General features: G+C 35.3%; 6 protein-coding genes and 3 long non-coding RNA genes across 12 annotated transcripts in view; 5 read left to right on the forward strand and 4 right to left on the reverse strand.

Moving 5' to 3' along the window:
* Positions 1-4,989: 4,989 nt before the first annotated feature.
* Positions 4,990-8,268, reverse strand: LOC145034072 (uncharacterized). The gene is made up of 8 exons (XR_013677865.1): positions 7,769-8,268; positions 7,398-7,699; positions 7,240-7,311; positions 7,023-7,140; positions 6,460-6,587; positions 5,924-6,345; positions 5,390-5,450; positions 4,990-5,312 (listed from the first exon to the last, which is right to left on the reverse strand). It is a non-coding gene; the product is annotated as an uncharacterized LOC145034072 (long non-coding RNA).
* Positions 8,269-24,834: 16,566 nt separating this feature from the next.
* LOC145037604 (putative disease resistance RPP13-like protein 1) lies at positions 24,835-30,285 on the forward strand. The gene is made up of 2 exons (XM_078986305.1): positions 24,835-29,263; positions 29,984-30,285. The coding sequence occupies exon 1, from the start codon at positions 25,422-25,424 to the stop codon at positions 29,244-29,246; it is 3,825 nt and encodes a 1,274-aa protein (XP_078842431.1). The 5' UTR covers positions 24,835-25,421; the 3' UTR covers positions 29,247-29,263; positions 29,984-30,285.
* Positions 30,286-31,803: 1,518 nt separating this feature from the next.
* On the reverse strand, positions 31,804-32,730 carry LOC145034073 (uncharacterized). Its single transcript, XR_013677866.1, has 3 exons — positions 32,614-32,730; positions 32,153-32,339; positions 31,804-32,071 (listed from the first exon to the last, which is right to left on the reverse strand). It is a non-coding gene; the product is annotated as an uncharacterized LOC145034073 (long non-coding RNA).
* Positions 32,731-34,328: 1,598 nt separating this feature from the next.
* On the forward strand, positions 34,329-39,880 carry LOC145037605 (putative disease resistance RPP13-like protein 1). 2 transcript variants are annotated; one of them, XM_078986306.1, is made up of 4 exons: positions 34,329-38,380; positions 39,110-39,236; positions 39,328-39,470; positions 39,564-39,880. In XM_078986306.1, the coding sequence occupies exon 1, from the start codon at positions 34,422-34,424 to the stop codon at positions 38,376-38,378; it is 3,957 nt and encodes a 1,318-aa protein (XP_078842432.1). In that variant the 5' UTR covers positions 34,329-34,421; the 3' UTR covers positions 38,379-38,380; positions 39,110-39,236; positions 39,328-39,470; positions 39,564-39,880. The 2 variants fall into 2 exon arrangements, with proteins under 2 accessions (XP_078842432.1, XP_078842433.1); XM_078986307.1 differs by having other exon boundaries at positions 39,344-39,470.
* A 791-nt stretch (positions 39,881-40,671) lies between these two features.
* LOC145036246 (uncharacterized) lies at positions 40,672-41,284 on the forward strand. The gene is made up of 2 exons (XM_078984702.1): positions 40,672-40,886; positions 41,086-41,284. Exons 1-2 carry the CDS (start codon positions 40,672-40,674, stop codon positions 41,282-41,284), a joined length of 414 nt encoding a protein of 137 aa, XP_078840828.1.
* Positions 41,285-47,008: 5,724 nt separating this feature from the next.
* LOC145034074 (uncharacterized) lies at positions 47,009-48,564 on the reverse strand. The gene is made up of 4 exons (XM_078982485.1): positions 48,437-48,564; positions 48,023-48,352; positions 47,845-47,943; positions 47,009-47,700 (listed from the first exon to the last, which is right to left on the reverse strand). The coding sequence occupies exons 1-3, from the start codon at positions 48,545-48,547 to the stop codon at positions 47,893-47,895; spliced, it is 492 nt and encodes a 163-aa protein (XP_078838611.1). The 5' UTR covers positions 48,548-48,564; the 3' UTR covers positions 47,009-47,700; positions 47,845-47,892.
* A 53-nt stretch (positions 48,565-48,617) lies between these two features.
* On the reverse strand, positions 48,618-51,570 carry LOC145034075 (uncharacterized). The gene is made up of 4 exons (XR_013677867.1): positions 50,236-51,570; positions 50,044-50,148; positions 48,788-48,881; positions 48,618-48,702 (listed from the first exon to the last, which is right to left on the reverse strand). It is a non-coding gene; the product is annotated as an uncharacterized LOC145034075 (long non-coding RNA).
* A 701-nt stretch (positions 51,571-52,271) lies between these two features.
* LOC145037608 (putative disease resistance RPP13-like protein 1) lies at positions 52,272-56,437 on the forward strand. The gene has a single exon (XM_078986309.1). The coding sequence runs from the start codon at positions 52,493-52,495 to the stop codon at positions 56,315-56,317; it is 3,825 nt and encodes a 1,274-aa protein (XP_078842435.1). The 5' UTR covers positions 52,272-52,492; the 3' UTR covers positions 56,318-56,437.
* Positions 56,438-70,162: 13,725 nt separating this feature from the next.
* LOC145037609 (putative disease resistance RPP13-like protein 1) overlaps positions 70,163-72,089 on the forward strand; it is a 5,504-nt gene continuing 3,577 nt past the window's right edge. For all 3 annotated transcript variants that reach the window (XM_078986314.1, XM_078986310.1, XM_078986311.1), the window contains exon 1: positions 70,163-72,089. This exon is cut by the window's right edge and continues 1,975 nt beyond it. In XM_078986314.1, the coding sequence (XP_078842440.1) occupies positions 70,266-72,089 (1,824 nt within the window). In that variant the 5' untranslated portion in view covers positions 70,163-70,265.

Consider the following 72,089-nt stretch of genomic DNA (forward strand, 5'->3'; position numbering starts at 1 on the left):
ATAATAGTCAATTACATAATAGTCAATTTTAAAAAAAAAATTGCATACCAAAAGTATTATTTAGGATTTAATTTAGAAAATTTTGGTAAAAAAATTAGGATTCCATATTAGAATTGTGTTAATAATTGCATGAAAACCCAAATGTTTAGTTGAGCTTATATACGTTCTAGTGCATTTGTGGCTTCCTTATTTCAGTGAAATCATGAGACAAAAACACGACCTTGCTCAGCCTGAGGGATGCAATATGTTTAGCAGCCTAAACCTGAAATGTATCCAGGGAAATTTTTATCATTAGCCAATAAAGGTTGAGATTGAGCGCCCCTGCTTAAGCATGTAGGGATTTGAGTGAAAAAAAAGTGAGGTATACATGTAAAAAGAAAAAAAAAAGAGAATTACAAGAAAAATTGTAAGAATTTTGGAGCAAATGAAGTGAAGGTCTAAAGATCAAAATTCCAAGAAATCCAAAAAGTTGAAGATACCAAAAGTCAATACAAGTTGGTGAATTCAAAGATATCAAAGATCAAATTATCAAGCAAGTGAAGAATTCAAAGAATTCCATAGTGGTATCGAAAAGTTGTAATTCTAGAATATGTATGCTTGGGTTGCTCAATTAAAAATACCTTGAGGGTAAAGAGGTTTTCTGAGGATGGATTCGGAGGGTTGCATAAAATGAGTATAGTTCGGGGTGAGTGGGCGAATGTTTATGAGGATTGTGAGTATTTGGAGTATGGGGGGTTATTAGGAAAATTTTAGACACAAATGCATGCGTTGCGGTCTTGGCATAATGGCTGGGTTAGATTGGAGTTATTATATATGATTCTAATGTGTTAAAATGCAGTTTTGCTTGAGGGCAAGCAAAAGACAAGTGTGGGGTATTTTGATATGTGCATATTTAGTGTGTATTAAGTGTAGTTTATTTATTCATATATTAGCTAAATTGTTGCATATTATGGACAAAAGGTACTTAAAAGTGTTAAATTATGTTTTTCAGTCCAAAGATGAAGCTCGGAAGCGAAAGGAAGCAAGAGAAGCGGTTAGGAGCTCAAGAGTGGAATGAAGAAAGAAAACACCCATAAAAAGGCTTCTACTCGTCGAGTCGAGCCTTGACTCGACGAGTCCGGTCGCGGAATCAGAAGGATAATGATTCGGAAGTCAAGATAGTTATCGGATTACGAAAGATGTGAGAGGGACTCGATGAGTCACCATATGACTCGACGAGTCGGAACGCATATATAAAGATAACTCCACAAATCGAGAAGGGAGAATTCTGGGAAGTTTCAGAAGTGCTTAGCTGCGAATAAGAAGCCAGGAGAACCCTAGAAGTCGACCAAGGAAGCTAGAATCCAATCCCGGGAGTAATTAAGGCATAATTTCACCATTCTACTTAATTCTTTTGTTTTGTCAACATGATTAAGCAACTTGAACTTATTTGTTTGCTGTTATTTACCTTAGTTATGAACTAAATTCTTTAGACTTCTGTTTGGGAATACAAAGTTGACAATATGGTTTGATTGATCGGTAGGATTAATTCCAAGTTGGTGATTAATTGTTATTTTAGCTTGCTAAAGAACCTTGTGTATGAATGATAATTAATTTTTTGTTAATAGGAAGATAATTGATTAGCATGAACATCTATTGATTATCAACCTCATATGATATGTGACCACTATACCATATGTCTAGAATTAATGAACATGAAACTAGGATTAATAAGGAAATTGAGTAAACTCATGTGCAAGCTTGTAAGATGACCATCAAACAAGAGGTTAATTAAGAATAATGAATTAATTAGCTATTGCAAGTCTAACTTAACCCGAATAATTAATCTAGTAAATATAATTAAATTAAGCAATTGGCCACTGTTTGAATTAGTTTATTTGCTAAAGATTAGGGTAGTGAACATAAACCTAATCACTTGAATCGGTAACCAACGAAAGAATTAATCCATTGCACTATTACCCTAAAATCAACCATAAAGTTAACCGAGTTGAACTAAACAGAAGTTCCTTTCCCATTATTGAATCTAGTTAATTTGTCATTTTCTAGTCTTGAATTAGTTAGTAAGTTTCTAGTCTTGTAAAACTAGAGAAAAATCCCCTATTTGCTTAATCAACTTAGATAGAATTAGTTTTTAATTTAATTTGCCGTTCCCTGTGTTCGATACCCTGCTTATTTAGCTATACCACAATTGATAGGTTCACTGCCTTTTGTGTGTTATTTGATAATTAAAGTAGGATTAAAACTAAGTGAGTTTTACACATATCAGCTGTCACAACTAGCATTTTTAGATAGGAAATTCTATATTCGTGTAAAAATCAACTCTTATAGAACTTGTAATCTAAGTTGATATCATGTACTATGCTCATTCAAAATCAACCATTTGAAACAAAATTCATGGGTGAAGTTCAAAACCTAGTTCAATGCATCTCGTATACTTAACTATAGGATTGAAGCCCTAATATCCCTGTTCAAACTCAGAATGGACCAGGATCCCTTATTGGGCCTAATAGGCCAGTAAACTCTCAATTTGGTTATTTTGGGTTAAGGAACCCTATTTGGGCCTTAAATCAACCCATATTCATTAAATAATAACATTTTGGGCCATAAGACTTCTCATAAGACTTCATCATGGGCCTAAGGGGCCGTAAATGGTTTCTTGAACCCTAATGGGCTTTAAAGTCCTTTTCCTTATCACTATTGGGCCGTAAACCCTCCTATGGGCCCAATGAGCCGAAAACCTTCAATTTGGGCCTTATAATTTCGAGCATAATCAATAAAAGGCCAAACCCTTCCTTTCTGTTTTCCTTCCCTCTCATTCTCGAATTTGAGAATATATATATATATATATATATATATATATATATATATATATATATATATATATATATATATGTAAAAGAAAGGAAATAATATGCAAAATTTCTTTAGGAACACACCTCACCATTGCATGGTGAGTATCCATGCATAATACCCTCCATATATCCATGAAGACCCATACCTCTAGGCAAGTTCTTGTCACTCCCTCCCCCTCTTCTTCTAAATCTCGACCATAAGACTTTCCCCACACCATTTTTCACTTCAAACTTAAATCACATTCTTCATTTCCTCTCATACCTTCCAAAGAACCCAAGGAAAATTCTACCACTTCTCCTTCTAAAAATTTATAGATTGGTGTGTGTTTCAAGAGGTTGCCATTGAAAATCCCTTCATCTTGGTAAGTTAATTCTCATCAAAGTGTTTAATTTCATGTTCATGATGAACTTACCTCTCTTAACACTCCATTTCCTGATCTATGTTCCTTAGAAACCTAATAAGCTCGACATCTACCCAAGAAAGGTTCTAGGACCGAGATCCTCATCATTCTTCATCAAAAACCGAAATCTTCAAATTGATGTGAGTTCATACCCCCTATTTTCGGTTTTTACTATGTTTTGGGGGAGAATACAAGTTTTTTCTATAGATCTATGTGTATATGCATGATTTTGTTTGTTTTTCATGATATAAGTGTGATTATGTGTTAGAAACTTCATAAACTTGAAGATATGTTAAAATATGACGATATTTGTAGAATATAACATTTATTGCAACTTATTATGCAAAGAAAAGGTTTTAAACACTTCAAAGTTGCTTAAAACTAAGAAAATTGCATAAGAGGGCCAAAAATGACAAAATAATAAAAAATGAGGCTATTATATGTAACTCACAGTTCCATGGAAAGATGAAACAAATCAATAGAAGTTGTAACAAAAATTTACAAACAAATTAGATACAAAAAATACAATCCATTGCCCCTTTGCTTTTTCAAGATCAACCTGCAAGTAGCTAACTAATCTGTACAAATTCACCCTTATTTCTAATCATTTTCTTAAATACTTTACAAACATAATTCATCCATAGTACCTGAACTATAGTTGCAGCCTTATTTCTTCTTCTTCTGAACTTATCTCTTGCAACCATTTCTCTAAGCCGGGTCTGAATAGATACAACAGCTGGATAAAAAACATACTTTATTTTCTCATTGGTTCCACAAGAATAAGAAAAAAATAAACAAGGCCTAAGCAACAACATATCAGGGTTAAAAAAGTAAACCATTTCACTCACTTAGCAAGCTAGCCTCACAATCTGGCTACAAAAAGTAAAAAAAAAAAAAGGGTCTTGGAACTTATACATATACTAGTTAGTTACATCTAAAATCAAACAAAAGAATACAATACCATTATTCATCTCATCTGTGGTTGTTGAGAGAATTGAGATCAATCAGTTAGCATCCTCTGCTCGACTGCCCAATTTCACTATGTCTTCAACAAGAATATTCCCCTCTGTCATACAATACACATACCAAAACAAGTCAAGTTGTTGGGTATAAAGACAAAGTTATTAGGGTGTGGTGTGGATTTTGAAGGAATTGGAATTTGAGCTTTGTTTGGTTGCCAAATGGATGGAACTTTAATGGAGCATGTTCTTGCCCTAGTTGTTAGTCATACTGGTCAAGGGTATTGTGTTTGTCCAGATATTGACCTTCAATGGAGTTTTGCCTCCCAAATTCTAACAATTCCTTTTCTGTGGAAGATTTTTCCTCACCTAAAGGAGGTAATTCAGTTGTAAAAACATTTCATCAATTCATCTGTCTATTTTATTTGGCTTCCACATATTGAAATCTGTCATTGTTTCTATGTCTAGACTTATGTTTAACAGGGGCTATGTCAGTATTATCTTCATAAAATGGCAACATGTAGTCAAAATTATGAAAAAATATTACCTGTTGACATATCAGCTGAGTCGCCCTTCATGTTCTTACAATATAGTACTAATATAGTACCAATATTTATGTTGCTTAATTTAATTACATGTTCTTAAAAATTATTCCATCAACTCTTTCAAGGAAAAATCCTCTCTAGTACTAGTAAGCAACCTCATCAACATGTCCATTGTATTATTATATTCAGGCATAGATATAGATATAGACGGCCTTGCAGATAATGAGCGTTTGTATTAACTGTTAGGATAAATCAAAAAATATGATACAAGGGTATTTTCGGAATTTTTTTATTTAGTAGCTTTTCTTCTAGTTTTTGTGTTTGAGAATCTTGAATTTCTATACTTCATAAAAACACCTACAAATGATATAGAAAGAAAAGGTAACCAAATAGAGTTTTTGTCATCTGATGTATACGACTTCTTGCAACAACTTCATCCATCCATGCACCACCTCTTTTCTCAGCTGGGCGAGAGTATCGGTCAAAGTAAAAATAGGAAATGGGTTTGCCTGATAAATCCTTGATACGATAAAATCTGACATCAACATTCCAAACCTACACATTTAGAAGAAAAAAATACATAAGAAAGAAACGAAATCCCAAAAAAGAAAAAAAAAATACATCATCATCACCTAATTTTCGTGTAATTTCTGTTAGGCATCCAGCCTGACACTATGGCCGGTCCAAGCAAATCTGAGGCTTGGGGCAAACACAAAAAGAGGCCCTTAAAGTTAATACTAGCATTAGCATATGGATTTACTGAGCATGCAAAGAATCATAGTAATACTCTTTCACATGATAAAACTCCAGAAAGTATGTAGCCATATACATGTAAAACCCTTTCAAAACACATATCCACTTTTATTGATAAGCTGATTAAGATGTATCTATGTATATGACCAGTAACTTTTGGAATTAGCAAGAATACATAAATAGAAGCAAAAAGGTAAGGAAACCACATTAATGTAAGTTACATCTTATTTTAGTTGCTATAGTACCTAAAATTTTCTAGTCTTAAAAGGCAAAAAAACAAATAAAAGTAGACACCCTTGTTGGTGTAAAATTCATAACAATATATATATATATATATATATATATATATATATATATATATATATATATATATATATATATATTAAAAGGAAGCGGTTTTAATCACTTACAACCTTCTGCAAGGATTCGTTTGTGACTCTTGGGGAGGACTTCCTTGAAACCTGGACAGCAACATTAGCTGAGAAGAATGCTTCGTTTTTGTGACCAGCTAGAGAACCAACAAGATCATTAACCCAGATGTTCCTTCCATCAACAACTCCAGCAAAAAGGTATTTCCCTGATGGGAAGCTGCTCTTGATCAAGTCAAGAGCCTTTTCACCACGGATAAAATCAAAAGTGAAACCAGAAACTCCAGGTAATGAAGTTAGGGTTTTGAAAGCTTCAGCTGGAATATCAGCAAAGTAGTTGGCAACAATAACATTATGACCAGAGAAGGCTGATTCTAGCTCAGAGTAGGCCTTGGTGAAACCTTTCAATTGGTACCCCTCAAGATCCTTCACAAGGGTAGCCACGTCAACTTGGATCTATGTAGCACCTGCTTCTTTTAACTCAACAATCACTTCCATGCAGGGGTAATTCTTGTTGTAATGAAACTGGGATTCTACTTTATTGTAAAGAACATGAAAATGATTAGGAAAAAAAAGCATACTTGTAGATTGGAAGGATTTTATCAAGAAGAGACAGAAGATCAAAGGTTTTCTCGACACCCTTTGTAAGTTTTGACAGCAGTAAGTAGCTGACTGGGCCTACAAAGACCGCGACAGTTTCAACTCTAAGCTGCATTACAAACAACCAACCAACATATTAACAAAAAAAAGATTACTAAATCCTGTTTAAAAGAATCCGGAAAGAGCATATAAAGAACACATACAACCTTAGATATGATGGTTGAAACACATGGAATCCAATGAAAAATTCAAGTGTAGGACCCAACAAAAAGTACGTGTTTTTACAATATGCTTAATTATCTATTATGTTGTAGACATGAGTTCCCTTGTCAATACCTGCAAGCTGTCATATTTTTTGTTTATCTGTTACCAATATAATTTTTTTTCATCCTCTTTGTTAGAATTCTTTTGACTGATTCCATTCTTTCCAAAAGCATCAGGTTGTACAAGATTATATGTATACGGTTTGGTAGTAATGAGATAAAACAAACATATGACAAAGTTGTCGTCAAGATTTGAAAATGAATATTTTAAATATGTATACCCAAGTTGTCAACAACATGCTTTGAATATACTTGAAGTGCATTATCAATGCCTCAGAACAGGCTGTTCATTTCTCCAGATCTCATAGGAATCTTTAGAGCAAAAAATTGGTCAACAGTCTGAAAGAAGATAAAAACAAAGGTATGTTATTAATGTATTATAGTGAATGGAAATGGATGCTTAAGAGTAGATATAATAAAGAGCAAAGAAATAAGAACCTCTGCTATAATGCGATAGACTTCAACAATCGAACTCCCATGTCGTTGCTGCATCAAAACGGGTTCCCATTTCTGAAATATTAAAATAAAAAACATAATTAACCAAGAATAAAAAACAGAAAATCATTAGTGGCAAGAAAACCAATTCAATTAGTTACCTCCTGTTGAATAGCTCGCTCATGTTCAATGCCATTGCCCTAACTACAGTTTTATGATGAATGTAGTACTAAAAATCAGAAATCGGCATACTAATTTCATAAATTGAACCCAGAATCGCGTTTTGAAACTACTGGATTGCAGAATTAAACTCGTTCCAGGTACCGATTTGGAACTATCTTGACTCCGTGCCGATTTACGATCCGGGAATCGTTTGGAACGCTTTCGTACCCCGATTGGGTATGAATCGATTTGGTACGAAGTTCGTGGCCATCTGAGCGAATTTGAAACTATGGGAAAAACCCTAACTAACCTCAAATTAATCGGTTTTTACTGGAAAAAAAAGGCAGAAATCGAGAGAGTTGGAGTTTACCTGTATAGGCGCTTGGTATGGTACCGCCGATCCACCGTCTTCTTCTACCACCAGTGTTTGTAACTGGAACGTTGAGAAAGCATCGATAGAGTAGAACCGTAGCCGATGAGGAAGAAAAATAATGAATTGATGAAGGAGGTGTAATAGGTATTTGATATAAGAGACGGTGAGGGCAACATAATTTTTGATGGGAACTATGTGTGGTCGCGAAGGGGCTGAAATCAATCAGACACAAGAACACCACCACATCTTCCCCTTCGTTGCTCTCTTTTTCAGGGTCCAAGTAGATCATTCTCACTGGTGACGATGGAGGCGAGAATAGTGGTGGTTCGAGAATAGTGGTGATCTGATGATCCGATGACGGTGTGTTTGTGGAGACAAGGGATAAGAAGGTGGGGGTTTAAAAAATTGATCCATAATTTTAGTGTGAGGGTCAATTTGGAAGAAATCTCAAACCCTTAACCTTAAACATGATGTGAAGCAATTGATCCATAATTTGAGGCTAGTAGAGGAAATGAGAGGTGCAGACGAGGGAGAAGAAGGTGGGGGTTTAAAAAATTTGGGGATTTCATTTTCCCTCCGAGACGCGCGTTTCTTAAAAAAAATATAAAGCAACATTCACAGACGACGCACAAGCGTCTTCCGTGTTTTTAATATTTTTACATGAGACACTAATTTAAGGGCACTCAGTAATGCGCGACCTAAATCCTTAAAATTATTGAAGAGATGACACTTTTTTAATGTCGCTCTCTAATGCGTCACATAAATCAAAGAGCGCCGTGTTTTGCACGTCGTAAAAGGGTTGTTAGAAATTTTGTTACAAGACAACTCCATTAAGTTCCTATTCATTGATTCTTAATACATGATGTGATAAGATTGCATTTGAATGTTTTGAAGGATCGGTGAAAAGAAAGGAAGCTTGATAAGAGAGCAAGATGAATCTAATCACAAGAGATGGATCTCGATCTCATGGACTTGAAGATTGGATTTTGAGCTTAGATAGTTATGATAGAGTTGTTAGAAATTTTGTTTTTACATAGTTTTCAACAGATTTTGCATTGTAAGGACAAATGTTTTTCCGCTGCTTTTATAAATAAAATAAATTTTGTTTGACTTATTTATTTATTTGTTTACTTCCTTGCAATGAAATCATTATGAAAACTTGATGTTTACATATTTCTACAACGAATGAATATGATTCTTAGTTATGTTATTTATGGAAATGTCGAGAATTTACCAAATAGGGAGAGTTTCTCATCGCCTAAAGTTTCAATTGGACCGAAATTTGGAATCACGCAACTTGGTTGCATGATGAATGAGAAATTTCATTTTTGGAAATTAGACTAATTCATTGACAAAGTGTCAAATGAAGGACTGGGAGATCGAGTACACAAAGTTGTGTGTTGATTAAGTTCACCATAAGAGTAACAAAGATATTCGTCATGATTTACTAAAGGCTTAGTAAATATGATTATACTTACAGGATTAAGTGTAATTTTGAATTGATGAAAGGGTTTAGATCAATAGCAAAACGAATAAGAAGAATCAAGTAGGCAGAAAGATAAGAGTTTCTCCATTCTAAGAAGAAGGGAGAGTAGCTTTTATGCTTTATGATAGATCTTAATGATTAAGAACCATATCTCAATTGATCCTCTAAGTGAGTCTTGGTACAATTGTATGTCCAAGAAGAGGAATCAAAGATTGAAGAAATGGTCAAATCAAGAAGTCAATCATACTTCATTCCAAAACAAGTCTTAAAGTCAAGATTGTGACATTGAGTGAATAGTATTAAGAAGGTTTATAACATTCATCAATTGTGGAAAGTTGTGATGTCTTGGATAAGACAAAGACCAACTAAGACCAAAATTATGAAGTGTTTTGTTTTGATAAAAGCTACACTAACTCTTGAATATTTGTTTGTCAAGAAATGTTTTGATAAGAGAATCGTATATGTCAAGGAGTCAGTGGGAGTCTTAATAGTCTTGAAAAGCTTCAAGAACAAATCAAATAAACCTTATCGATCATCACTAGCACACGAGTTGAGGTTTACAACCTATCGTGAAGACATTATTTTGTTTCTGTGCCAATCCAATCGAGTTAATTATGCATGTGAGTCCTATGAGTTCTCATTTGAATGCATAAAAGGCAAGGACCTTGATCAATGGAAAGTACATTGATAGGAAAAGGTGAGCTGCTTAACTACTTGGAAGACGTGGTGGGCAGCTGTGCTACCATAAGGCAAGAAATCAAGATTAAGAAAGTTCGATCCATATGAGTTTGAATTTGTCGTAAACTTTGGTTTTTAACAAATTCACATGGATAGGAACACATACACCGTTTAAATCTAAGTGTCATAAGATTTCCTCCTTCATGAAAATGATTGTGAGAAAATGCTTTCACTAAGAAAGATTTTAAGAAGATAGTGATTGTAAAATTGCATTCTCGAATTCGATTATGGTTACGGCATCCCTTTCCATAATTTGAGGTTTGGCAATTAGTCTTAATTGTTTAGACACACATATGAACTATCGAAGGCAAAGGTGTATAAGTTCAAGAAGCCTTGATAAAAGATTATCAAAGCACTAAGTATTAGAAACATGAACTTAAGAAATTCAATAAGTATTGTTTTTCTGAAAGTTAAGATGTTTATGAATACATGTCGAAGCTAGTGGGAGCATAAGTGTTATGTTTTATAATAATCATCATGATAGTGGGAGCATAAATTTTATGATTGTATGATTATTAAGGCACGTATTGCATAGTTGGCAATATTAATTATAGAAAACAAGAGTCATACTTTGCAAAGTTGTAAGAGTTATAAAGTTGTTTTGCTATAATTAAGGGAGAGAATATTATGCTTCATTTCAAATCTAAAGGATTAGGTTGTGGAATGTTAATAAATTTAGTCAAAGGTACATTGTGTGTTCTTAAAATTTCGATTATGATTACGGTATTCCTCTTCACAATTCGAATTTTGAGAACATAGCAAATAAAACATTATGCATCGTGTCCCATACGCTTCGGGTATAGGATCGATTGCAAATGCTTTAATGTTTGACCATTCTAAAATTTTCCAAATGTCTAGCGCATTTAGAGGGAAAAGAGACTAGAATTGGTTTTTACTAAAATAATTAAACAACTATCAAAGGACAATCCAAAGTTCGACGAGGATTGGTCGCTTGTGAGTAGTTGAAAGTATAGTATTGAAAAAAAATATGGAAATGTTTCCATATTGGATGGACCATATCGATATCATTACAAATAGATAAGATTCTATTAAGAATGAGTTGTCATGAGGAAAATATGGAAGCGTGTTCATATTAGGAAGTAAATATTGAAAATCTATGTCTAGATTAGAAACTTTTATGCAAAAGGATGTTCAAAGGAATGTACTTTGAGAGAGATACATCATATCTAAGGAATTGTCTTGTAACAATCTCCGATAGAGGACTTTGTAATATCATTGGCAATAGTCTTTGTGACTTTGGTGCAGTGACATTACGAAAGGATCGGTGCATAAAGTGTTAGAATCTAGCATATTCTATAAGTAGCGAGAATTTGATATTCTTACACTTATGAAAAAGGATTTGGAGTTGTAAAATGAGAATGATTGGAAATGTGTTCAATTTGTCTATTTCACAAGTAAGAACCATAGGTAAACATTGTGTGCATGCTAGGAGCATGGGACAAGTGTTGGAATTCAAGTAAGAAGTTGATTACCCGAAATGACAAATAATGAGTAATCGATATGGTGATAAATAAAACGTGTTTTATTTATGCTCAAAGGGTTGAGGCCATATGGGATTAGTATTATTCTTGTGTTTCACCTTGCATGTTTTGACTTCCAGAATAATTGAGTTTATTAAGAATAATCGAATTATTCAAACGGGCCACAGTCGTTCATATGTTGGAAGTAGATATGAATGAAGACTGCCGTGAATTGGTGTGTGGATTGTCTAGAAGAGTATTAGACATAAGCAAATGTTTGCTGCAACGTTCATGAGTGCTTATGAATATGATTTGAGCATTGGATTAAACCCACGCTCACTTGGATCACTATCTCGAGTGATTAGTGAGATGATAACATCTTATATTCTTGAAACCGAGATGTGTGAGTTGTATCTTGCTAATCGGTTGCACATTGATAATATGTAAACGCACTAGTAACTTGGTGTTATAAAACATACTGTTGTGTGTGATTTGGTTAGTGAGTGCAAGCAAGCATTGTATCGAAGTTTATCTGTTCCTTTTATCCAAAGTAGGATAAAATCGATATCTTTTGGGCCCCTCGATGGTTTAGTGATGACATACGTAAATGCTCGGCCGGGCTAGGGCTAATTTGATTTGTTCAATTAGTCTGTCATCATAAATCGGAAATCGAGATATAGTACAAAGAGAATGATTAGAAATCATATCTCATACGATATCTAGAATGGAGGAATATATGATCCCTTATCTAAGGACACACGTATCTGATGTGATCAGAGTTGACAGCGGCTTTGGAAAGCTACGATTGCAGATCGGGATCCGAAGTCATACGCATAATAGTTATTAGACTTATCCAAGTGGGAGACTGTTGGATTAGTGTCTAAGTCCATAACTATTTTGGTATGTACTTGACCCGATGGTGCATGGTCCTTTTGGGTTGCCTTCACCAAAGCAACTTGATAGGATGAATTATGGAGAGAAAGGATTAAATGTGATTTATTAATATATTATGGGAATAATATATTAAAGGAGAAATCATATTGTTTAATTAATATTAGTCAATAATTAATTGGTAATTAGTTTTGTGACTAAAAGAGATTAATTAAACTTAAGGGACTGGAATTGTAGTTATAAGATAATTGCAATTTGGGCCATGGATTTCCTTATATTAAGGGATGGACGAATTCTAATGGGAAACCCATAAGGAAATCGTCCATGGGCTTAATTAAAGGAGTCTATGGGTTGCTTAGGGCTTAAGCATCCAAATTAGGGTTTCCTTGTTAGATAACCCTAATAGCCCAACTATATAAAGACTCCTTAAGGTTCAAAAACGTGGCTAATGATCTTGCTAGGGTTTCTACACGTTTTGGTAGCCTCCAACCTCTCTCCTCTTCATCCTCTTGCTTATGGTGTTTGTGAACCATTAGAGGAGTCACACTTGTGACTCTAAGCCTTCCAAAGTCAATTCAAGGAGGAATTGGGATTGTTATTGCTACATAACAATCAAGGTATGATCTTAAACCTAATTACATATTAATATGACTACTTGTATGCTATAATTAGGGTTTATAGTCTTGGATTCAAAGCATGTACAATAGAGAAACCTAGATCCAAGCATTAGGGTTTGTATGAGCACATAGGATGTCTTATGACCAAAACCCATCAGTTTCCTCCTCGGGTTGAGTGCCAGCGATAGAGGTTCCTTCATCTATCGATTCTTGAATCTCTTCAAGCTCGATTTGCCTCCCACTGTCTCCTTGGACTATGAGTTCTCGCTCTCGGAAAACTCCTCTGCTCGCAACAAAGACAACATTGTCCTTCGGTCTATAGAAGAGATATCCAAAGTATTTTTGCGGGTAGCCGATGAAAATACATTGCTCACTACGAGGCTCAAACTTGTCGTGAGTATCTCATCTTACGAAAGCCTCGCAACCCCAAACCTTGATATGTGCTAACGAAGGAGCTTTCCCCGTCCACATCTCGTGAGGTGTTTTGGCAACCTTCTTAGTAGGGACTCGGTTAAGGATATGGGCGGCAGTCTCTAAGGCATACCCCCAAAAAGAGATAGATAGCGAAGCACGACTCATCATAGAGCGAACCATGTCCAACAAGGTTCGATTACGCTTTTCTACCACACCATTCAATTACGGTGTCGTAGGTGGCGTCAATTGTGAAACTATTCCACACTCCTTGAGTGTGACAACCATCAAATTCTGGTCAATTCAAAGTCAAATAAAGTCAACAAGTCAAACCGGTCAGCTCAACTAACCCTTGTGTACTTGGACTTACGTTCAGTATTTACTAAACAACTCGCTATTCTAATAAGAAAACATGAATCGAAAAGTACGTACAATTAGATCTCTTTAACCTAAAAACTGTAGTACGTGGCGAGCCAAACTGATAAAACAATGATGCATACTCATCGGGAGTGTGTAAGATCCTTAAACAAGGCTTAACAGGGTTTACGAACCATGCATTGCGATGCCGGACACTCACAATTGTCACACATGGATCCTCTCTCAATAGTTTTCACTCTATCTCTCTCTATGTCAAATCTCTCCCAAATCTCTCCAAGTATGTGAAATCTCTCTCAAATATCTCTCTGTATGAGAAATCTCTCCAAGAATGTCAAATCTCTCCCAAAACTCTCCAAGTATGTGAAATCTCTCTCAAATATCTCTCTGTATGAGAAATCTCTCCAAGAATGTCAAATCTCTCCCAAATCTCTCCAAGTATGTGAAACCTCTCTCAAATATCTCTTTGTATGAGGAATCTCTCCAAGAATGTCAAATCTCTCCCAAATCTCTCCAAGTGTGAGAAATCTCTCCCAAATCTCTCTCAAAAGTTTCCCGTAACTTTTTGGAATCATTCGGGTCATTCCGGCCCTTAACCGGGTCAAAAACGGCTTGAAACGGGGCGAAAACGAGAAAAATAGGCTTTAGGAACCGAAACCGGAGTGAGAGGCTTCTTAGACCAGAGACCGAGCCTCTGGTGGCTAAGCACGCGAGACCGAGCCTCTGGTGGCTAAGAGACCAAAGACCGAGCCTCTGGTGGCTAAGAGACCAGAGACCGAGCCTCTGCCTCTGTCGCTTCACGCTCTGCTCCTCTCGGTCTCTGTTCGCTACTCCGCCCCTCTGTCTCTGTTTCGCGCCCTCTGTTCCATTCTTCTCGCTCTGTCTCTGTCTCGCGCCCTCTGTTCCCTTCTTCTCGCTCTGTCTCTGTCTCGCACCCTCTGTTCTCTCCTTCCCCTTCTCGGTTCCTTCCTTTCTCTTCTCTCCTCTCGGTTCTGCCTCCCTCTCTCTCTCGGTTCAGCACCAGAAGGCCGAGCCTCGGCCAGAATTCGCATATTCGTCATTTTTAGCCCATTTTTGATATTTTTAACATTTTAAGCCCGTTTTTCGTGATTTTAAAGCGGGATTTTCTCCAGAAATTATATTTTAACATAATAAACTCTAAATATTCATAATTTAAACATATTTTGATGAAAATCATTATTTAAATAATAAAAATCAAATTGGTGAATTATTAAAGGTGGAGTGTTGACTTTGCCTTATCCAATGTCACAAGCAACCACCCCACACCCACTCTTTGACTAACCACACCTCTCCACCTTACCTAGGTCACATCAAAGTCCTTTCCACCCAATTTACACTCATTCCCACGTTTTTAGAGCTGGAACAAACATCCTCTCTCCTCATTTTCTCTCATTTGCCCTCATTTCACTAAGTATCAAACACCACTTTCTCTCAAACTTTTCCCACTCCAAACTCGAGATTCAAGGCTGATCTTCACGTGTTCTTCCACTCTTAGTAAGTAAAAATTCATCCTCCTTATGATTGTTTCACTTCATTCTACTCAAATCATGAATATCTTACACAAACTCCATCATATTAGCGTTAGAGCTTCGAATCTTCAAGTGATTCTTCAAGTGTTCTTGGGTTGAACACTTCTCTTCTTCAACACTTATCTACTGAAATCACTCAAGGTGAGTTCATACCCCTACATTTTCATGTTTTCTCAAGTTTTCAGGGGGGGGGGGGGGAATACAAGTTAAAATACTAAGAACATAACTAAATTTTTCTAACAGCCTTCATCAGAAAAGTTCAACTCCATTCACGGACTGTTTTGGGCATCTTAAACATTTTTGTTTTCAAAACTGTACAAGGTGCAATTAGTTCAAGTTTTTAGCTTTAAAATGGCTACTTGCACATCTCCATACGATTTTTCTACAATTTATGGTGATTTTTACAAAACTGCCTATCACTTCAAACAACAATCCAGACCAGTCTGTGATTTTGGACTTTTTCACCCAAGTTGGAGGTCATTAAAAATCGTGATAAAAATTATGAGTAAACTAGACACATTTTGTGAACTCTCAGAATTTACGGATCTAGTTTTCGACTTTGTATGATTTTTCTATGATTTTTCCAAAAACAGGGCAGAATGGCTAAAGTTAGCCAACAGCATGTAAATATCATAACACTTTGTATTGTGTTGAGCAAAGTGTATAATCATAAGTTCTAATATTTGATTGTGTTTCCTTATTAGTTTATCATTATGAACTAAAACTAAGACATTCATATTAAATATTATTCATTCATTTTGGAACACGTATTATTTAACTATAAAAAAAAGTATAGTTTGAATATATTTATAACACTAATACATTTCCATAAAAGGGTTCATACATATTACATACATTTTAGATAAACTATAATAGGTATAGTTTATGATACATCACTCAACGCACTCGTACAAGAAGGGTACATTCATACAAGAAAGATTTATATTCACACACATTTCACGTAAATTTGTTAATCTATGGTTTGATAAATTCACAACACTAATACATTTCCATAAAAGAGTTCATACATATTACATACATTTTAGATAAACTATAATAGGTATAGTTTATGATACATCACTCTACGCACTCGTACAAGAAGGGTACATTCATACAAGAAATATTTATATTCACACACATTTCACGTAAACTTGTTACCCTATATTGTGAGACTCTCTCTCTCTCTCTCTCTCCCCGTACATCCGAGTGCGGGATATAATTCCTCAGAATCTCCTTGAGGGAGAACGTGATACTTGTATATAGATCTATATTGGGATTGACACCCCACACCTTGCTGCTAGCTACAGTTGGACCTGCAGGTCTACGGGTGACAAATGTCATTTCATTTTTCGCGACACTGAGAACGTCGTGGCAGGTTCACATAGTCATAGTATGATTATAACGACTCACATAGGGATATAACAATCCATAAGTTTACGGGATTTTATTTTTAAAACCTAAATGAGTTTTACGTCGATTTAAAATCACCTTTTTATCTCTATGGGTACAAATACAAAGTGTCGGGTCTCTATACAAAGTTATTATGATATTAAAACTATACTTCCTCTAGAATTGTTAGACTTCAACTATAGTCGCTGAGCGTATATGTTTGAGTCATATAAGAATTTAGTCTTGGTTGGCCTAGAATTGGTGGTGCCCGCCTCATCTCCTGTTCCTCGTTGGGTTGTGGACCTAGGGCAGACCCACTATATTCAACGTTTTATCTAATTTAAATCTTATATAACTTATATACACTGGACGATTATAGAGGAACTCTACGGGTCATTCTAGGGTTCATTAATGCATCATATAAGAATATTTCTATGCACACTTAACTAAGAAAATATTGGATTTTCTGGAAATTAAACTATATCGATCTTACAAGGAAAAACGGTTTCTACTTCAAACAAAACTCTTATGAACTCACCAACCTTTGTGTTGACACTTTTTAAAACTACTTGTATTCTCAGGAAATCAGTGAAACAGGAAAACTTCATCGCTTTGAGGATGGGACGTTAAACCGTCAACAAATTTATTTTGTCATCATAATGTAATTGCTTTTGAAACATGTAAACATATACTTTGGTGTAACTTTTGCAATTATATATATGGTGGTTGTTGTGATACTGTACATGAAGTCCTCCACCCCCAGACGTTTCCGCCATCCTTGGTTTGGGGGTGTGACATTGAGATAATCGTGGAATTCAAGACTTAGGTACTCTCCTCCTCGATCGAATCGAATCATCTTGATTTTCCTGCCCAATTGATTCTCCACTTCATTCTTGAACTCTTTGAACTTTTCAAAAGTTTCTGACGTTTACTTGATTAAGTAGATATACCCATATCTACTATCGTCATCGGTAAAAGTCACGTAGAAGCGGTTTCCATCCTTCGTGGTAGATCTAAACTGTCTACACACATCGGTATGTATGAGGTCCAATAGACCCTCACCCCTTTCGCACGTACCAGCGAAGGGTGACTTAGTCATCTTTCCAAGTAAACAAGACTCGCATGTGTCATCTTCCCTAAGGTCGAATTACTGCAACACTCCATCCTTTTGAAGTTGGGCTATGCGTTTCTTGTTGACATGTCCAAGAAGACAATGCTACAAGGATGCCTTATCCATACTATTGGAAGAATCCATGCATAAAACATCATTTCCTAAGTTATCAACAATCATAACAGTTTCATAAATTCCATTACACGGTATTGCTTCAAAATAAAAGACACCATTAGATAAGCCAAAATAGAACCATTCTCATTATTAAAAGAAAATATAAAACCTTGTCTAAACAAACCATGAAATGAAATGATGTTTCTAGCCATTTCTGGCGAATAGCAACAATTGTTCAAATCTAAAGATAAATCATTCCTAAGCACTAAAGGATACACTCCAATCTTGGTCACAGGCGACGATCTTCTGTTCCCCATGATTGGATTTATTCTTCCATGCTACACGTCTCTATTTCTTCTTAGTCCCTGCACATTAGAACAAATGTGGTAACCACAACCGGTATCAAGAACCCAAGAAATATCATGAGATGAATCGTTAGATTTAATTGTGTATATACCTGTGAAAGACGGCTTGATCTTTCCTTCCTTGGTGGCTTGCAGGTACTCTGGGCAGCTTCTCTTCCAATGTCCTATCTTGTGGCAGTGGTGGCACTCTGCTTCCTTTGGGTTAGGGCAGGGCATAGCGGGATCAACTTTGGTCCCACTAGAAGAGGCACCATCTCAGGATTTAACCTTGCGATAGTTCTTAGATGAAGCCTTCCTCTTCTTTCCCTTTCCTTGTCCAATTGCCAAAACAGGAGCGGCGGGCGGATTGGGAGTTAGTGCAAAAGACTTGTCCTTGAAGTTGCTCTCAGCGACCCTCAAGAGCCCTTGGAGTTTGCTTAGGGTGACCTCGTCTTTGTTCATGTGATAGGTCATCCTAAATTAATTGTAACTTGGAGGCAAAGAGTGAAGCACCATGTCGATCGCCAAGTCTTCCCCAAAGTCAACATTCAACTTGCGAAGACGGTCGACATACCTTTGCATCTTTTGCAGGTGCACGGTAAGAGACTCTCCATGACCCATCTTAATGGAAATCATGTTAGTGAAAATCTCATAACGCTCTTGTCTCGCGTTTTGGTGGTATCTCTCCAACAAGTCTTGGTGCATTTCATACGGATACATGTCCTCGTAGGACTTTTGGAATTAGAAGTTCATAGTGGCGATCATGATGCAATGTACCTTTTTTGCATCACGCTCGTGGGTTTCAAAAGCGTTCATTTCAGTCGGAGTAGCAATTTCAGGGTTGATTTTTCTCGAGCTTCTCATCGAGGACATACTCCTTATCCTTATAGCGAGCAATCGTGCGAATGTATCTTATCCATTCGCTAAAGTTCGTTCCATCGAAGGTGACCTTTTGAGAAAGGCTCATCAAAGTGAATGAACTAGCAGCAGCGTTGTTAGCGTTCGACATCTACAAATAGAAAGGACAAAGATAGATTAGAATATGAATCCCTAATTATCACCCAATAAGAAAAATTAGGGCTAGGATCCAACAACAATATTTACACATTAGAAAAGGGATGCCGTAATCTAATATGCAAACAATTTGAAGGTAAGTGAATGACGATTCACTAATTCTCCACCATGAAAAACATAACTTTAAGTCCTAAATGTATTGAGAATTCCTAGGTTTGGATCAGATTCACTGAAACTTTTCAATGGTATGTTTAAATCTTGATATGTCCCTCTTGTTTGTGATTGGGATACCGAGGATCACAAAGCGGGTGTGAATTACCATGCAAATTCACATGGTGCTTTCATTGTAACGATCACATATTCGATGTGCCAGTAAACCACACACGCTCCATCGAACTATGATAAACAATGAATCACCCTTTGCCACCTTCGCTTAGAACCAATTAGTGTGCCGGTAAACCACACACGCTCCACTAACTTCTTAGCAAGGTGGAAAGTGTAATTTCATGGGATTGCATCAATTCACTTTTCCTAAAGTAACTAAGATTGGGAAATTTTAAGAAAACATGTAGTTACTTTGTATTTCATATTATACTTTTAATGAGAGGATGAGGTTGCCCTATCCTACCCGTTCGGCTAACGACCCTCCACCGAACAAGCAAGCGGTGGGTGTGAGTGTACACCCATTAAGCACCATTTTATAGGCCGCAACCTTATACCCACCTTATAGACCGGTTTCGTGAATGAGGCCTACTAACGGTAAGACTAGCATTTAAGTTATATATATATATATATATATATATATATATATATATATATATATATATATATATATTAATCTTGTAATATTATATTAGTATAGGGTTGGATTTTAAACTTGTAAAATTCTAGGGTTTGAAATTTAAATTGTCTAAATTAAACTTTTAATCACAAAACATAAATTTCAAAACTTGAGGGCAAGTTTTAAACATTTGAAACATAAAGGATCAAATAACAATTAACAATTAATCACATAAGTATCCATATTTGATTTATTTATGATTTCTTGAAAAACAATTTACCAATTTAATCAAAATAATTAATAATTATCATATAAGGAAATTAAATATTTTATTAATTGATAAATATCTTCAATTAGATCAAAAATATAGTCATATATATCATAAAATCGGATTTGGGTTGATCTAGTATGATAAAGGTAAGTTTCCATAAGATAAATATGAAAAAACCCTGATTTTGGCTCTTCCTGACGCTCGGACTCGCCGAATACCCACTCTGGACTCGCCGAGTCCACTATGGGACTCGCTGAGTCCATGACTCAGAATCACAAAATTCGAATTTTGCAGGTAAGATTCAAACAATCAAGCAACAATTTAATAGAAACCAATCTAGTCTCTGATACCACTGATGGTTTTGGCCATATGAACATTCATATGTGCACATAAAAACCCTAATGCTTGGATCTAGGTTTCTCTATTAAACATGCATTGAATCCAAGACTTCTAATGGATAATTAGGTATAAGAACAATACAAAACCAGAGTTAGAAGCTTACCTTGAAACAATTGTTTGATCTTCTTGTTCTTGGAGCTTTAGAGTCACAATTATCACTCCTCTAATGGCTTACAAACACCAACTAGCAAAGAGAATGATTTGAGAGAGAGGAGAGAGAAGGAACACGGCCAGGGTTTCCTTACTTTAGAAGAGGTGCCGATTTCCTTATCCCAAGGGGTCTATTTTTACTTGTAAGGCTCCTAGGGTTTCACCCTTAAACCCTAATTGGATAACTTAAACTCTAAGCAATCCTAATCCTTTCCTTAGATAGGCATTGGACGAATTTGAGGCTTATCCTAGCCTAGAAATCGTCCAACCCTCATCCTTTAAGGATTTACAGCTCAAAGTGTAACTATCAAACAATTGACAGTTTATACCCTCTTATTCAATTAATCTCTTTAAGTCACCAAATTAATACTAATTAATTTATGACTTATATTAATCAAATAACAATATTATTATTCCTTATATTATTCTCATAATATATTAATAATATCTATTCTCTCGTGATAAATCGAATCAACTCGTCGAATTCTACCTCTTCCAAAATTCGGACAACTCGTCTCAACTCATCGAGTTCCTCCATCGACTTGTCGAGATCCTTAGAAACCGTGCAAAGGCCCTGGACAGCTTGCCGAGTTGCCAAGCAACTCGTCGTGTACATGTAGAATCTATGATCGGGAAAAACCCTATCCACTCGTCGAATTACCCTATCAACTCGTCGAGTTCATGCAGAAACCAGAAATGGGAAAACCCTCTTCAACTTGTCAAGTTGGCTATCCAACTCGTCGAGTTCCTTCAGTCCACTTCTCATTCAGTCGATTCTAAGCCAAACTAATGCTCTAGAGGTAAATCTAACCTCCTAGAGCATACTTTCCATGTAAAGTGGCAAACATGCAAGTCCTAAATGCTAAAAACTAGGCTAAAGGAAGAGTTATGCCATGGAGAAGGGCTTCAAGCTTCAAAACCTTGAGACTTTATGAAATTAGAGGATTTGGAGAGTCCATATCTGAAGTTGTAAACTTTAGATCGTGTTCCACACAAGAACTAGTGCATAAAAGTGCTAGAAATGGCCCTAAAGCTCAACGTGAAGAGATCTATCCATAAAATGCTCAAGGTAACGACTTCTACCTTTTAAATGCTGCCAAACTTAAGTAGGTGCTGGATCTACATTCCCTTCCTCGTTCCTTGCTTCCATCTTTCAATATATGCACCACAAATCAACCTTTAGCTTCACAATACTCAAGAAATGGACTTAGGTGGCTAGGGTTTTGCTTCTGGACTTGAGAGGGCAGTAAGAGGTTGAGAGAGAGGTTTAGTGTGTCTATAAACAGGGACAAAGCCCGAATTTAGGGTTTCCCAAACCGTGACCAACTCATCCAGTTGGTCTCCCCAACTCGTCGAGTAGGTCCTTCTACCCACATCCTTATACTTGCACCAACTCGTCGAGTTACCCCTAACTCAACGATTTGCCTTATAAACTTGGGGTTTTCTTTCCTTTCTTGGTCTTCTGGATTTCGGGTGTTACAAGTTGTGGTGAAAGTATCGAACTCGTTGATAACCAAAGTCAAACGCTTATCCTTCATATCTTATGATCCTTCCAACAGGTCCTGGAGTGTGTCCCAAATCTCTTTAGCAAATTTGCACAACTTAATGTGCTCAAAAAGAAACATGTGGAGGTACTGGAGTGAGAGGTGCTGGACGCTGATTATCTAAGATAAACAAAAAGATATGTCCTAGAAACATTACATCAACTAAAAGATAAGAAATCATAAACACATGAAAAGATTCTCAATCTCGGATCTTGACATCATCTCGGAATGGCCTTCACTTTGCACTCCATCTCTGACTTCGGATCTTCAATACATGTGATTGCTCGAGATTCACTTTCAGGTTCCAACATTAATAGTTCTATGTGGTTTGTATGCGATTATATGATGAGTTGAAATATACACCAGGGCATGGCCCACTATATCATGTTGGGTTGAAATATATCCTAGGGCGGGGCCCACTACAGTATGATAGGGTTGAAACAAACCCTAGGGCGAGGCCTATATGTGTTGTTCGGGTTGAAATACACCTAGGGCGAGGCCCATATGTACAGATCAGATTGGATTTATATCTTAGGGTTAAAACCCAGTTGTATGTTTGGTATGTGGTACTTTGGGGAACTCACTAAGCTTTATGTTTATAGTTTATGTTTATGGTTTCAGGTACTTTCAGTTTGAAAGGGAAGGGACCGGCATGATGGCACAACATCCTCCTCTCATGATTTCTGCATTTGATATATTTGTACTCTGAAGTTTGAATATTATGACATGGGTTGATTTTTGAACAATTAATGAATGATTTGATAAACTTTTAAAGGAAAAAATTTATTACTGTTTTTGGGATGTTACACATTCAACTATGAATATTAGACAATTATTTATAAAACATCATTCATGGTTAAATATTTAATTCATATAATCTGATGTATAACTAATTTTAAAAAGTATTCAACTATGTGTATAAGAAATGTTTATTCGTCAACATCACTCATAGTTGAATATTTAGTTCGCAAATATGTAGTTTATTATTTACGTGGAGTCAATATAGAATATATACATCGAATTATCTAGGTTTAGTGTTTCTGGTGGATGAATTTAGGGATGTTCCTTTGTTAAACTATGAATATTAAGATTTTCCAAACAAATTCAACTTTGAATAAGATATAAGTATTGATGAAACATCATTCATAGTTGAACATTAATATCATATAACCTAATGTATAATTATTTGCATGCATTCAACTGTCTTTATATATATATATATATATATATATATATATATATATATATATATATATATATATATATATATATATATATATATATATATATATATATTTTATAATCAACATTATTCATAATTGAATATTTCACTAGCATATATGTAGTTTCTTAGTTATCTAGAGCCAATATGGAACTATTTACATCAAATTGTCTAGGTTCAATGTTCTTCATAGATGAACTTGTTCACAACAAGAAATTTTTTCAAACTAAAGAAAAAACTATATACAACCTAATTAATGTAAAACTCAAAATAAAAAAGTTAAATATAAACAACATATATTAAAAGTGTAATTTGAATATATAACAAAATTGTAGAATACCTATAGATGTAGTGATTAAAGTTTTTTCATTTTTTGGATCTACGAGGTTTGGTTGCGTGTATATCGAACTCGTCTTCATAACCTTCATCGTTATCATAACACACATATAATTTCTTTTCTATTCTTTTGTTTTGTAGAATTCGATTCTTTCATGGCTAACCTATGAATGTTCCGCAAACCTAACATTCGAGGCTTCATTTTCTTCGTAAGAAACTTTGAGGCTACATTTTTTCATTGTTGGAGATTTTGATATTGTAGCTTTGGGAGAAGTTTTGAAGTGTGATGCAGTGTTCCCAGAATCAATCGAGATATTTAGGAAGAAACTATGACTAATCATTTTTTTTATTCTATAGAATTTATATAGATAGTTGTAGAGTTGTTTCTTGATTTTGGAAATGACCGTGGCTCAAAATATTAGGTATTTGATTGCAGAAAAAATTGGGTATTTTAAGAGTTAAAAAAATAGTTTTATAATTTGATCAATATTACAAAATTGTCACCGTTACTTTTAACGCATCTTTTTCATGGATCTAAAATCAACTCAAAATTTTGTAAATATAGTCAATATTTTTTTGTGTAATGCATTTTCTTAAATTATTTGTACTTAAAAATATTAATAAATAGTAGTTATCCTTTACGTGTAACTTAACCAAAATTAACAAATAGTAGTTAGAGAGGTTTTAACAAGAAGGTTAACCTAAAAATACTTATTAATTAAAATCTTATAATTTTCAGTTTATTTAAAAAATAGATAGGGACCTCACATCTGTTTTTTTTCATCTTTATCTAGACAAAAACTTAGATCAGGTCGCCCCACCGCCAATACTCAAAATTTTTGACCAGCGACGAATCATGGGCCAGTTCAGAAATTTCCGTCTCCGCCGCGGAATCGCCACTGGCTTCAATTCTTTAACTCTTCACATTAAACATCATGATCCGCAATGTTATCTCTATCAAAATGTAGCATGATCTGATGGCTGCCGGTGTCAGAATCGTCGGAGTTGGTAACATCGGAGAAACGCCGGTGGAAGTAGAAAGAGAAGAAAGTCATGAAGAATAAATTATTTTTGTCCTCATGGGCTGACTGAGGAGCGGGTTTAGTTCATCATTTTTCTTTGATGCAAAGAATTATCGGTCCATCGAATTTTTACATCGACAAAGAAGTTTCACTTCGCAATGTTTTGTTAAACAATTTTTAATCTTTTTATCTTTTCGTTGAAACTCCTCAATTGCAACTTGCAAATTTTGGGCCCACAAATTTGTGGTAGGCGTTAATTTAGTCCACATATTCACTGTAAACAATAATTCAAATCGATCTCTGTTCATCCAATTCATCAACATCTCTTGATAATTGAAATCATTCACGCTTCATCCATTTCATCCACATCTATACTATATTCTCTGCTCTTATCATATTAAACGATGGCTGAAATCGTTCTTTCTGCCTTCTTGACAGTGGTGTTTGAAAAGCTGGCATCTGAAGCCTTGAAGAAGATTGTTCGCTCCAAAGGAATAGAATCTGAGCTCAAGAAATTGAAGAAGACATTAGACCAAATCCAAGATCTGCTTAACGATGCTTCCCAGAAGGAAGTAACTAATGAAGCCGTTAAAAGATGGCTGAATGATCTCCAACATTTGGCTTATGACATAGACGACCTACTTGATGATCTTGCAACTGAAGCTGTTCAACGTGAGTTGACCGAGGAGGGTGGAGCCTCCACCAGTATGGTAAGAAAACTAATCCCAAGTTGTTGCACAAGTTTCTCACAAAGTAATAGGATGCATGCCAAGTTAGATGATATTGCCACCAGGTTACAAGAACTGGTAGAGGCAAAAAATAATCTTGGTTTAAGTGTGATAACATATGAAAAGCCAAAAATTGAAAGGTATGAGGCGTCTTTGGTAGATGAAAGTGGTATTTTTGGACGTGAAGATGATAAGAAAAAATTGCTGGAGAAGCTGTTGGGGGATATAGATGAATCAGGGAGTCAAAACTTCAGCATCGTGCCCATAGTTGGTATGGGTGGAGTTGGCAAAACAACTCTAGCTAGACTCTTGTATGATGAAAAGAAAGTGAAAGATCACTTCGAACTCAGGGCTTGGATTTGTGTTTCTGATGAGTTCAGTGTTCCTAATATAAGCAGAGTTATCTATCAATCTGTGACTGGGGAAAACAAGGAATTTGCAGATTTAAATCTGCTTCAAGAAGCTCTTAAAAAGGAACTTCAGAACAAACTATTTCTAATAGTTTTAGATGATGTATGGTCTGAAAGCTATGGTGATTGGGAGAAATTAGTGGGCCCATTTCTTGTAGGGTCTCCTGGAAGTAGAATAATTATGACTACTCGGAAGGAGCAATTACTCAAACAGCTGGGTTTTTCTCATGAAGACCCTCTGCATAGCATAGACTCCCTGCAACGTCTATCACAAGAAGATGCTTTGTCTTTGTTTTCTCAACACGCATTGGGTGTACCTAACTTTGACTCACATCCAACACTAAGGCCATACGGGGAACGGTTTGTGAAAACTTGTGGGGGATTGCCTTTGGCTTTAAGAATACTTGGAAGGTTATTAAGGACAAAAACAGATGAGGAAGAATGGAAATCTCTGTTGGATAGTGAGATATGGAGTTTAGGAAATGAAGATAAGATTGTTCCTGTTCTTAGACTAAGCTACAATGATCTTTCTGCCACTTTGAAGTTGTTGTTTGCATACTGCTCCTTGTTCCCTAAGGACTATGAGTTTGACAAAGAGGAGTTGGTTCTGTTGTGGATGGCAGAAGGGTTTTTGCAACACTCTGCTGCAAGAAATTCAATGCAGCAGTGGGGTCAGAAATGTTTTGAAGAGTTGCTGTCAAGGTCATTTTTTCAACATGCTCCTCATAACAAATCGTTGTTTGTGATGCATGACCTCCTGAATGACATGGCCACATATGTTGCTGGAGACTTTTTTTCAAGGTTAGACATTGAGATAAAACAGGAATTTGGGAAGGAACCTTTGAAAAAGCAACGACATATGTCATTTGTTTGTGAGGATTATGTGGTTTACAAAAGGTTTAAGCCATTAAAAGGAGCTAAAAGTTTGAGAACATTTTTAGCATTGTCTGTTGGGGTGGTAGGAAGTTGGATAACATTTTATTTATCAAATAAGGTCCTGAATGACTTACTTCTGGAGTTACCATTGTTAAGGGTCCTAAGTTTGAGTAATCTTAGCATAAGTGAGGTACCAGAAGTCATTGGTAGTATGAAGCACTTGCGGTATCTTAATCTATCTCATACTGGAATCACCCATTTACCGGAAACTGTCTGCAATCTTTATAATTTACAGACGTTGATTCTTTCTAGCTGTTATAAATTGATTAAGTTGCCCGAGAGCTTCTCAAAGCTTAAAGATTTGCAGCATTTTGACATGATGGGTTGTTTCATGTTGAAGACGATGCCCTTAGGGATTGGTGAGTTGAAAAGTCTTCACACTCTCTCCAGTGATATTGGCTTAAAATTAACCGAGCTTAAGAACTTGCAAAATCTCCATGGGAAAGTTTGTATTGATGGGCTGGGAAATGTGGAAAATTCAGTGGACGCACGTGAGGCGAACTTCTCTCGAAAAAGGTTTTGTGAGTTAGTGTTGGATTGGGGTGATGAGTTTAATGTCCTTCGAACAAAATCACTTGAAAAAGAGATCCTCAATGAGCTGATGCCTTATAATGGTACTCTAGAAAAACTCAGAATTTCTTTATATAGAGGTGTAGAGTTTCCAAATTGGGTTGGGGATCCATCCTATCATCGGTTGACTATAGTGTCGATAGAAAGGTGTGAAGAATCAACCTCTCTACCAATGCTTGGGCAACTACCATCACTGAAGGAGCTGTTTATTGGTGGGATGAGTAAGGTGAAGGTTGTAGGTATGGAGTTTCTTGGGACCGATCTTGCATTTCCTTCACTTGAAATCCTAGAGTTTGATAGTATGTCATGGTGGGAGGAATGGTCAACAAAGAGTGGGGCGTTTCCTTGCCTTCAAGAGCTTTGTATTGAAGATTGTCCTAATCTGGTCCGGGTCTCCCTTGAAGCACTACCTTCACTAAGGGTTCTGAAACTAAGAAAATGTGGTCATGGTGTATTGAAAAGCCTGGTTGATATAGCTTTGTCAATCACCAAGTTGGAAATAGATGATATTTCAGGGCTTACTGACGTGGTGTGGAGAGGTATGATTGGGTGTCTAGGGGCAGTTGAAAAAATAAACATCATGAAATGTAATGAAATAAGATACTTGTGGGAATCAGAAGCAGAGGCAAGTAAGCTTCTTATGAATTTAAAGATGTTGAAGTTAAGAAAATGTGAAAATTTGGTGAGTTTAGGGGAGAAAGATAAGGAGGATAATTGTGGGAGCAGCCTAACATCTTTTAGTTGGTTGGGAGTATGGAATTGTAACAGCTTTGAGCATTGCAGTTGTCCTGATAGCATGGAGACTTTGGATATTTGGGATTGTGATTCAATTACATCCGTCTCCTTCCCAACAGGAGGAGGGCAGAAGCTCAAGTCACTTGTCATTTGGGATTGCAAGAAACTATTGGAAAAGGAGTTGGGAGGAAAAGAGAAGACAAGGTTTCTTATAAAATCAAAAATGCAGATGCTTGAATTTGTATTTATAGCTAATTGGCCAAATCTGAAATCCATCAGTGAATTGAGCTGCTTCATTCACTTGAACAGATTATATATATCAGAGTGTCCAGGTATGGAGTCATTTCCTGACCATGAGTTGCCGAATCTCACCTCGTTAACAGAACTAACAATTAAAAAGTGTACAAGTATGGATGCATCCTTTCCTCGTGGGCTTTGGCCTCCGAAATTGTGTCGGCTTGAAATAGGAGAGTTGAAGAAGCCCATCTCAGAGTGGGGCCCACAGAATTTCCCAACCTCACTTTCTCACTTAACATTGTATGGCGGACCATATGATGATGTGAAAAACTTTGCGCAGTTGTCCCATCTTTTACCTTCATCTCTTACTTCTCTTGGCATAGATCGATTTGAGAAACTGGATTCGGTTTCAACGGGACTCCAACACCTCACCTCCCTCCAACATCTCTTCATTTGCAACTGCCCAAAGACGGTGGATCTACCAGAAAAGTTGTTGTCTTCACTTCTGGTTTTGAGAATAGTAAAATGCCCAAATCTGAAAGAAAAGAGTTGCAAAGGAGGCTCCTATTGGCCCCTCATCTCCCTTATCCCCTACTTGGACATAGACGAGTAATTAAGTTTCATGTGAAGGTACACTTTATGCCTTTGACATCTTTTACTATGTGTAAGTTAAATGAGTGAATTTTCTCATTCAAACAGTTTATTCTTTTCATATTATCTCAATACATTAATATATGCATTTCATCCAAAATTCTACTTGTGTCTCAATGTCTGGTTGTTAACATGGATATGCACGTTGATTCATTGGATTTCATTGTTTCTTTTTTGTTGATGAAACTGATTAGGTTGTAACATGGAAGGGTCGCGATGGATTGCAAAATAAATTAAAATGACTAGTGAGTTAAGTACTTTGAAATAAAAAGAAAAAGTCTTAGATTTGAACTTGGATTGCTAATAGAATTATCGTTATTTGTTAAATATTTAGTACTTAAATTTGTCATGATAATGATGATAATTCAGTAACAGTATAAACAAATGATATGGATACTTTTTAAATCACGAACATTCAAACAGCTACCAGGGTTGTACCTATTTGATAATGTCAAGTTGTCAACAATTATGTTATTTATCAAGTGACTCATTTGACCAACGATTAATGCTAACTAAACGCATTAAGATTAAGTGGATGGAGCTTTAATTAAGAATCAGTATATTTGTGAAATTGTTATGAACAGAACTTTTTTATTTTTCAAGGTATAGATTGTCATATTCTATTTTTAAAACAATATGTCAATATTTGATTTAAATTTATTTATCTTGCTGTCAAATTAATATTGACTTGTTTTCTAGATTGGATTGAACCCAAAGAGAAGGAGAGCTTGTGCTTTTCAGCACCAGAAACCCCATGAAGCATGGTCAAGGAATTATTAACCGCACATTTGTTTGTATGGAAAGACTATGTTTCAGAGTTAGCTTGAAAGCAGAACAAAACAGAGAACTCCAACTGCTCTTCCAAGACGTTGATAACAGAGTCCATGTATTCTTGACTTTCATTGAAAACAAAGTCCATTTATCACTTTAGTACCTCATCTTGCTTTCTGAATAGATACATTTGCCAGCCAACAAAATGCATTTAGAATTTTGCTTTTTAATTACGACTCATTTTGATTTTTCTTTTTGCCGGTTTCTATTCTAGATTCTTGTATATTTCATGAAGAGATATCCCATGAACTCCATTTGTTATCTAGAAAGATTACGTTTAAGAGTTAGACTGAAAACAAAACCAAAACTAAAACAGTGAACTCGATCTGTTCTTCCAAGAAGTTGAAAACAAACTCCTTGTAACTTTGACTTGCGCTGGTAGATGTATAGCTTTAGTAACTCATTTTGCTTTATGATAAAGTTATTAGACAGCGACAAAATGCACTTTGAATTATGCTTCAATTTTTTACTCATTTTGGATTTTTTTGCCATTCTCCACTCTAGGTTCTTCCATACTTTCTTTGAGCAAACTAACTTTCATAATTACAATAGTATTTGATTGACACCTAATCAAACTACCACTGTAAGTCTATTGTAGACACCGGGTGGTTGTTTAATTGAGAGTAATGTGATAGAGAATATGATAAAGAATGGGTCTTATATAAAAGAGGGGAAAAGTGAAGGGACCAAATTGTAATATTTATATTTTCTGTTTTGCACCCGATCCCTAGGCTAGTATAAATAGCTGTAGTCTTAGGGTTATGGATCATTCAGTCTTTTCTATTTGCATTTTGAGTCTTCGGCATTAGCTTGGGCAGGGTTGTCCCTTTGAAGGGACTCTCTGATTAGGTCAGGAAGAACCATTTGGGTCTTTACTGAATTTGTTCTATTTTCATTTCATTCAGTAATCAAATAGCTTTCTAGATTCTACATATCCCATACTCTGGTTTCTATCATAATGTCCCTTAGGTACTCCATCATCTCATGTCTCTTCTCCATCCATTTCATCATAGCTTCTTCATTCATTTGCGAGGTCTGAAAACACCATTTTTCTTACTGTTAGTAACTGTACAGGAGGTCTCTTCACAGAATCAACAACTTTAAATCTAGAACCACCATTTTCTTTTTTACAAGTCTTCAATTCATCAAGGAAGGCCAAAATTATTGCATTAAGTTGAAATGCTAAATCAACTTTAGTCATGTGTTTACAAGTCTGTACATGATGTCTTCACCGAAACATACTAATAATTAGATGGCGAAGGTTGAAACACATACATAACTATTAATATAGAAGTTACATTTTTGTATGTTTTACACAACATACTCAATCTGTTACCAATTTACACCAAGTCCAATTGTATAAACTTATACTAAAATGTGTTCACCATGGAAATGAATTGATTTGGATTATAATTTGTTTGATGGAATCACCATAATGTCCTTTCTTTTAATTTTTATAAGGAAAATTTCATATATTATCCTTCTCAAGTTTATGTATTACATCAATATTCTTATATAATTTTAAATTATATATACATCATTCTAAAACTACAATATTTACATTTGTATCCAAACTCAAATTTTAATTAAAAAAAAACTAATTTAATATTAGAAACTTATCTAAAGTTCAAAATAAAATAGTATGATATTACTAAAATTACCTTTCTAAATAAAAGATTAAAATTAAACAATTTTAATTATAATTAATGTGATTAAATAAGGATTGATTTGCATCATTTCTTCCGACGTGCATTATTTCTTCCTGAGCGCATCTTTTTGCCTCGTAATCCTTTATATAGCGGTGACTTGACCTTGACCACACTTGACGCCTACCCATCCACATGAACAAACGCTATTTCTGTCTTTACAGGTCCTCAAGAATCCTCTGAAATCAACGATATCTTGTGTGATGGATTGGAGAGCTGAATAATCTGAAACTTTAACAGGACGATTTACCTGAAACCAGATGACAAGAGAGATTAAGAAGAGTAAGCAAAAAGAGTGCACTAATGTTGGCTAATTCTTGTAGAAACAAACTGATTTTAGTTGGTTTATCGGTTTATGCACTGCAAGTGTTTGTGAAAATGACTGAATGAGTCCTTCCAAGATCTTTATCAAGAATTCCATTCACAATTGTGGGAATTGCTGTGTTGATTACCGAATATAACACACTGCTCCATTCGGTTATGGTTGTAGTTAGAGTGAACCCGTGAAAGGTACATACCTTGAGGAAAAAAAATAATCAACTTTTGTTAATAATGTCAAAAATAGCAACCTAATTTGGTTGAATGAAGAAAAAAGTGAATGTCTGTTGTTATTATGTTTATATCAGAAAGGATATTTATCCTGTCTAATAATATACCAACATTAGTTTTCAGGTTAAATGTAAGAAAAAAGAAAGTGAATTTTCTTTGATTTGTTTATTATGGTCTATTGCATTTAGCTTTCTAAAAAGATAATGAAATATTGAAGGTAGTAGATAGAGTAGAGAGACTCACCAGAATAAGACAAGGACGAAAAGGGCATTTCTGTAAAAACTATATAGGATCATGTAGCCCACCTATTGGTAATTCCAATGATCATGGACTACCAAAACTGGACCCAAGAACCGGAACAGGCCCATGCAAAATCCAATGTCATGACAGCTTGGCGACCCTCTAGCCCACTGATGAGTAATGGTGGATTTGTCATTTGTATAAAACTTGACGAGGGTGAACTGTGTGGAAGGAGCTGAAGAGTAATGGTGGGCCATATGTCCCCCTTTTTTTTAATGTCTACCAAATACTGATTATCTTATTATTTTTAGTAAAAAATACAAAATACAATAGTAATATTTTGATAAGTAGTTTTCAAATTCAAATTGTTATCCTGTGCACGGTGGTTCAAAATTCAATGCGACTCTTGATTTAAAATTTAAATCATCCAAATTAAGCGCATGACTCACAAACAATCATCCTCTACAAACACAAAATATTGAAATGGTTTGTTAAAATGGACTCACTGTAAAAACATTTACAAATTAATATTGTTAGGATTAGTATGTCTATAAATATTTATTAACTAATAAATTAATATTTATTAATTTAAAAGGCTTCTAATACTGATTGAACTTAAGTTTTTATTATACTAAAGAGTATTGTATCCTAGGAAAATCCATGTACTATATTAATTAAATAAATCTAAAATATAAATTTATTGTACATTTGTACATAATATTAAAGCAATTTTATATACAGAAACATTTATCCATAAAAATAAGTGTAGGGTATGTTATTAGCCTTGATTCTTAGGGGTCATCTTTTGCACTATTGTATTTAATTAGTATTATATCAGTCCGTTGGACGATTTTTGATCTATGTAAAAACGACCATTATATCATTGACATATTTTTTTTTTTGGATTTTATAGCATCTTCGTGTTGTTTGTTTCCATGACTGACTGCAAGCATTAAAATTTATATTTGCAAAATGTAGCTTATATTGATATTTGATCTTGACTATATATATATTAAAAATAAAATGATTCAATATTAAAAAAAAATTAAATTGCCTCCTACCTTTTATGCTTACAAATATTCTTAATCACTAACATTATGACACGTTCATCATTCCACATTTCAATTTAATTTTATTTGATATATTCTTAATATATATTCTTAATGAGATAATTAATTAAATATGAAATGTTGACAGATGTCATAATTTTAATAGATAAAAATATTTGTAGCCATATATAGGAAACAATTTAATTTTGTTAAAAAAAATTATCAAAACTATAATATTTTATTTTTATTTTTATTTTTCAACTTTATCTAAACAAAAACGTAAAACAAGTGTCCCCACCGCCAATAATGAATCATGGGTCTGAATTTTCCGTCTCCGCCTCGGAATCGTCATCGGCTTCAATTATTTGTCTCTTCACATTAAACATCATGGAGTAGAAGACAGGTGGAGTAATCTGGTCCGCAATGTTTATCTCTATCAAAAATGTAGCATGAACTGATGGCTTCCGGAGTTAGAATCGTCGGAGTTGGTAACATTGGAGAAACGCCGGCGGAAGTAGAAAGAGAAGAAGGCCATGAATAATTTAATCCACATATTCACTGTAACTCCTCAATTGCAACTTGCAACTTTTGGGCCCACAAATTTGTGGTGGGCGTTAATTTAATCCACATATTCACTGTAAACAATAATTGAAATCGATCTCTGTTCATCGAATTTATCAACATCTCTTGATAATTGAAATCATTCTCTCTTCATCCATTTCATCCACCTCTATATTATATTCTCTGCTCTTGGCATAAACAATGGCTGAAATCGTTCTTTCTGCCTTCTTGACAGTGGTCTTTGAAAAACTGGCATCTGAAGCCTTGAAGAAGATTGTTCGCTCCAAAGGAATTGAATCTGAGCTCAAGAAATTGAAGAAGACATTAGACCAAATCCAAGATCTGCTTAACGATGCTTCCCAGAAGGAAGTAACTAATGAAGCTGTTAAAAGATGGCTGAATGATCTCCAACATTTGGCTTATGACATAGACGACCTACTTGATGATCTTGCAACAGAAGCTATTCATCGTGAGTTGACCGAGGAGGGTGGAGCCTCCACCAGTATGGTAAGAAAACTAATCCCAAGTTGTTGCACAAGTTTCTCACAAAGTAATAGGATGCATCCCAAGTTAGATGATATTGCCACCAGGTTACAAGAACTGGTAGAGGCAAAAAATAATCTTGGTTTAAGTGTGATAACATATGAAAAGCCAAAAATTGAAAGATATGAGGCATCTTTGGTAGATGAAAGTGGTATTTTTGGACGTAAAGATGATAAGAAAAAATTGATGGAGAAGCTGTTGGGGGATAAAGATGAATCAGGGAGTCAAAACTTCAGTATCGTGCCCATAGTTGGTATGGGTGGAGTTGGCAAAACAACTCTAGCTAGACTCTTGTATGATGAAAAGAAAGTGAAAGATCACTTTGAACTCAGGGCTTGGGTTTGTGTTTCTGATGAGTTCAGTATTCTCAACATAAGCAAAGTTATCTATCAATCTGTGACCGGGGAAAAGAAAGAGTTTGAAGACTTAAATCTGCTTCAAGAAGCTCTTAGAGGGAAACTACAGAACAAACTATTTCTAATAGTTTTGGATGATGTATGGTCGGAAAGCTATGGTGATTGGGAGAAATTAGTGGGCCCATTTCATGCTGGGACTTCTGGAAGTAGAATAATCATGACTACTCGGAAGGAGCAATTACTCAAACAGTTGGGTTTTTCTCATCAAGATCCTCTGTGTTGTATAGATTCCCTGCAACGTCTATCACAAGATGATGCTTTGTCTTTGTTTGCTCAACACGCATTGGGTGTAGCTAACTTTGATTCACATCCAACACTAAGGCCATATGGGGAACAGTTTGTGAAAAAATGTGGGGGCTTGCCTTTGGCTTTAAGAATCCTTGGGAGGTTATTGATGACAAAAACAGACGAGGAAGAATGGAAATATCTGTTGGATAGTGAGATATGGAGTTTAGGAAATGAAGATAAGATTGTTCCTGTTCTTAGACTAAGCTACAATGATCTTTCTGCCACTTTGAAGTTGTTGTTTGCATACTGCTCTTTGTTCCCCAAGGACTATGTGTTTGACAAAGAGGAGTTGGTTCTGCTCTGGATGGCGGAAGGGTTTTTGCAACACTCTGCTGCAAGAAAATCAATGCAACAGTGGGGTCAGAAATGTTTTGAAGAGTTGCTGTCAAGGTCATTTTTTCAACATGCTCCTAATGACAAATCGTTGTTTGTGATGCATGACCTCCTGAATGACTTGGCCACATTTGTTGCTGGAGACTTTTTTTCAAGGTTAGACATTAAGCAGGAATTGAGGAAGGAAGCTTTGGAAAAGCATCGACATATGTCATTTGTTTGTGAGGATTACATGGTGTACAAAAGGTTCCAGCCATTTAGAGGAGCTAAAAATTTGAGAACATTTTTAGCCTTCTATGTTGGGGTGGTAGAAGATTGGCATAAATTTAACTTATCAAATAAGGTCTTGAATGACTTACTTCAAGAGTTACCATTGTTAAGGGTCCTAAATTTGAGTAATCTTAGCATAAGCGAGGTACCAGAAGTCGTCGGTAGTATGAAGCATTTGCGGTATCTTAATCTATCTGACACTAAAATCACACATTTACCGGAAAATGTCTGCAATCTTTATAATTTACAAACGTTGATTGTTTCCGGCTGTCATGAATTGATTAAGTTGCCCAAGAGCTTCTCAAAGCTTAACAATTTGCAGCATTTTGACATGAGGGGTACTTGGAAGTTGAAGAAGATGCCCTTAGGGATTGGTGAGTTGAAAAGTCTTCAAACACTCTCCAGTGATATTGGCTTAACATTAACTGAGCTTAAGAACTTGCAAAATCTCCCTGGGAAAGTTTGTATTGACGGACTGGGAAATGCAGAAAATGCAGTGGATGCACGTGAGGCGAACTTCTCTCAAAAGAAGTTTAGTGAGTTAGTGTTGAATTGGGGTGATGAGTTTAAAGCTTATGGAACAGGAACACTTGGAAAAGAGGTCCTCAATGAGCTGAAGCCTCATAATGGTACTCTAGAAAAACTCAGAATTGTGTCATATAAGGGTATGGAGTTTCCAAATTGGGTTGGGGATCCCGCCTTTCGTCGGTTAACTATAGTGTCAATAAATGGCTGTGCAGAATGTACATCTCTACCGATGCTTGGGCAGCTACCATCACTGAAGGATCTGTCTATTGGTGGGATGAGTAAGGTGAAGGTTGTAGGTTTGGAGTTTCTTGGGACCGACCTTGCATTTCCTTCACTTGAAACCCTATCATTTTCTAGTATGTCAGGGTGGGAGGAATGGTCAACAAATAGTGGGGCGTTTCCTTGCCTTCAAGAGCTTCAAATTGAAGATTGTCCTAATCTGGTTCAAGTCTCACTTGAAGCGCTACCTTCAGTAAGGGTTCTGAAACTGAGAAAATGTGGTCACTGTGTCTTGAGAAACCTTGTTGATGTAGCTTCATCACTTACCAAGTTGGAAATAAATGATATTTGTCCTAATCTGACTCGGGTCTCTCTTGAAGGACTACCTTCACTAAGGGTTTTAAAGGTAATAAAATGTGGTCATGGTTTGTTGAAAAGCCTGGTTGATGTAGCTTCGACAATCACCAAGTTGAAAATATATAATATTTTAGGGCTTACTGATGAACTGTGGAGAGGTGTTACAGAGTATCTTGGAGCAGTTGAAGAAGTAAGCATCAGAGCGTGTGATGAAATAAGATACTTGTGGGACTCAAAAGCAGAGGCAAGTAAGTTTCTTGTGAATTTAAGGAAGCTGGATGTACAAGACTGTTCAAATTTGGTGAGTTTAGGGGAGAAAGAGAAGGATAACAGTGGGAGCAACCTAACATCTCTTACGACGTTGGAGGTCAGTTCATGTAACAGCTTTGAGCGCTGCAATTGTCCAGATAACATCGAGGATCTGTCGATTTCTGATTGTGATTCAGTTACATCTGTCTCCTTCACAACAGGAGGAGGGCAGAAGCTCAAGTCAGTCTTGTTGATCCACTGCAAGAAACTATTGGAAAAGGAGATCGGAGGAGGAGAGAAGTCTGGGTTGCTTATCAACTCAAACATGCGGATGCTTGAATATGTACATATATATAGTTGGCTAAATCTGAAGTCGATTAATGAATTGAATTGTTTCATTCACCTCACACGGTTGACCATAATAAATTGTTCGAGTATGGAGTCATTTCCTGACCATGAGTTGCCGAATCTCACCTCATTAACACATCTGACAATTCAAATGTGTACAAGTATGGATGCATCCTTTCCTCGTGGGCTTTGGCCTCCAAAACTTTGTTCCCTTAATATAAAAGGGTTGAAGAAGCCCATATCAGAGTGGGGCCCACAGAATTTTCCAACCTCACTTTCTTACCTAAATTTATGTGACGGACCATATGATAACATGAAAAGCTTTGATCAATTGTCACATCTTTTTCCTCCATCTCTTACTCATCTTCACATAGAAGAATTTGAGAAGCTGGAATCGGTTTCAAGGGGACTCCAACGCCTCACCTCCCTCCAACATCTCTTCATTTGGAATTGCCCAAAGACGATAGATCTGCCAGAAAAGTTGTTGCCTTCACTTCTGGCTTTGATAATATCCAAATGCCCAAATCTGAAGGAAAGAATTAGCAAAGGAGGCTCCTATTGGCCCCATGTCTCCCTTATCCCCTGCGTTGAGACAAGCTCAATCTGAAGGTACCCCCCTCTCTGTGCCTTTGACTTCATTTAGTTTCATTATGTGCAAACTGAACAACTGATTTGCTCATTCAAACAAATATAATCTCTATACAAGTATGTATTTCCTCAATAATAGTGTTTGTGTCTGCGTCTTTGGTTAACATAAATATGCTTACTGATTTTTGGATTTTACTGTGCTCCTTTTGTTTGTTTATGAATATGACTAGGGAAGGTTGATCACCATGAATAGCAAAATGAATCAAAATGGTTAACAAGTCAAATACTTTGAAATCAAAATAACTATTAGATTTATTTGAACTAGGATTGGTTGTAGAATTATCATTATTTGTTAAAGTTGGAATACAACTTAATTATGAAATCATGATTATAATAGTAATTTAATAAAGATTAGACAAATCGATACAAATATTTATAAATAATGAATATATTTGAAGATGTATCATCTAATTAAGAACTACCAGGGTTGTACCCATGTTACAACCCAAATTATTAGTTGTCTAACAAGTGATGCATTTGACCCATGATTAACGCTAATGGATTTTTGATTAAATAGCTGCATTTTCACACCATTAATTCTTAAAAAAATGATTCTGTATATTAGTGAAACTGTTGTGAACATATTTTTCTTGATCACATTTGTCAAATTTATTTTGACAGTATCTGATTTAAATTCATGGCTTATTTATTGAGTTCAAATGTAGTTTTCTCACTCTTTCACACTTACAGCCAAGCAATCAAAATTGAAAGGTTGGTGGATGCAATGAATTTTAAAAAGCATCAGACGAAATAAAAGATCAGAAATTGATGGCTTTCAAAGGAAGACATTTATATTGTGCTGCTTATGGTTTACAAGGTTTGTTCCTAACAGATTCACAAATGCTCATGTAGCCAATGATTTCCAAATTTTTACTCCAGATTTTCTTGTTCTATATTTGTTCCAAAAGGAATATTGATGTACAGGTGAATGACTTACTTTCCAAAAATCATCCATGGAAGTGTAGAACTCCTTCTGATGATCGAAGCTGTGAAGCTTCAATGCTTTATATGTGTAGCATCTTTTCAATCATTCAAACTATACGCTGTAAAGGTATACTTTTATCTCATTGTCAAGTGGAATACCTAATTTCTAAAGTCAAACTCTATTATAAGGTTTATTTTTGGATATTTACTTGTTTTGTAGAGTTGATTGAACCCAAAGAGAAAGAGAAGTTCTGGTTTTCATCAAGAGACATACTATGAAGCATGGTCAAGGAATCATTAACAACACAGTTTTCTGTTTGGAAGGAATATGTTTGAGAGTTACATTGAAAAACATAACAAAAACAGAGAATTCCATCTGCTGTTCCTAAGAAAATGAAAAGAGGCCCTGTAAATTTGACTTTCGTTGGATAACTAGCTTTGAATTTTTGTCTGTTTCCACTCTAGATTGTTGTATATTTTCTTTGGACAAACTAACTTCCATATTTACAAATAATATTTGATTGACGCCTAATGATACTACTATTCTAAGATTATTGTAGACACCAGATTGCTGTTTAATTGGGAGTGATGTCATTTGGAGACTTCCACCTGTAAAACAACAATCCTTTTTGTGGTGAATAAGACAGATTATATTAACACCACATTTGTTTGCCTGGAAAGACTATGTTTGATGCTTAGTTATTATTCTTAACATTATGTTTTAAAGTCTGAAAAATTGCATAAATTAACAACAAACGTTTGTTCAGCTTTGAATATTTACTCAAATTAGAGCGCCATTGAACATAACTAGGCTAAACGCAGAATAATGAGCTACATGAGCATATGTTTAGCATTAGATGCTAAATTACAAGCAATCATCAAGCCTTAGAGGGGCGGGTGCGGGCAACGCTCGTGTGGCGTTATCCGATGTGGCAGCGCCATAACGGGGGAATACCCCCCCCCCCCCCCCCCCCCCCCCTCCTGTTATTGCATGTTATGTTAAGTCGCGTGATTGTGGTAACATTTCGTAACACGTAAAATTTTGACCGTTTACAAATTCAAACCGTTTAAAAACGGTAACTTTAAATAAAAAAAAAAATCACTAATTGCATTTTCATTATATATATATATATATATATATATATATATATATATATATATATATATATATATACCTCATTCTTTTTACTACACATATTTCTCTATATCTATCTCTATTTCTATATCACTCAAAACACAAACACAAAAATCAACCAGCTATTATTGAATTTGATCCGGCCCATCCGTACAATGATGACAACGACGAAGACGATTTGTTCGTGAGTATGATGTACCAGTATTACACAGACAGCCTACTACAACCAGATCCAGCTCCACTATTCACGCGACGTGCGGCGTTAAATAGAGATCGTGAGGAAGGGCATCAGCGGCTAGTTAACGATTACTTTGCGGAAAATTGTGTCTACCAGCCAAGCGATTTCAAAAGAAGATTTCGTTTGCGAAAAAATGTCTTTGAAAGGATAGCCAACGCTATGGAAGCAATGTATCGTTTGATTCAACTTTTATAATTTACAAAATGTCACTTTTAGATAAAATAAATACAAATTTACATGTTTAATATTTAATTAGGTATCGTTTGTTTACTATATATTTAGGTATCGTTTGTTTCAACTTTTATAATTTATAAAATGTTACTTTTAGATAAAAATAAATATAATTTTTTGTGTTTAATATTTATTTAGGTATGAATTTTTCCAAATGAGATATGATGCCAGAGGCAAACAAGGCTTCACAGGGTTGCAAAAATGTGTTGCTGCAATTAAACTTATGGCAATGGGGGAGTCGCCCGATTCTGTTGACGATTATATGAGAATGTCTGAGAGGACCGCACGAGAAAGTTTGTATTTATTGGCAAGAGGTGTTTGGACGACGGATGATTGAAGCAACTGATATAGTTCTTATGAAAAGCAATACAAAAGATGTGATCATTCTCATTAGTCCTCAAGAAAACATTCAGGAAAAGCAATGTATGGGGATTCCAAGTGATCCAAGTGTTTTATTTCCATTCATCCGTTACAACATTGTGCATGTTTTTTATTAAAGAGTTTTATCAAACATTTGGTGTTCATAAAAAATAGATACCTCATATTAAACAATCAAACCCATATGAAAACCCCCTAAAACACAGTATAATTTATAAAGTTATTTAACATTTTCTACTAGTAGATAGTCATAAATAATCATTAAATATGGACAAAGTCATAAAGCAAGTAAAGCAACTACCGTAACTACCGTGTTTTGGATCTGCAATTGAGAATATGAGCAAGAAGAAGTCGGAAGTTTCTGTTGTAAAGTGGATAAACTCGTGTGACTTCACTGCTCATCTTCCCTCCATTTATCAAACAAACTTGAGGGGCAGCACGGGCTACCACTGGCTACATGTTGGTTCCGCCCCTGAGTTTAACTATGAAATTAAGCCGAGTTTTGTAACCCACTTAACACTAAAAAAACAAAATAACAAATGTCGGCAAGCTGTATATGACACATTAGCAGTCCAAGCTTCGACTGTCATCCAAGCACCGTATGATAAGGCCATCAAATCAATATCATGCATCGACAGATAAACAACTAAACTTCTGAAGAAGAAAAAAAATCTAACATAGATAAAGTCTTGAACAAAGCCAATTAGCATGTGACTTCCATTTTTATAATCTTTTAACTAAAATAATACTCCAAAACATATTATTTATCATCGTGATATAACATCATCATGTATCAAACATGTTAGACTGATAATCTCACTTATATATAACATAAGATCATATGACTATGTATATCGTTGGTAGCTTTTTACACATAATTAAGTCTGTATGTACACTGTATATCTATTTCCCCCGCTCCAAATTTGACACCGATGATTTGTGAGTAACAAGTATTATTTATTACTCTATGATTTTAGAACATGCAGTTCCTTGTGTATTTATAGTATGTATTATACTGTTTAGTGTGATTACTACTTCTACCGGCTCAAATACAAAATATATAAATTTATTTTTACATACTTTGTGTGATGTTCCTAATCAACATGTACAACAACTCACTAGTACAAAACGTATTTTTTAGTGCAATGAGGTTTATTTTTGTGCGGTTTTAGCCTACGACCGCACCATTAAAACACTTTAGCATTAATAAATCAAGGAACCGCACTAACAAATACATTTTTTGATACTATTTTCTTTAAAAGCACTAATAAATGCATTTTTTGATGCTGTTTTTCAAAATTGCAGTAATAAATATATTTTTTGATGCTGTTCTCTAAAACCGCACTAATAATAAATGTATTTTTTTGATGTTGTTTTCTTAAAAAGCATTAATAAATGCATTTTTTGATGCTACTTTTAAAAATCGCACTAATAAATGTATTTTTTTGATGCCGTTTTCCAAAACTACAGTAATAGCAAATGCATTTTTTGATGCGGTTTTGGATTGAGTTCCATCTTTATTTTTGTTCCCGGGCTGAAGCTCCTTCCAAAATTTCATTCCCCGCACGATGCCTTTCTCTTCCCCTTTATATTTCCTCAATCTAATTTCATTTGGCCACACAAACCCTAATATCATCGACTACTGCCGCCCTCACCAACATCCTTGGGTCCTCTCACCCGTGATGAATCTGAATAAGCTTTGAGGAGTGGACCTCCACTATAATCATCTTTGTTCATCGCGATCAACCCAACTTCAAGACTGACATGTATGTTTCTGATTGATAATTTTGATTCATAAAATTACTTAATCTATATGTCTGATACTCTGATTTCTTAAGTTAGGTTGTGGAAGAAAGAAGGGGTTGGGCAAAGAAGCTTGTGACATTCAAAGGAGAGCACATATCTATGTAGGGGAAGATATAAAGGTAGAAAAAACCTAAAAAAAAGAAACAATCTCATGTCTTTCATCTACAACAATTGAATCACGGCAAGTTTTTTCCTTTGTATTGATAATATTTCTAACTTGTGTAATTTACCTTTTAATTAAATGGATTGTATGCCTTTTGATAAAATTACTTTGTAACTTAATTAACTTCTGAATTCCTACCCAAGTGAGGTAACAGAGTCAAAGGTGGGCATCATCTCCAAAAGTCTGCAAGATACCGAAGAGGGGCCATATGAAGATGGTGATAACGAAATTGAACACATCTATATCAAAAAAAAAAAAAAAAAAAAAAACTTGAATATGCTTCTGTAGTTAACTTCCTAAACAACTTACATACCTGAAGTTATTATATCAATTTGTAAATAGATACAAGGATGAAAAGGTTAGAAAAGAATGTGATTTTTTATTAAGATAATTTGAATCTCTTCTATGGTTTGTGTCTTTACATTTAATATGATTTTTTGTTGTTTTGTTTCTGTATTGTAAATCAAGCAGTTTATGATATTTTATGTTGCAATTCGTATTGTATTTTAAAAGGCCGTTTATTTTCTAAGGCTGTTCAATAACAACATCAAAAAATAACTCTATTTTCTAAGGTTGTTTAATAACAGCATCAAAAAATAATTGTGTTTCTAAAGCTGTTTAATAACAGCATCAAAAAATAACTCAATAACTCTATTTTATAAAGATATATTTTATAAGGCGGTTCTGGACAGCATCAAAAAATAAGTATAATTTATAAGGCGGTTCTGGACAACATTAAAAAATAAGTATCATTTATGAAGCTATTTTTATGAGGCGGTTTTGGACATTTTCTAAGGTGGTTTAAGAACCGCCTCAAAAAACAACACTATTTTATAATGCTATATTTTTTTAAAGCGGTTGAATAACCGCATCAAAAAATAAAATAAACTGCTTTATTAAACATCTTCTGTACTAGTGACTAATTGTGAACAAATATATATGACTATTTTTTCAACACATATAAAACACCGAAATAAAAGATAAAAAGAAGTATCCTACAACTAAACTCTAAAACCACAAGTTTTTAGATACCTCTCACATGGGTGACTTTCATACAGTTATGAGACAACAATATGTAAGTTTTTTCTATAACATGAAGTTATCATCTGATTTCGTATAAAATAAATCGGGTTTTTCGGGTTTGAAAGTTAAGGCATTAGTTTAAGCCGATATTACATTGGTTCGGGTATACCCGAAACCCGATTTTTTTTTTTCAAAACCAACTCATTGGGTAAATTCTTCATTTATCAGTAGATAATGAAGATATCATGTGAATATGTGGGAAATGAATCAAGGTTTTGGACTTAAGAGTTGAATCATATGAGTAGAACACATATAGTTACTTTTTATGGAGTAAAGTATCAATTCTTTATTATTATTATTATTATTATTATTATTATTATTATTATTTTTGGGGGGGAGGGGGGGGGGGGGGGGGGGGGGGGGGGGTGTGATGCTAGAACATTAACAGGAAGAGACCACTAAACATTCAGGAAATTTTTTTACTTCAGATTATAGCAAATGAGATTCAATAGTTTTTCCTATTGGCCTTAATTGCACCAAGTCGTATGATATAAGAACGGGTTCTTCTAAAAAAAAATTGCATTCAATTTATGAGACCCAAATGTATCAAAATATTTATGGGTAATTTTGTGGTATACCTAACCCAAATTAAGACTCGATCTATCCAAACCCGAATACCAAATGTGCAATACAAATCGGGTACAATTATTATTTTTGCTTTAAAATATACCACTACTCAATCTGAACTACCAGAAACTTATAATCAATCAACACATCCTTTCACCCCTTACTCGATCCATGTCTAATGGTACTCAAAATCCTTATTCTTGAACCCAAGAAAAACACTGCACCTATTTGAGAACATTTATCAAACACTTAGTGTGCGATCTTTCAAACCCCACCTTAAGAGACAATTTTATTGTAGAAGGACCCCATTTTCAATTCAAATCACCATAATAAATACAATTTAATAAAATAAAAAAATTAGACCTTATTTGTTACCTGATTCGAGATCAAAAAATTTCTCCTGAACTACGAACATAAATAGCCTTTTCTTGTTATGAACTGGTTTGTAATAACAAATTCAATAACATAAAAACCACCAAATGATTCCAATATTGATTTGAAACACTCTATAATACCCAAATGATTACAAGAATGAAGATGGTATAGCTGATTCAAGATAGCCAATCTCCTAACAGGAATGAATTCCAATTTTCACAAAAAAGATAGATACCTCACTCCCTTGCCCATTACCTTCTTATACTAGCTGACATAACAAACTAAAATACTATAGAATGCCTAATATGCCCCTAAAGCCCTTGAGCTAATAAGATTCTCTTTATTAGGTTGATTTCCCATATTCCCCTTTCTATAAAGTTGTACGTGAGTGAATACATAACAATATCCCACCCTAAAAGAACCACCTTGTCCTCAAGGTGGATAAAAGTGAAGGTGTAAGGCAATCATGCATATTACATACACTAAAATAGTAGATATTGTTTGATGCATCAACAACAGAACATGCAATATGGCTATAGTAGCTGCATGCCTAACAACCCTTTTTTTGAAGAGCAGTGAAGTAATTGGGTATCCCAAAGTATCCACCCATAAATGTTGCATTCACATTCTTCTCACTAGCTTTCACCACAACTACCTTTTTTTTTTTCTAAAGCCTTTTAGGGTGTGAAATAAGGAAATTATTATAAAATAGCTTGAGGAGTTCAGGTGACGGGGCTGCTTCGGTATAGCTAGAAAAACCTTTTTGGGTTTTGACCCCGATTGAATTATAGAATTGTGTGTGCCTTACTGGAAGCTCAACTACCTCACGGATTTGTGTCATTTGCTTGCAGACTCTACCAACATGATCATACCAGATCTCATTCCACTGATCCTCATCTTCCCTTCTAAGGGGCTCACCTTCCTTGACAATTTCCATATAGAGTGCAACTACACAATAATCTGGTGGGTCTGTTTCAATGACTTTGAACTCTACACTTCTCATTCCTCCCCTTATAAGAAAGAAGTCACCCTTTCTGAACTTGACCCCATTCTCTTGGTAGAGTTCTTCATAATTCTGGTTTAGTGAAGGAGCAAATAGCCTTAACAGAAGCTCATTTTCTGGAAACATGACAGTTGTGTCAAGATTCAAGCCAACAACATCATAACAACCAGAAGCGATATAGTTATCATCTACTACGCTATGTATCAAACTTAATTGTTCCTGCGCTATGGTATACCCTGTCCAGACGACTTGTCGTCGCTAAAGCCTATACCGACGACATGTGGTCTGCACAAAGTCGCCGGTATAGCTCCGTCGCTAAAAGTCAAAAATGTCGTCGGTAAAGGTGTCGTCGGTATACCATGGTCAGTGCAGACGACATGTCGTCTGCAAAGGGTCGTCGGGATTGATTTTCGAGGAAATAAGAAAAAGTTTTATTTGGACCCTATAGAGACGACTTGTCGTCGGGAAAAGTGTGAGGCTATAGAGACGACTTGTCGTTTGGATAAGTGGGAGCTATGGAGACGACTTGTCGTTTGGAAAAATGAAAACCGTTTTTACAGTCGGAAAGCTATATCGACGACATGTCGTCTCTATAGCCTTTTATTTTTTATTTTTAATATCTTCCACAGGATTTGTTATATATACCATTTAAAACATATCCAAAAGGGATATTTGCATAATAATATAAACATAAGATAACATACCATTAAAATACAAAAACACTTAATAAACATAACATACCATTCAAATTCTACTATATAACAAAATAACAAAAAAAAAAAAAAAACAAGTTTTTAACAAACATTGTTGTCATTACCATTCTACTTTTCCTCCTCCTCATCATCATCACCACCATCATCAACATCATCAAACGAAATAACAAAAAAGCCAGTTTTTAACAAACATTGTTTTCATTACCATTCTAGTCCTCCTCCTCCTCCTCATCATCATCATCACCACCATCATCAACATCATCATCATCCTCCGCGAGTTCATTTGATGTTTCGGGGTTATTTTGTGGAACCATATTGGGATTAAACTGGAATTGTGGTATTGGTTGTGGTTGGAAGTTTGGAATGAAAGATGCGAAAGTGTTATTAAACATTTGGTTCATTTGTAGCATTTGTTGTCGCATGATTTGAATTTGTTGGGATAATACAACAACTTGGGGATTATCTGAAGATTGGGATGTGGAAGCTTTGGAACGTTTGGTATGCTTATTTGGAAATAAATTATTGTTGATGCTTGGTTTCCTTCCAATTCCGCGAATATGTCCACGTCTCTCACCGAGGGCACGAGCGAGGCATTGTTCTTCATTTAACTTTTCATTCTCCCCGAGTTGTGATTGCATCACCATCTTCTCCCGTTGAATGTTTTCCTAAAATAAAGAAAACAATAAAAATACATTAATTAAAAATAATAACTAAATTTGTACACTAAAATAATAATATTATACCTTAAACTAACTAAAATAATAATAAAATATTTATCAAACAACTTATTAACTTTATTTATTACTTACCCAAACTACTTCCGCTTGTGGTGTATACCAACCCCGACTTTCTTTAAATCACATCTGTCTCCAACCTTCAATATGTTGCAGGTCTTCTCCTCTTTCTCTCTATAATAAGTCAAAAACAATTAATATATTTATATAAGTGTTAATAATTTTTTTATAAAATACAAATAAATTTAATTACCTCCTCACATCGTCTGTCTGCATATGTTCTACTTCCATGAGCACTCGTAATTTGAAGTTTGGACCTGCTTTCTTTACCTTCTTTGCACTGCTTCCTATAACCCTCATCCAAAAAAAAAAGATCGATCATGTTATTCCAAGTTTCGTCATCCATATCATCCGGTGGAGTTTGTCTTGCACCTTCCACATCATCATATCCACCAACACTATCAAAATAATCTTTTACGTCATGTTTGTGCTGTATATAAGCTCTTTGGCAGTCGGTCTGTACAGTCGCTCGAATGGCTTCCCATAGATCTGTACCCCGATACATATCAAGATTAAAATATATCTGCAATAAAAAAACAAATTTAATTAGTAAAAAAAATTTAAAAAGTATAAAATTTTTCACATATAAAAAATATTTTGTACTTACTTCAATCTCTGGATACATATCTTCATAGTAATGGAAAGGAACACGTCTCCAATTTCTATAATGGAGTGGTACATGATTTACCACAAAGTTTGAGATAAACCTTGTCAACATTTTGCCATTTGTATTTATGAATCTATAGGTCCCCCCCCCCCCCCCCCCCCCCCCCCCGACGCTATCAATTTCCACAGGTAAAGGTTGACCCTTGTGATTGAACTTTTTTCGCAAATTTAAGCATCTTTCTTTTCCACGCCGGCGCGTCGAGTTTGCTACATTGACACATAGAACTAAAAATTTAGAAATTTAAAACTTAAAAAATATATCCAATATATTTAAGAATTTCATGTAACTTACAAGATTGACAACCCGACCGTATCTTGCCTGCACACTCATGTGGAGGTCGTTCCTCGCCATCTCCTCCATGCCCCCTCGCAACATGTGTAGCCATCTGTTTAACAAACATTAGAAATATACTAAACATAAATAAATATAAACTTAACAAAGGTTGAAATTGCTTAAATTTTTTTTATGTATATTTCAATATTCCCCCTTCAACTCAACTTTGAAACATTTTCAATTTTCCACATACTCCTTTGAAGTAGCCATTTTAACCTTAACTAAACCTTCAAAAACCTTTTCTTTGACCAAATACACATCTTTTTCGATGTGCTTGGTTCTTTCATGGAAAAAATGATTCAAACTCGGCCAATAAATTGAATTATTATCACATAAAATTTCAACTAGAAATTGCATTATATATTCAAATATTTTATACTCCTTACAAGGTAAAAGATTTTGCATTTTACAAAGGCCAAGGCTCTATATTCAGGCTTAGTAGAAGAATGAGACACATTGGCTTGTTTCTTATTCTTTCAAGATATCTAATAATTACCAAGAAACAAATAAAAAGCAATGACTGGTCTTTGTGTAATCAAGCATCTTTCCCAGTCAGCATTGACATCAGCCATAATTTGCAAGTTCTCAGATTTATTTATTGTAAATCCTATACCACGATTTTAAGTACCTATGAATTATAATGCCTAATCGTAAATATGAGTTTCTAGGAGAGTGTATGTATTGACTTAAGGTCTAAATTGCAAATGAGATATCATCCCTTATATTGAAAAGATATATCAACTAACCAATAAGTTGTCCTTATCTAGTAAAATTTGTTGCAATTCATCTTTCTCATCAATGTCTTTACTACTGATTATAGTATACAAATCAAGGGGTGTATTTATACTTTTATTATTGTTGCACTAGACAAATAAAGGGATATACTTTTAGGATAACAGTTTTACATTTTACGCATCAAATTTCAATTTCATACAAATGTACACATCTAAATAAAAAATCAAACCTCTTTCTTAATTTCATTTTCAAGCCAAATACACCACAATAACATAAACAAATTGTGTCTAACTTCATTTTCATTTTTATGTCAAAACACATTTGCATACCTCAAAATGCATATATATAATCAATCAACCAAACAAAATATGAGCAAAATAATATACATTGTGTATTGAAAGAAAAAAAAAAATCATACATTTCATATCTTTAGTTCTTCACGTAACTGCACACAGGAAAAAAAAACCCAAAAAAATTACCTCAAAATCGGAGGTCAAGATAGCACGATAACCCGAATTTGATTTCTCTAGCGGTGGTGCAGCTCGTTTCCGGCGGCGGGCGGTGATGAGGGCTTTGATTGAGGGCTATAACAACCGGAAATAAACCCACAAATTCGGAATAAAACTCAAGCTACAACAACTTAAGAACAAATCTAGGACCAAGAAACTTACATTTATGTAACCGATGAAGTTGTGTGGCCGGAAATCGCCGTGCGTCGCCGGAGCTTGAGAGGAAAAAGGAGGTGCAAGCGTGACTGCAAACTGAACACTGATAGGGGTTTCGTTACAAGGAAACCCTACACAGACGACATGTCGTCTGTATAGGTAAAAGAAAACGACGTCGTCCAGCTTCTTTCCTCATTAAAGAAAATAAAAAAAGAAATTATTTTCACGCGAATCGGTCGCACTTTTTAGAGACGACAAGTCGTCTCTATAGGTGGACGAAAACGACATCGTTTCACTTTTCTACGACATGAATTAAAAATAATTCAAAATAATTTTTTTTACCACTCTATACAGACGACATGTCGTCGGTATAGGTGGAACAAAACGACGACGTCTTTTTATTTTCTACAAAAGGGAATATAAATAAATCGAAAATATTTTTTTAATACCTTATAGAGACGACATGTTGTCTGGATAGATATTGGACATACCGCCAATTTTTTGCCCTTTCCCGCCCAGTCTATACCGACGACATGTCGTCTGGATAGCCTTTTTGGTCAAACATATATGGTCAAAGTTGGAACACGTTTTACCGACGACATGTCGTCGGTATAGCTTGTGTTTTGCAGACGACACGTGTCGTCTGGATAAGTGACGTCGGTATAGCTTGTGTTTCTTGTAGTGAAAAGTTTATTATAGATTCATTCACTAATAATAAATACAGACCAAATGTTCACATGATTGGGCCTTTAGGTAGATAATGCATCTGCTGACTTTTTAAAGACTAATTCAGCCTCCAAGTTATATGCTTATTAAAATCAAAGAAGTGTTAATTGAGTTACAGCGATAATGAAAAGTAAATAAAACAAACTTAGCTGAATAGTGGAGACAACTTCACCCATCTAAACACTAAATTCACAATTGACAATCAAGATAACAAATAGCTTGTATATAAAAGATTAGAGACAACGAAAGATTTTAAGGGATGAGATCTTATAGAGAATAGTGGTCAAGTAGATAAGCTACAAACTAGCCATTAGCAATGAAACTATTTCAGTGCCCAAAAATAAAAACAAGCTATGCAAGTTAAGTATGAATATAGATATAGAAATGAAACAAATTTTTATCATCAAGAGACAAAAAAAAAAAAAATGAAAGAAAAATGAAAGCTTATTCCAGATATTGCTTATAGGTGTGGCTAATTAAGAAGTCAATGAGAGATCAAATGTACCTCTGATTGGAAATACACATTAATATATTGCCAAAAGACTACCTATGAAACATTTGGAAACCTGACCCAACCATGGATTTAACATGCATCATTCTTGTTTGGAAATTTCACTCAGGCATTTTGTCAAATATATAGCATGCATGTACAACCACCAAACAGAAACTTGTTGAGCCGACGATCAGTGAGCAGAGAAACTCAAAAGGGTTGTTGGAACTTGATAAAGAAAACAAAAAAGTCAAAAATCAGTTTGCTTCGATCGAAGAGAAATACATGGAGATATACATATATACAGACACACTGAAACATTTGCTTCAATACATTTTAAGATGAGTACCTTTTAATCTGGCAATGAGACATACACGTAGATATGTTCTGTAAATTTTTTTAATATACATATTAGACCGTTAATAAAAGAAAAAACTAAAATGAAATAAACAAGTTGAGCTAGAATTATTATGTGTTTTTTATGATTACAAATTTACTTACCAATACAATATTATATAGTTATGATTCATTTGAAAAAACCAAGAAGACGGTTTCAGCTACTTAGTCTAAAAAATGGTTGATTTCAAGAAGATAACATTATTGAACATGTTTTGGGTTTTGGATATATATGATGTTATTAGATGTAGAATTCAAATTTCCATATTAGATACCTAATTAAAAAAACGCTTAACTAATTTCAACTGATGTGAAAAAATGATGATTAATAATAATTTAATATTAAAATTGGTTAAAATAAAAAATTATATAGTCCATGCTTGTGTTGTCCAAGGGTTGATTCGCATGTGGTGGCTGCCACCTAGAAGGTGCAAAAGAATATTAAAAATAAAGAGTTGAACATTTAATCCCTTCTTAATTGCATGTTAGCAGCCAACTAGGAGGTGAAAAAAATATTATAATTAAAACGTTGACCTAAACAATGGCTGAAATCACTATAAAGAATGGCCTGAATCCTTCTTTTTCCTGCACTCATTTCAACTGCATCCCCACCATACATACATACCAAGTGTTCCCGTTTTATCAGTAGGGATGGCTGAAATTGTTGTTTCTTCCTTCTTTTCGTTGTTCTTTGATAAGCTGGCCTCTGAAGCCTTGAACAAGATTGCTCGTGCCAAGGGAATTGAGTCTGAGCTCAAGAAACTGAAGAGGTCTCTAATCCAGATAAAAAATCTCCTTTATGATGCATCTCGGAAGGAGCTAACTGATGAAGCTGTAAAAGAATGGCTGAATGGTCTCCAACATTTGGCTTACGACATTGATGATGTACTTGACGATTTGGCAACCGAAGCTATCGAACGTGAGTTGATCGAGAAATCTGGATCCACCAGCAGCAAGGTAAGAAAGCTAATCCCAACCTGTTGTACAAATTTCTCATTAAGTTCTAGGATGCATGGCAAGTTAGATGATATTGCCACCAAGTTACAAGAACTTGTAGATGCAAAAAATAATCTTGGTTTAAGTGTGATAACATATGAAATACCAAAAGTTAAAAGATATGAGGCCAGTTTGGTAGATGCACGTGCTATAGTTGGACGTGAAGGTGATAAGAAGGCATTGGTTCAAAAGTTGTTAGGTGGTAAAGATGAATCGTTTAATCAAAACTTTAGCATTGTGCCAATAGTTGGTATGGGTGGGGTAGGTAAAACAACTTTAGCTAGGCTTTTGTATGATGAAAAGGAAGTGAAGCGTCACTTCAAAGTTAGGGCTTGGGTTTGTGTTTCTGATGAGTTTGATATCTCTAATATAAGCAAAGTGATTTATCAATCTGTATCAGGGGAAACCAAGGAATTTACGGATTTAAATTTGCTTCAAGAAGCTCTTAGAGAGAAACTTAAGGACAAACTATTTCTAATAGTGTTAGATGATGTATGGTCTGTAAGCTATGCTGATTGGGATAAGTTAGTGAGCCCATTTCTTGTGGGGGCTCCTGGAAGTAGAATTATCATGACAACTCGGAAAGAGAAATTGCTTAGAAAGTTGGGTTACGCTGATTTAGTCCCACTTCCTAGTCTGTCACATGATGATGCTTTGTCTTTGTTTGCTCAAAATGCATTGGGTGTAGATAACTTTGATTCACATCCAACACTTAAACCTCATGGTGAAGGGTTTGTGAAAAAATGTGATGGCTTGCCTTTAGCATTAATATCACTTGGAAAACTATTGAGGACAAAAAAAGATGGAGAAGAATGGAAGACGTTGTTAGATAGTGAGATTTGGAGGTTAGAAAATGAAGATGAGATTGTTCCGGCTCTTAGACTAAGCTACGATGATCTTTCTGCCTCTTTGAAGCAGGTGTTTGCATACTGCTCCTTATTCCCCAAGGACTATCTGTTCCACAAGGAGGAGTTGATTCAGTTGTGGGGGGCAGAAGGATTTTTGCACCACTCTACTACTAGAAAGACCATGGAACGCTTGGGTCTCGAATATTTTGAAGAGCTGTTGTCAAGGTCATTTTTCCAATGTTCGTCTGATCATGAATCATTGTTTGTGATGCATGACCTCATAAATGACTTGGCCATGTCTGTTGCTGGAGACTTTTTTTTAAGGTTAGATGTTGGGAAGAAAGAGTACAATATGGAGGAGGCTTTACAAAAGCACCGCCATATATCTTTTGTTTGTGAGGATTACATGTTATACAAAAGGTTCAAGCCGCTCAAAGGAGCTAAAAGTTCGAGAACATTGTTAGCATTGTCTGTTGGGGTGGTAAAAAGTTGGGAGACATTTTACTTATCAACTAAAGTCATGAATGACCTACTTCAGGAGTTACCATTGTTAAGGGTCCTAAGTTTGAGTCATCTTAGCATAACCGAGGTCCCAGAAGTCGTTAGTAGTATGAAGCACTTGCGGTATCTTAATCTATCTCGAACTTGGATCACACATTTACCAAAAAACGTCTGCAATCTTTATAATTTACAGACTCTGATTGTTTCTGGCTGTAACTATTTAGTTAAGTTGCCCGACAGTTTCTCAAAGCTTAAAAATTTGCAACATTTTGACATGACTGATACTCCGCTTTTGAAGAAGATGCCTTTAAGGATTGGTGAGTTGAAAAGCCTACAAACTCTCTCCAAGATCATCATTGGAGGGGACACCCGCTTTTCAATAAGCCATCTTAGGAACTTGAAAAATCTCCATGGGGAAATTTCTATTTGGGGGCTGGGCAATGTGCAAAATGCAATGGATGCACGTGAGGCAAACTTATGCCAAAAGAGGTTTACCAACATAGAGTTGATTTGGGGAGAAAAGTTTAATGTTCTTCAAACCAAAACACACCAAAAGGAGGTCCTCAATGAGCTGAAGCCTCATCATGATACTTTGAAAAAGCTTCAAATTGTGTCATATAGGGGTATAGAGTTTCCAAATTGGGTCGGGGATCCTTCCTTTTGCCGGTTGACCAAAGTGTCGATAGATGGCTGTGAAGAATGTACATCTCTACCAAGACTTGGTCAACTACCATCCCTGAAAGATTTGTTTATTGGTAGGATGAGTAAGGTGAAGGTCGTAGGTTTAGATTTACATGGGATCGGCCTTGCATTTCCTTCACTTGAAATGCTACATTTTTATGGTATGTCAGGATGGGAGGAATGGTCAACAAATAGTGGGGCGTTTCCTTGCCTTCAAGAGCTTCGTATTGAAGATTGTCCTAATCTGCTTCGGGTCTCGCTTGAAGCACTGCCTTCCCTAAGGGTTCTGAAACTAAGAAAATGTGGTCATGATGTATTGAAAAGACTGGTCGATGTAACTTCATCACTCACCATGCTGGAAATAGATGATATTTCCGGGCTTACTGATGAACTGTGGAGAGGTGTGATAGGGTATCTTGGGGTAGTTGAAGAAGTAAGCATGAAACGTTGTAATGAAATAAGATACTTGTGGGAATCAGAAGCAGAGGCAAGTAAGGTTCTTATGAATTTAAAGAAGTTGGATTTATGTGAATGTGAAAATTTGATGAGTTTAGGGGAGAAAGAAGAGGATAATAGTGGGAGCAGCCTAACATCTTTTAGGATCTTGAAAGTATCGGATTGTAACAGCTTGGAGCATTGTAGTTGTCCAGATAACATGGAGGATTTGGATATTGAAGATTGTGATTCAGTTACATCTATCTCCTTCCCAAAAGGAGGAGGGCAGAAGCTCAAGTCACTTTCCATTAGTAATTGTAACAAACTATTAGAAAAAGACATGGGAGGAGGAGAGAAGATTCAGGTGCTTATCAACCCAAACATGCTAATGCTTGAATCTTTGTATATCTTCAATTGGCCAAATCTAAAATCAATCACTCCCTTGGGCTACTTCATTAGCCTCGTGAGTTTGACAATAATAGAGTGTGAAAGTATGGAGTCATTTCCTGGCCATGAGTTGCCAAATCTCACCTCGTTAACACATCTGGTAATAGTAAAGTGTACAAGTATAGGTATGGATACTTCCTTTCCTAGTGGGCTTTGGCCTCCCAAATTGTGTTTTCTAGGAATAGGAGGGTTGAAGAAGCCTATCTCAGAGTGGGGCCCACAAAATTTTCCAACCTCACTTGTTGAGCTAGTATTATATGCCGGACCAGATGATGACATGAGAGGTTTAGGTGAATTGTCGCATCTTCTTCATTCATCCCTTACTAATTTTGGCATAGATGGATTTGAGAAACTTGAATCAGTTTCAGTGGCACTCCAGCACCTCACCTCCCTCCGGCATCTCTCCATTTACAACTGCCCAAAGACGAAAGATCTACCAGAAACGTTGTTGCCTTCACTTTTGAAATTGACGATAGCAGGATGCCCAAATTTGAAAGAAAGGACTAGCAAAGGAGGCTCCTATTGGCCACTGATCTCCCTTATCCCCGACCTCGACATAGATGAGTAGCTACATCTTTTCAACGGGAAGATACGACCCTCTCTATGCCTTTGACTTCATTTACTTTCATTATGTACCATTTTCCCTTTCAAACAAATTTATTATAAATATAATCTCAATAAAAGTATGTATTTCGTCGAAATTTTATTAATGTTTACATATTTAGTTGCCACGGATATGCTAAGTGCTAACTGATTTTTGGATTTTATTGCCTTTTTTTTTTTTTTTTTTTTTTTGTGATGAATATGACTAGGGTTGTCGATATAGAAGGATATTCATGATGAATTACGAACTGAATCAAAATGATTACCCAAGTCAAATAATTTTAATTAAAAAAAGTATTAGATTTGAACTAGGATTGGTCATCGAATTATCATTATTTGTTAAAAATTTAGTACAACTTAATTATGAAATAATAATAATAATAATAATAATAATAAATAAATAAATAAATCTACTATAATAAATAACGATCATTTTTGCGACATATCGTTCTTATTCATTTTGTCATATGTTATTTTGTAGTTATTTTAAATTAATTTTTAGTTCACATCTAATTTTATGGTTTTTTCCATTGTATTACATTTCAAATATTTAAATGTAATAACAAATGTATATCAATTTCGTTATTGGACTTTCCCTCTAATTTCAAAATTTCTAAATTAAAACCTCATTAGTTTTCTTTGATTATTTAACTAAATTATTTGTTAAAATTTAAAAGAGAAAAAAACACATTAATTTTAACAGTTCAATATTTTTTTTATTATTATAAATTCAAGCTTTTCAAATGTTTAGAATTTCAAATTAAAATTTTTCTTTTAAATAAACTAATGTAATAGATGGATCTTATTCTTATACCTATTAATAATAAAAAAAAAATAATAAAAAAATAAAAAAATTTACCTCTCCACTCAGAATTTTGGTTTCAAACTCAAATTCTAGCTTTGATTTTAGATATGTATTATCCCATTCAATCAAAAATATCCCAATAAATTAGCAAAATTATTTTAATTCCATGGATTATGCAAGAAATCAAGTATCGCAATCCTATCCAAAATTAGGGTGGCAATTGTACCAGTTTGGTCACAGGTTAGTTGTTTGGGAACATCAATTCAGATACGATCTGTATAACTCATTTAATTTTACAGGTTGGATTCGGGTTCATGTGTTGTCGGGTTGACCCATGAACCCAAGTATTATTTTTGTAATAGTGAGTATCGATTTGATTTAGGGCATACAACACACATAAGCTAATAAGGATAGTCGCGCTACTTAAATCTAGTGCTGCAAAAATCAATCGAGGCTCCCGATTAATCGAGGATTAATCGTTAGGTGGTTGTAAACCGACTAGGATTAGGTCTAGCCAGATTAATCGGTGTTGGTCAAAGACGGTTAAATTCGGAGCTAGATGATCCTAATCGGTCCTAGTCGGCCTAGTTCGCCAAAATTTCAAAATTTTAAATATTAAACCAAAATTTGAATATTTAATATTTTAAAATTTAGAATATTATGCCATAATTTTTTAAAAAATTTCAATTTTAAAGATTTAAACCAAAAATTTTAGATTTTTAAATTTTCAAATATAAAAATACCCAAATTTATTTATTTTTTTAAGATATATTAATTTTTGAATAATTTTTCTTAATAATGTATGGCCTCCGATTAATACCTGATTAACCTCCGCCTAGCCGAATAATCCATTAACCCTAATCATCCGAGTAGATGACGTCAAATTTTTTTTACAACCTTTCTTAAATCTCATATATCATGGGGTGAATCTTTACATATCGGGGTTTGAGGTTGAAATCTTTCCAAGGTGGCCGGGAAGGGGATTTGGAGCATCGCATGCAAATGCCAGGCAAGATGTCAGTGTATTATCACCAAATGGTGAACAACATTGGAGGGAGCCTCCTTTAAAGTGGTAATACCCTTTAGAAAATAAAAAGTGAAACTATATATGCTTTTGAGGCTGACCCGTGAACCTAAATACTAACCCAAACCTGAACCGTTTATGTGCTGAGAAGAAATCTGAATCCAAACCCGTTTACTTTCATGTCGAGTTTGTGTCGTGCCATTGGTGGTTTCGAGAATCCCTCCCTCCCCCTAAATTTTTTTGTTCCAAATCAATCAACCCTAAAACTTCAAATTTCATATGCTCAATATTCATCAACCTTAATTTAGAGGGTGTTTGGCTAACAAATTGCTTGGATTAGCTTATTTAGTGTCGAAATGCTATAAAGCTCTATAAGCTGATAAATACTTTTAGTGTTTGGCAAAAAAAAAAAAAAAAAAAAAAAAAAAAAAAAAAAAAAAAAAAAAGTGGTTGTATGCGTGAAATGACAAAAAAAAAAAAATGCTTCCTTGTACGTTTTGACTTATTTCCTTATTACAACTAACAATTTTTTTTAATTAATAGTAATGGTAATCATTTATATTTGGACTTTTTTTACAAATACATTTTTTTATAACAAAATGATAATAGTTGTTTTCTTTTATTCAATTTACATCCATAACATTATAAAAAATATTTTACCAACCTTATACAAAATATCTAATTTTTTCAATAAAAATTATATAATATTTTTTTCTTTCCAAAACACCATAATATATTAACTTTGCCGATTATAATACTACACTAAAAAATAATAATGATAATACAAAACCATTTCAAAGAAAAATCATACGCCATCACATATACATGTGTTTAACTTGGCGTGTAGCTCTCTCTATCATATCTCGTACAACACTCATATCCAAATCATCAATTTTATGTTATACACTTGACCATTCTTCATGTTTTTCATTAACATATTTAGTCCCCACAAAAAGTGTACTCTCTCTCTCTCTCTCTCTCTCTCTCTCTCTCTCTCTCTCTCTCTCTCTCCATGGCGCTTTAAACACTTGCGGTCGCTACCTTGACGCTGCATATTTTTTTTTTTCTATTCTGCATCGCCACTAGCATTCCATCAAATTCTTTGTTACAAAATGTAGAGGAGATAAAGAAAGTGGAAGCTAGTTAATGGTCTATCGCTACCTCCTCTTCCCAAGAGGTTGTTTTCTCAAACTTAATGTGGTGTGAATGATGTGCTAGAAATAAATTTGATGACTTGTTAAAGATCCATAAGGGTTGTGATATCACCATATTCAGTTATATATTTTGTGCGATATAATTGTATTTTTAGTTACATTGAGTGATTATTTGCAATAATTGATACTTAATTTGTTCATATATACTTTTGTAGCGGCGAAGACATTTTCGAGGAGAAAGAAGCTAAAATGTTTGGCTTGATGCTAAGGACCGGACAAGATCATCGAAGGGGGAATTCATAAAAAGTTACTTGTCACGATGTGGACATATGCATTCCACAGCGTGGTGACGTGTCAAAACATAGATACTTCCCGGATGACTTGCACAGATTACTTGGAGGCTACATGAAGGAATTGATACCACAACATGGTAAAACATGCACCACAACATGGTGGCACGTTTAATGGAAACATTATAAATATGACTTTAGGTCAAAACCTAATAAGAGAGTTGTAGTTTTCTACGGCTAAAGACGACTAAAAACCCCTTAGAAACCCTAAGGAGGCCATAGATCGATTTAAGAGCGAGATTTGAAGAGATCGAGACACGAAGAGCACGTTAATCATTCGATTTGCGTACCTAAGTATGTTTAGTGAAGTTACATCATTTTTAGTTGTTTTTCTATTTTAGTTATGGGTTAATAACCCTTTACTTTCATTTGGAGGAGACAAACCTTGATACTATGTGTTTATTTCAATATTATTGGATTATTTAGGTTGGTTATTACTTGTGTTTGATAGATCATCTTCCTTAAAATACGTTGTATTTTCTTGATCCACAATGATACAATTGATATCAATATATACAAAGAGGCTATCTCTATTTATGGTTTTATATCAACAATAAAAGTGTATAATCTACTTTCTATAAAAAAAAAAATAAAAAAAAAATAAAAAAAATTCCTCATATTGAGGAAGGGAATAATCATCTGCTAATATAACCCTGCAGTCGATTCGGGAGGATGAAGAAAGTTGAGACTGTTTTTGAAGTCTTCAAAGAGGACAAGAGGTAGGTCCTTAGTGAAGATATCTGCAACTAGATAGCGAGAATGAATGTGAAAAATACGAACTTGACCACATGCTACTTTCTCCCGAACGAAATGCATATTGATCTCTATGTGCTTGGTATGTTGGTGTTGAACTGGGTTACATGATAGGTAGACAACACTAACATTTTCACAACAATACCAATGTGGTTGTAGTTTGCAGAATATGAAGCTTAAGCATTAGGTTTTAAATCCAACATGTCTCAGATACTACATTTGCAAATCCCCTATATTCCGCTTCTACGCTTGATCATGAGAGTGCTGGATGGCATTTGGAGGACCATGAAATAAGGTTGTCTCCTAGATAGACACAATAACCCGATGTGGAACATCTTGTATCTGGATAACCTGCCCGATCAGTGTTTATATAGGCTAGAAGTTTCTTGGATGGTGATTTTGTGAGTAGTAACCCATGAGTGATTATACCTTTGATGTCACACAGTATAAGCATATAAGACCCTCCGGTCACACAATATTACCACTCAGGTAAGTATAGTGAGAAGACCCACCTCGTACGCAAGCAAGTAGGTCTCGTACTCAGCGATCGGTCTAGACTCTGCTTACATATCATAATCATCTCTAATTAACACTTTATAACAACTTTAAAATGTTAAGCTAACCCTTCTTCTAACTCTCGGAGAGGGTGAGAGACCATTTTACCCCTCCATGGTCTCCATAATTCATATCTTGACCAAACCCTAAAAGTCAACGGAAGTCAACACTCGAGTCAATAGTCCATGTTGAACCAACTCGTCGAGTGCATCTATGCGACTAGTCACCAACTTGCCGAGTTGTGACGCGTCCAGACTATCGGGGAAAACCCTAACCAACTCGTCAAGTTGGCTCATCAACTCATTGAGTCGCTTCGGTCCATTCTCTTATTCAAACGTTTTTAAGTAGAACTAAGTCCCCATACTCTAGATCTAGCCTTCTAAGGCTGAGGTGTCACGTAAAGCTGCAAGCTTTACGTCCATGCATGGCATCTAGGGCTCAATATGCCAAAACAAAGCTCTATAGAGGGTTTAATGCATGAAAGTTGGCCAATAGCTTGATAAAGCTTGAATCTTTAGGCCCAAGGGACCTCATACTGTCTAGATAATAAATCTCATTTTCATGGCATGCGTAAACAACTAAGGGACTCAAAGAGAAGATAGAAAGGGCCATAAACTCACTACTGAAGAGATCTAACAAACAAATGATCAAGGTGATAACTGTTTACCTCCAAATAACAGCTAGCACTAATAGAATATTGGATCCAAGGGTTCCTTCTCGTTCCAAGCCTTTTGCTCCTCTAACTCGTTCAAAGAATGCACTAAAACATACAATCTTAGTCTCCCTCTCTCTTACATACACACACACACATATGGTAATAACTCGATTAAGGTTTCTCTCAGTGTGTTAAGGTGATAAGGGAGGCGGAATGAAAGGCTTCAGGTCCTTTAAATAAGGTACAAACTTTGAAAATTAGGGTTTTCACACTCAGCTCCTACTCGTCGAGTTGGGGTCCTCCAACGCATCGAGTAGACTCTAAAAAATCACGTGGCCATCTCAATCTCTACTCAGCGAGTTAGGGCCTCCAACTTGTCAAGTTGCCTTGACAAAATGCATATAATATAATTAAATATTATACCTAGGAGTCGGGATGTTACAAGAAGCTATAAGATGGACTTAATGCATGCATGGAGCTCTTAAGACCATAAAGTTGGCACCTTTATGCCAAAAGAGCTCAAGAGGACCATAGATCTGGAAAGATAGCACTTGAGACAACCTTCAACCCCACCAATCACCCAAACATGGCTAAAAGCATCTTAACTAACCCAAAATGAGATCTAATCAATTATTGAGCAAAGTTAGAACTTTATACTAGAAATATGCTGGAAATGATGAAAAGAATCAAGATCTTGAAGGCTCCAAGTTACCTAATATTTTATTCCACATAAATTCGCAATAGGAGATGTCCAAACATCAATATGTATTAACTCAAAAGGAAAACATGTAATAGAAAGTAAAGAACTAAAAGGAAACCTAACATGTTTGCACATTTGACATGCATGACACAAATGAAATTTTTTACTAGATGAACAAGAAATAAAACGACTATGAATAAGATGCTTCAAAATATATTGGCTGTGATAACCAAGACGTTGATGCAAAATGGAAGGATCCACTAAAAGGAGATCTTGAGGCGGTGGTGTCGTAACGGGATACAGATCACCAATGTTGTCACATCGGATGAGGATTTGTTTGGTATGAAATCCTTCACAGAAAATCCAAACGAGTCAAATTCAATAGAGCAATTATTTTCATGAACAAAATGATGAACATAAATTAAATTTTAAATAATGGAAGTAGTAATTAAAACATTAATTAGATTGAGTGTACGATAAGGATTGAGTAGCGGAAGAGAAGTGTGTCCCATTTTAGTTACATGTATTAAAGATCTGTCACCAACTAATATAAAGTCGGAAAAATTACTAGTTTTATCATAAACAAACTTGAGTATACCTGCATTCGAATGAAGATGGTCGGTGGCACCGGTGTCTATGTACCAACCGACTTGACCCAGATCGTTTAGCGACATAGTAATGAACATTTGAGGTAGTATAGTGGGCTCCAAAGGTGACTGTTGAACATTATAGGCCTACTGTGAAAGGAAAGTGGTATTGGGATGTGAAAAAATGATGATGGGAACTTGCCAAAGGTTGTTGGGCTACTGCGTTTTGTGGTATGTGTTGTGTCGGCCCAATTAGGTGTTGTCCACTTGGGCTTGGTAGTAGGCCTTACTGAATTGCCCACCATGTGGTGATTGAAACCATCTGAGAAACCAAATACCTCCAGCACCTTGCGCACGCTGTTGCCCTCCTCCAAAATAATTAGCACCACCGCCATGTTGAGATCTGCCACCAAAATTGTTGTAATTAAACCTTCCACCATTATTGTTGTATCGACCACCTCCCCGGCCACCATGGCGTTCGCCTCGTCCCCTACGGTAACCTTCGTGTCCTCCGCCATTGTTGCTATAAGTGTCATTAGTTTTTGGAGATTGAACTATGAGCGTGTTCGGAGAAGACTGAGTGATTAGAATGTGTAATTGTTGCATTACGTTTCTCTTCTTGAAGGATTTGCTCCACTTCACTTATTAAAACCGATCTTGAATCCCAAAATGATAAAGTCGTGTCTCTGTTACGGATGTTAAAAGCAATACACCTATATTTTTGTGACAATCCATTGATCATGTAGGCAACTAAATTCACTTCATGTACCTGGGAATCCATGTGTTCGAGACGATTAGCAAGAGACTTGATTTTATTGCAATAATCGGTGATAGAGGAATTACCAAGAGAGATGTTTCAAAGGTCACAGTCGATCGGATAACCTTGGAGGCTTTGTTATCACGGAAGACTTTTTCCATGGTTGTCCACACATCATAAGCGGTGGATTGTTTTTTAAAAATCATGTTGAGAAGATATGTAGAAAGTGTGCCATAAAGCCAAGACTTGACAATAGAGTCAATTTGTAACCATGTTGTTTTAGCAGTCGTTGATTCGGTAGTCCCCTTGTCTTTTTACTTGTCTGTTTCGAGTGTTTCAAGTGTAGGTGTTGAGGATTGAGTAGGAGGCTTGGGAGGATCATCCACCCCATAACCAATGTAGTGGATCTCAAACAATTCACACCGAATAGGAGGCTTGAGTTGATCGTCCACCCCATAACAAATACAATATATCTCAAACAATTCATTCTAAATATCGTAGTTCATCTTATCTAAATTGAGAACGAAAGGAACCACGTGTTTTATGTTTATTGTAGAAGTAGGTTTGTCTGTGATATTGGTGGCCATGAAGAGAAAGGGAGGAGGAGATCAAAGAGAACATGAGATCGATGTGAAGAGAAGAAAGAAGACCGACGTGAAAGAAGTCGATTGTTTAGGGTTTGGATCAAATAATATTAAGGGGTTTCTGATACCATATTGATGGTATATTTTCCCATAATCTTATTGTATTCATTATAGAGTTTATATACAAATTACAAGAGAAAAGGGCCTAAACATATGGGCCTTTGAAAACTTACTAATACGAATATTATAAACTAACATATAAGACCAAAATTAACTTCTTCTCCTTCTGTACTACAACATTCTACTTTCATTTCTTTCTATTACAACATTATACTTCAGTTTTTCATATTAAGATATTATAAATAGAAAAACCTACAGATTATAATAGTGATCAATGTTTTGTATTTAGGAGGAAATGAAGGTGTGGTGCTATTTCTTGCATTTAACCAAAAGATATATAGAAAAGCACTTGCCTCGTCTCCCTTGGTCATCCTTCTCGCAGCCTACAACCGAAACATGAACACATGATGACATGGCACATCAAATGTCATTATAAGCACAAAGAAAGTAGGTTGTGTCGTTTTTATTTTTGGTATACATGTAAAGTAAGGGAGAATGAAAAGATCAATTAGAAATCGACTATAACTTACCTAGAGAAGTAACAATCCCGCTAAGCTTTATGACATTCTCATGATACAACTTCTTTAAGATTTTGATCTTACGAACGACACTTATTGGAAGCTTTATTTAGATAGTAGATTTAGGTTTAAGATAAATTATGTAAGTAGTTAGTTAACAATATGTATAGGAAATAAGGTTTTTTTTTTTTTTTTTTGCAGAAAAAGGTGTCTTGCACCCTCCCTCTTGTTGTCCATTCATATCCTCTTCAGAGCAACAATTTCGCCAGTTCTGATTTCTCTATCCATGCATACTTGACTCAAAGAACATCGTTATAATAGAAAATTGTAAGTTCAGGTAAAAAGGATGCCACAAGCAAGACAAGAGTACAAAATAACTTACATCACAGACCAAAAGTAGAAGTGTACTCTTTGATTGGTTTCAAACACCTCATGAGTTCTACAGGATTACTCTTTGATTGGTTCCAAGTATGGAAGTAAGTTAATTGCATAAGGGTAAAAATAGAATCAAATTCTTTCTCCAATTGAACAACACCATTTGGCTCAATAACCTTCTCATTTCTTGTGAAATTAATCTTGACTGTTCTCCTAAAAGAACTCAAGGAGATCCACCACCATCAATCATCATCAAGCAGAAACGAAACATCGATAATCCTCTTAGCAAAAGCGAAGAAAGAAACTCAGTTTGACGGAAGTGTAGAAGTGTGCAAAAAAAAATGAAATACCTAGAAGCAGAAGTGAAGAAAAGAAATCAATTTCGCAAACGACCTCCATATTAATAGATTTGAAAAGCATCAATTTAAAAGAAAATCAAACTTCGAATTGCTTGCTGCTTTTGCGCTCCTCTCTCAGCCGATTGTAAGTGTTGGGTTTTAATTAGGGCTCATTCATCAGTCTAGAGTCAGAGTGTGTGTGTTTCTACTCCTTCTTTCTTTTTGCAGCAAGTCAAAAGAAGGAGAAAATCACGGAAGAAAGTCGACCCAAGAAATTGGAAGTACAGAATCGAGAAATTAGAACGAAATCATTGTCAAAAACCCTAACAATACATGAACAAAAAATAAATTTGAAATGACAGATAGTAGGCCTCAGGTTATGATCAATTCTACAACAGTTTTGACGAATTTATTCTTATTTGCAATTTTAGGGAAAGAGGAGAAACCTTGAGTCTGTCTCTTAGTCCAAGCCTATGAAACTTCTTGTCAGGTGATTTTGCCTGAAAAACCGATTCTAGTTAGCGATACATGAAGTGGAGGAAGCTGAAGTGGAGGTGGAGGTGCACTCGATTCTTTTCGGAACAAATTGTATGAGACAGAGAAAGAAGACAAAACTATAAAATTGGTGTGTGGTTTGCGAAAAACTGTGGATAGGATCCAAAAAGTTTTCAACTTGCATGAAAGGTCTAAAATCAAGAAATTCCTTTGATTTTGGTCCAAAAAAATTGAAAAGACGATTATGCCATTTTATTTTCCTTTTTGTATTTTTTATATTTATTCTAATACTGTTTTATATTAAAAATAAAAAGAAAATGAATAAATTATCCCCCACCCACCCTTCACCTCTCTGTGTGTGTGTGTGTGTGCAATTTAAACTAGATACACACCGTTTGATCTTGAGAAGGAATTAACATAATCAAAACAAAACGAAGAAGATGTGAAACTAAAATTACGATTGACAGAACAAGTCGTGTTTATCATGGAAAAAAGCAGTAGAAGTCGTTTGGGGTCGATTTTGGAAGCGGAGAATGCTTCTGTTGTGCTCAACATCAACTCATTCAATTTAATCTCAATAGGTTCAACCACTAAGAAGATGGATTTAAGTTAAAACTTGAAAACTGTATCAAATTATTGAACATAGAAGACGCTTTAATCGAGAAACTCAATAGAAAAATCACCCAACTTGTTGCAGATAATCTTGAAATTTTAAGTTTGAGAGAAAAATCTGAATCTTCAACGAATCAAAATCTAACCTGAATAATGCGAATTCAACAAAGGAATCGATTCAAAAACATGTAAGAGAAATAGAAAGCATTATAAAGTCATTAAAAGATAAATTTTACACAACAGAAGGTAGGGCTAAAACAACCGAAGGGAAGGTAGCTCAATTGACCGATTCAAACATTAAATTATTGACGAATTAGGGTTTCCGAAAGGAAGCCGTGAAAGCATCACTAAGAAGATGACTATACTTGAAAAACAATCGAGAGAACTCGAGCTTCGGTTATAAAATACAAAGGGGTCTTTTGAATCATTCAAGAACAACAAAACGTGATGTATTCTGTACCAGTGGCAATGGAAATGAAATCCAACTTTTTAGTAATAATCTCTTCATTCACCTATATCTTCTTCTCAAGAACACCATGTTTAGAACCATAGAAAAATTGGTAGAGGAGGATGTCGTCCCAACAATCGAACAGGAAGAAGAGGATAATTCAAACCTTAGGATGTAGAATGATTTTGTAGTAGGCGTAAAAATGGTAAAAATCAAAAGAAAATGTTGAATGATTTTTGGGAGGGATGGTCGTAGAAGATGAATTAGGTGTGTGTGTGTGTGTGTGTTTGTGTGTGTGTGTGTGAGAGAGAGAGAGAGAGAGCAATGATGGTAGGTGGGGGATAATTATTTCATTTTCTATTTATTTTTAATTTAAAATAGTATGAGAATAATTATAAAAAATACAAAAAAGAAAACAAAAGGGCATAATCGTCTTTTCAAGTTTTTTTGGACCAAAATCAAAAGAATTTCTTGATTTTGGACCTTTCATACAAGTTGAAAACCTTTTGGACCCTATCCACAGTTTTTCGCAAACCACAGGGACCAATTTTATAGTTTTGTCGAGAAAGAAGTAGGAAGGTGTTTTGTGCAGCTCCAATCAAACGTTGAAGCATCATCTCTGCAGAATATGTATCGGTAGAATTTCGGAGGAGAAAAAATGTATATTGAAGCCAATGACGATGAAAAAAACTTTCATAGGCTGGATAACAGCCGATACCAGCAGGGGCGGTCCTAAGGTTTTTTTTGTGCCCTGGGTGAAATGACATAATAATGTGCTCTCTTTTTATACTGTCAAACTATAAGGAATAAATGTATGTTATAATTTTATAAAACAACAAATCATTCATACTTCTTAAATATAACTTCATTAGAAGTGAGATCATTAACATCATTTTCAGCATGTTTTTCAATATATTCATTATAATTGTTCTTACTAACAACACCATGCTAGAAAGGGTACTTTTGGTATTTAGTTGTTTGGATCTGTTCTAGGAAGTTGCAATTTGGGAGTGGGAGAAGGTTAGTAATCAATTTGTTAGTATGGAAATTCCCTAAAGAGTCTAGCATCTCTAATAACTAGAACATAGAACTTGGAGTCCCTTTCACATTTAATTAAAGATTAAACTTTCCATTTGGTCTGTTTGTGTTTACCTCTTGCATTTAAACCGGTCCACAGCACAAAAACAATTAAACAATACATAAGCATTCAAAATGAAATATGATATAAGCTTTCTAATTTCTTTATGCTAGTAAACTGAAACATTTAGAACCCACTTAACTGTTGATCTGAAAAGCAAAAAAAAAAAAATAATAATAAACCGTAATAATAGTTTAAAACAAATAAATTTTTTCCAAATTCCAATAAACAGACTACTAAAAGGGGATGAACTTTTGATAGATTATACCAAGCAATCAACAATAATCATGTTAAAACCAAAAAAAAAAAATAAAACAATAAATAAATAAGCAATCAAAAGTTAAAATCTTTGAACAACAAAAACAATAAATAATGAATACTTAAAACCACTGTTGTAAAAATCCCGACTAGGTCACGATTAATCTCCGATTAATTCCAAGGCGCTACTCGACCAATTAGAGAGTGTCTAGCGATTAATCCTTGCATACATAATGAATGAAACATTAGAAAACGAAGAAATTTTAACATTTTGAAGAAGTTTTATCTCAATGGAAACTATTTTGAGGCATTATTAGTGTTGTATTAATCATATTAACCTATTATGTTATCATATTAGTGATTTTTACGGACTTTGATATTATATTAGTCATATTTAATTTTTTAAAATTCAACAAATTAGCAATTAATGATACCCGATTAATCTCTGCCTAGCCAATTAATCCCTTGACCCCAGTCCACCGACTAGCTAATGTTGAGCGTTTTCATGTATTTAAACAATTACCGTAAACCTTGACATCTTTGCTTTTACTTCAATTGAAAGGCCAAGCAAGCTTACCCTACTTGCTTGCCTATTTTGGGGAACGAAGGGGCATGGACAGAGGGCAGCATCATCGGTGACCGAGAACGAAGGAAAACCAATGAGGGGGCGATTTCAAAAAAGAATATTACAGATTTGGAGTGCTTGGTGGCTGGTAATGAGTACATAACTCCAGTATGAGAGGAGATCTAAAGATGTAGGCAGCATTAGAATGTCGTTACTTGTTGGTTGATCTAACATACCAGTCAGCCATCAGAAGCCAAACCACAAAACCAACTAATTAAGCTGGCAGCTCCAAACTGGGACTATAGATAAGTATTCTTAAAAAAATTTATACGTATAATTACCCTTTACCCAAAAGTAGTTACGCAGGTTTTAATAAGAAGGTTGTAACTTAAAAATGCTTGTTAAATAAATATAAAATTTTAAGTTTATTTAAAAAATTGACGGGGGACCTCATATCTTTTTTTCAACTTTATCTAAAGTCTAAACAAAAACGTAAAACAAGTGTTCCCACCGCCAATACTCATCAAATTTTTGACCAATGACGAATCATGGGCCAGTTCAGAGATTTCCGTCTCCGCCGCGAAATCGTCATCGGCTTTAATTCTTTGACTAGACGGTGGAGGATTCTGGTCCGCAATGTCTGTCGAAATGTAGGATGAATTGATGGCTGCCGGAATTAGAATCGTCGGAGTTGGTAACATTGGAGAAACGGCGGATGTAGAAAGAGAAGAAGGCCATCAAGAATATATGATTTTTGTCCTCATGGGATGACTGAGGAGTGGGTTCAGTTGTTCATCCTTTTTCTTTGATGGAAAGAATTATGGGTTCATGGAATTTTTACATCGACAAAGAAGTTTCACATTGCAATGTTTTGGTAAACAATTTTTAATCTCTTTATCTTTTCGTTGAAACTCCTTAATAGCAACTTGCAACTTTTGGGCCCACAAATTTGTGGTGGGCATTAATTTAATCCACAAATCTTTACTGTAAACAATAATTGAAATCGGTCTCATTGTTAATCCAGTTCGTCAACATCTCCTGATAGTTGAAATAATTTTCTCTTTGCATCCATTTCATCTACATCTATACTATATTCTCTGCTCTTGCCATAAACAATAAACAATGGCTGAAATCGTTCTTTCTGCCTTGTTTACAGTAGTCTTTGAAAAGCTGACCTCTGAAGCCTTGAAGAAAATCGCTCGCTCCAAGGGAATTGATTCAGAGCTTAAGAAATTGAAGAAGACATTAGACCAGATCAAAGATCTGCTTAATGATGCTTCTCAGAAGGAAGTAACTGATGAAGCTGTTAAAAGATGGCTGATTGATCTCCAACAATTGGCTTACGACACTGATGACGTACTTGATGATATAGCAACAGAAGCTATTCATCGTGAGTTGACTGAGGAGGGTGGAGCCTCCACCATGGTAAGAAAGCTAATCCCAAGTTGTTGCACAAGTTTCTCACTAAGTAATAGGATGCATGCCAGGTTAGATGATATTGCAGCTAAGTTCCAAGAACTGGTTGAGGCAAAAAATAATCTTGGTTTAAGTGTGATAACATATGAAAAACCCAAAATTGAAAGAGATGAGGCGTCTTTGGTAGATGCAAGTGGTATCATTGGACGTGAAGATGATAAGAAAAAATTGCTTCAGAAGCTGTTGGGGGATAAAGAGGAATCAAGTAGTCAAAACTTCAACATCGTGCCCATAGTTGGTATGGGTGGGGTTGGTAAAACAACTCTAGCTAGACTTTTGTATGATGAAAAGAAAGTGAAGGATCACTTCGAACTCAGGGCATGGGTTTGTGTTTCTGATGAGTTCAGTATCCTCAATATAAGTAGGGTTATTTATCAATCAGTGACCGGTGAAAACAAGGAATTTGCAGGTTTAAATCTGCTTCAAGAAGCTCTTAGAGAGAAACTTCAGAACAAACTATTTTTAATAGTTTTAGACGATGTATGGTCTGAAAGCTATGGTGATTGGGAAAAATTGGTGGTCCCATTTCTTGTGGGGGCTTCTGGAAGTAGAATTATCATGACAACTCGGAAGGAGCAATTGCTCAAACAGTTGGGTTTTTCTCATCAAGACCCTTTGCACAGTCTAGACCCTCTACAGCGTCTATCACAAGACGATTCTTTGTCTTTGTTTGCTCAACATGCATTGGGTGTGGATAACTTTGATTCACATCCAACATTAAGGCCACATGGGGAACAGTTTGTGAAAAAATGTGGGGGATTGCCTTTGGCTTTAAGAATCCTTGGGAGGTTATTGAGGACAAAAACAGATGAGGAAGAATGGAAATATCTGTTGGATAGTGAGATATGGGATTTAGGAAATGGAGATAAGATTGTTCCTGTTCTTAGACTTAGCTACAATGATCTTTCTGCAACTTTGAAGTTGTTGTTTGCATACTGCTCCTTGTTCCCCAAGGACTATGAGTTTGACAAAGAGGAGTTGGTTCTGTTGTGGATGGCAGAAGGGTTTTTGCACCACTCTGATGTAAGAAAGTCAATGCAACAGTGGGGTCACAAATGTTTTGAAGAGTTGCTGTCAAGGTCGTTTTTTCAACATGCTCCTAATGACAAATCATTGTTTGTGATGCATGACCTCCTGAATGACATGGCCACATTTGTTGCTGGAGATTTTTTTTCAAGGTTAGATATTGAGATGAAGGGGGAATTTAGGAAGGAAGTTTTGCAAAAACACCGACATATGTCACTTGTTTGTGAGGATTACATGGTGTACACAAGGCTTGACCCATACAGAGGAGCTAAAAATTTGAGAACATTTTTAGCATTGTCTGTTGGGTTGCTAAAAGATTGGGAAAATTTTTACTTATCAAATAAGGTCCTGAGTGACTTACTTCAGGAGTTACCATTGTTAAGGGTCCTAAGTTTGAGTGGTCTTAGCATAAGCGAGGTACCTGAAGTCGTCAGTAGTATGAAG

This window comes from Lactuca saligna, chromosome 3, assembly GCF_052625555.1.
Source record: "Lactuca saligna cultivar CGN05327 chromosome 3, ASM5262555v1, whole genome shotgun sequence".
Classification (NCBI taxonomy): Eukaryota; Viridiplantae; Streptophyta; class Magnoliopsida; order Asterales; family Asteraceae; genus Lactuca; species Lactuca saligna.

Coding starts and splice junctions, on each gene's coding strand:
- LOC145037608 (XM_078986309.1), top strand. CDS start 52,493: ATGGCTGAAATTGTTGTTTCTTCCTTCTTTTCGTTGTTCTTTGATAAG.
- LOC145034074 (XM_078982485.1), bottom strand. CDS start 48,547: ATGTTGACAAGGTTTATCTCAAACTTTGTGGTAAATCATGTACCACTC. Junction 48,353..48,436: donor ATATGTATCCAGAGATTGAA/GTAAGTACAAAA, acceptor TTTTTATTGCAG/ATATATTTTAATCTTGATAT. Junction 47,944..48,022: donor CAGACAGACGATGTGAGGAG/GTAATTAAATTT, acceptor GACTTATTATAG/AGAGAAAGAGGAGAAGACCT.
- LOC145037604 (XM_078986305.1), top strand. CDS start 25,422: ATGGCTGAAATCGTTCTTTCTGCCTTCTTGACAGTGGTGTTTGAAAAG.
- LOC145037605 (XM_078986306.1), top strand. CDS start 34,422: ATGGCTGAAATCGTTCTTTCTGCCTTCTTGACAGTGGTCTTTGAAAAA.
- LOC145036246 (XM_078984702.1), top strand. CDS start 40,672: ATGTACCAGTATTACACAGACAGCCTACTACAACCAGATCCAGCTCCA. Junction 40,887..41,085: donor GCCAACGCTATGGAAGCAAT/GTATCGTTTGAT, acceptor ATATTTATTTAG/GTATGAATTTTTCCAAATGA.